Genomic DNA, 71481 nt, shown 5'->3' with positions numbered 1-71481 from the left:
GGATCTGCTGGTTGTCAGCAGCCTGTCGGAATTACTGCCATGGATCGAGGTGAACTGTTCAGTCGCTACACAAATTGGTCATCCTGCATCTGCCTTTGCCTGTAGCAATTCTGGAGTTAAGATCTATTACTCAAAGTCAATGCCCAATGGGAGAAACTTTTTTTCAGGGTTTAATCTTCTGAAAAACAATTTTTTTTTCTCCTGAGATGCCGGTGTATTCCACTCTTTCTAAAGTGGTATTACTCGTTGGTTTTCCTTCTCTGCCTTAGCTAACCAGAAGCTTGGAGCATGCTAACCTAACGTGTGGACTCTGGCCAGTTTATTTTCCCTTTTTTACTCATTTCTATTCTTTTTCTTTCCCCCATGCTGTCAATGTTATATTCATGTTTTGCCTGTATTTGAGAAGCTATCTGAAAGTCCTTTTGGGTAAGTAAATGGACACAAAGAAAATCACCAACAAAATCAATTTCGCAAGTGCAGCCTGTGCATTCACCAACAGCGTGTTTGCTCAGCAAGCTGCAAGGCTGGGGCAAGTTATCTCACCTCTCCAGCCTCTCTCCCATCTGTACAATGAGCGCCCATAATAGAATCTCCTCTAAAGGGCTATTGTAAGAAAGGAAGGAATTAACTCATAAAAAGCATTCAGGGCGGCACAGCATACAATAAGGACTCATGCTAGTTCTTGGTGCTGAAATCATTAGAATTATTCCAGGTATCAGACTGGCAACTTTTCCAGACAACCAGCTACTGGGAATACACACACACACACACACACACACACACACACACACACACACACACAAGCCCTAATTGCTCTTCTCCAAATGTTTTATACAAAATCTTGAAGCTAACCTTTAAATTCTTCCCAGTACATTAATGCAGTGTGTGTGTGGCGGGGGGGGAGCTGGGGAGGGGGGTGGTATAATCTTGGATAAAGAATTGTGTTGGGGTATTGCTGTTTTCCTACCTCTAAAAATGGAGCAATACAATGCCATTTTATGTCAAACTAGAGACCCAGCGTGCATGAAATAGTGCGCGGTTAGGGTCCCTAGGCCTAGCCTGGCCTCCATCGCATGGCCTCTGCCACCCTGCGACACTATGTGAAGCTCCCCACCCCTTGACTGCTCAGCCAGGCTCCCTTCGCCCCTCGACTGCTCTGCGAAGCTTGCTGCCGCCCCGTGAAGCTCACCACTGGACGCTCCGCAAAACTCCCCCCACCCTGCAACTGGTTTGCAAAACTCGCTGCCTCCTGGTTGACTGTTCCACTAAGCTCACCCCGCGAAGCAGCCAGGTACCGCCGCTCAACAGTCCGCAGTCCCGCCCCACCACCAGCCCCTCCTCATGGTGAGCAGCTCAGGGGCTGGGGGAGAGGTGCTCCATGCACTTCATGGTGACCAGTCGCCCATTCGGTCGTGACGCCACCTAGCTCTTTATATACCCTGAGTGGCCAGATTATTATGACCAGCCCATCAGTACTTCGTTGGGCCACCTTTTGCCTTCAATATTGAGGCGATTCTTGGCATTGACTCCACGAGATGTTGAAAGGTGATGTGAGGAATCTGACACCATGCCTGATGAATAGCACTGTCCAGTTCTGTGAGATTTGATGGTTGTGGAACCAGCTGCCTGATGGCTCTTTTAACTTCGTCCCACAAATGCTCAATTGGATTGAGATCTGGTGATTGTGGGGGCCACCTAAGCAAGGTAAAGTCTCCCTCATGTTCTTGAAACCACTCCTGCACAATACGAGCACCGTGGCATGGCGCACTGTCTTGTTGGAAGAAGCCATCTCCATTGGGATATGCTATCAACATAAGATGAACTTGATCAGTAACAATACTTAGGTATGTTGTGCTATTCAGACGTTGTTCCACATGAATTAGAGGGCCCAAATCATGCCAGGAAAACATGCCCCAAACCATAACACTGCCCCCACCAGCTTGAAGGTTTGTACTCATGCATGTGGGGTGCATGCTTTCATGCTGTTTCCGCGAAATTCTCACTCTGCCATCTGCATGATGCAACTGGAAATGTGATTCATCGGACCACATGACTTTTTTCCAATGCTCCACTGTCCAATCCTTGTGTTCCTGTGCGAATTGGAGACGTTTTATTTTGGTACCTGTGACAGCAAAGGTGTTCGAACAGGCCTTCGGCTTCCATATCCCATACGATGCAGTGTACGGCTAATGTGCCTACAAACGTCAGGTGGTCATAATAACCTGGCCACTTAGTGTATATTAGAATGATACACAAACATGTTAAAAGTGATGCAGCAAAATATCAGTAACACCTCACCACAGGCACTGTTTGTCGGGTTTGCATTTGTGCTGCCATGACAGAGCTGTATAAACACTTGTTACTGTGAATGACATCGCACTCCAAAAGGGCCCTTGTTGAACGTCACATATTGGATGTACATAGCGCACCTGCCTTTGCCTCCTCCATCGCATCTTCTTCCCTCCAGAGTTAATGACAGTTCTTTCTTCTGAAGCTTTGAGCCAGTCTAGTTCTTTAGCTGAACCAGAACCACCTGGAGGGCTTGTTAAAACCCGTCTCCACTATACAAAGGGAAATAAGCCAGTCAGAGAAAGACAAATACCATGTGATTTCTTATGTGTGGAATCTAATGAACAAAATAACAAAACATAAACAGGCTCATAGATACAGAAAAGAGACTGAGTTGTTATCTTATTGAGTTTGGGGGACTGGGTGAGAAGATTAAGCAAAACAAACAAAAAACAACAAAAAAACCATAGACACAAACAACAGTATGGTGATTGCCAGAGGGAAAGGAGGTGGGGAAGTAGAACAGAGTAAAGGGGGGATAAGTGGTTTGCATCATTTGACCTTGGGCAGTGAATGCACAATGCAATATACAGATAATGTAGCATAGATTTGTACACCTGAAACATATAATTTTATTAACCAATGTCACCCTAATAAATTCAATAAAAATTAAAAAGAAAACCCACCAGTTTCTATGAAATAGTTGTTGAAGGCAATGTCTGTCACATCATCAACATCACACCCAATTGGGGAAACTTTTTTCAGGGTTTAGTCCTGGGGAAACTGTGCATGTCTAGTATCTGCAGGGTTCTGCTCCCCCACAGGTCTCCCTGTCTCCTCTGCTGGTTGCCAAACTGAAATTTTATGTGAGATGGCCTGATTCTATTGTAACAAGAAATTAAAAATATATATTCTTTTAACTATGAGAACCAAAGAACACGTTTTGCAAGGTTGCGTACCGCCTCTGCTCCTCCCTTCACCTTGTCTCGCTTGTCAAGACCTAACATTCACCTTTAAGTCCCAGCCTCCTTTCCGTTCTCTGCCAGCAGACCAGGGAAAGCAGTGACATCTGTATCCCTACCTCCACCTCTTTGCAGTAAAAGCCACCTACCAACTGCCAAATTACCTTAAAATACTGCTCCAATCATGCGTGTCGCCTTTCCAGTCAAAGCCCTTCAGAGACTCCCCTGGCCTCCAGCTGTCAAAACTCTATCCCAAATGGCTGTCCTCCTCTTCCTCCCCTAATCAGCCCTGCTGTGGACTAGGGCAGTGGTCGGCAAACTCATTAGTCAACAGAGCCAAATATCAACAGTACAACGATTGAAATTTGAGAGCCGAAAACCGACTTCTGCGCATGGGCCACGAAGTTTCAATCGCACTGTACGTGCGCGCCCGCACGTGGTATTTTGTGGAAGAGCCACACTCAAGGGGCCAAAGAGCCGCATGTGGCTCGCGAGCCGCGGTTTGCCAACCACTGGACTAGGGCACTGGAGGCTTGCACAGGCGCGGGGTGGTGATGGGGGTGGAAAGGAAGTGAGCAGCAGGCACCGCTCACACCCAAGCGCAGAGCAAACTGTCTGCGACCTGCTCCCTACTAAAAGTCTGAGTATCATGCTGCAAACTGTGCACCCAAGTTTGCACACCGCAGCCTCATGGTCAACTCTGTTCTACAAATACCTTTTGTTTAGCTCGAATTGCTTTAAAAAAAGTTACACTCTCTAAAAATAGTGATTGTACATAAAAATCAGGATTCCTATAAAAAATAAACCTGAGTGCCAACGACTGGCTGGAGTTGGATATTAGTGACCTCTTCAGATCCTGTTTACCAATCCTCAGCCCCCAATAAACTTGCTAACAAAAACAAAAAGAGGCTTTGGGGCACTTCTGAAATAAATTTAAAACAGGAATCAAATATTTCTGACATCCTAGAACTTCACAGGTACACTAGGAAAAACAAGGTGTGAAGTTAGCAATGTGTAATATCTGTCCCCCCCCCCCCCAATATTTGTTTTCTTGGATCAGGCTTACTTGCTAATATGCTGATACAATTTTAAATCCCAGCCAGTTACATCATTGTTTCTGACACATTAAGTCATATGCGCCTTCATTGTAAAATCTCTAAAGGGTTCAGTCAGATCGCCCATCAGCCCCTCAGACCCATCTGTTCACCACCATCTGAGGCCCTAAAAACCTGACTCTTATGGACTACATCTGGATTCTGGCTGGATGTGGCCCAGGGCAGACACCAGCTGGGTTCTGGAGGGGGAAGGGGTCAGGAGGTCCAGTCTCAGGCTCTCTCGCTGCAGGGATGTCGCAGGCTGTCCGTGTCCATCCCTGGGCCTCTGAGGGCACAGAAGGTTCCACCTTTGTAATTTTGGCCAAAGTTTTCTGAGATTATTCTAACTTAAGTGATATACTTCCTGCTACAACCTGACTGATACATCTCCCCAGTCTCATGGCTCTAACTCAGTGGTCGGCAAACTCATTAGTCAACAGAGCCAAACATCAACAGTACAAAGATTGAAATTTCTTTTGAGAGCCAAATTTTTTAAATTTAAACTTCTTCTAACGCCACTTCTTCAAAATAGACTCTCCCAGGCCGTGGTATTTTGTGGAAGAACCACTCAAGGGCCCAAAGAGCCGCATGTGGCTCGTGAGCCGCAGTTTGCCGACCACTGCTCTAACTGAACACTAACCAAGTGCATGCAAGAAAAAAATATCCTTTCACCAATCATTTTCCAGAATTTGAATTTCACTATTTGGGAACATTTTGCAGCAATTTAAAAGTTGCCTTTATGTCATGAAGAATTTTAGAATTCTATCTTTAAGCCTGAACTGTTGCTAAACATTTAATCGAAAAATACAATATGTAATGCTTAACCTTGAAGGATAAAAAATGACATTTCCTCTTAAAATTATGTACCTTTAATCCTAGAAATATCCTCATTTTTGTATTATGATCCTTCCACTGGAATTTTGATATATCAGTGCCATCTGCTGGGAAGTTAATATACCATTAGGTTCAAATCCCAAAACATTTGTCTTTTGGGGGGCTGTAGGGGATAAATGTACTCTTTATTTAAGAAAAAAGCCTTATTTTTAAATATACAGCTGCTTAACTTCTACATCAGCATCAATATAAGCCCCATTTAATTACAAAGCACTAAAATAAAGTCTGAAACATAATTTTTAAAACACACTAAACATTTCTATTGATACATCTCTTGGTTTCTAGAATATTCTTATGTGGTTCTGCTCTACTTTTGTACAAAGTTCAACAAGTCTCAGCATGAACTGGCTCTTTTCCAAAGATCCATGATACTTGTATGTAAGAGGAAAGTGAAATATATATGTTTATATATAATATATATTGCACGTATTTAAATAAAATATATACATATTTTTCAGTACATGACAAAGTTTCAGGTGTGAAGTGAGTCGACAGGTGTAAGATTAGATCTTTCTGGAGTTCCTTCACCAACTCTAAAAAGCAACTGTAATAGACACATATAAACACAACACAATTGTTAAGTTTTCTGATAAAAATTGCAACAGATGTTCTAAATGATAATATAGAAACATAAAAGATTGCTTAACTGAGTTTAATAACATGACATAAAACCCCTACACTTGATAAAATCATTATGCAAAATACATAGATGAATACTGTCTTCTTTCAAAAATATAAAATAAATAAGCAAGACATGTGAAAATAGGCAAGTTTCCATTAAATAAATGAAATCTTTTTTAAAAAAGAAAGTTTTGCTTTCCATATCATTTGAAAAAGGAAAATTATCATTTAAACAATATTCAAGTTTATTAAACAAATTTTAAAGGTAATATAAAATGTTTAGCTTTCATCAGCTTCAAGGTTTATGTTACTCCCAAATTTTGCATATAACTGAACTTTCAAATCTGCTAACACCCGTTGAATGGATTCCACTCTGGATTCTAAGGCGTCAATTTCTTCTTGCAAATTTTTCTGGAAAAAAAAAAAATGCTTAAGTTAATTCTATTCAATTGGATGATTTCTAGCACCTGTGGCTGAAAAAAAATATTTGGGAACACTTTTAGGTCAGAACTTTCTAAACTTCAACAGGCAGCTACATACATAATACTGATCATTAGATCTCAACCAAAAGTCTGAAAATGGACATTTTTAATTCAGGACCTATATTTGCTTATAAATCAGCTTGTTTTTTCAGTTTTGGCTGATTTCAAAAACATAAGAGATAAAATAAATTAATTTCTAAATTACCATATCTGAATAAACAAAGAACCCTACAGAAACACGTCGGCCACTTCTGCTAAACAGTGCGTCACAGGCATGCCTTCTGCCAGAGCCTCTCCAACCGCCCATAAGGTAACTATGAAACTAGAGGAAATGACAAAAATTCATGCTACCACCAATAACTAAGAATAACAATTCATAGTCAAAACCTGGCAGAAATTTTTTGAGCCTTCCATCTAGATTATGTACTCCATGCAGGCAGGGACCAGGGTGTTCTGTTGTCCCTGTACCTAGTAAGTGATAGAAACCGATACAGAGTTTACACTCCCTAAATACTTCTAAAATGAATGAATGAATTGCAAAATAAAGGTTCAATATATGTGTGTGGCAGGGGCGGGGTGGGGCTGGGATGGAGGGAGGAATGTTCACAACAGTGACAAAAACTTCTCTTGAAATACTTGCAAGAGTACTTTAGGGTGGCTACACAGAAAACCAGAATTACAGTTTCCCTATGAAAGAGAAGGTTTCAGCATAACAGGAGACGCCATGTTTCAACATGGAGTGTTAGTTCTACCTGAGGTGTATTAAATGTGCGTTTAAGTCATGAAAAGCTGTGCTTCTATGACATTTAAAGCAGGAAGACAAACATTTTAAATAATATTCAAGCTAATTAGGCAACTTTCAAGAGAATTAGAAAATATTTAACTGCCATCCGCTTCTCATACACAATGTGACTACCCTCTCTCGGGCATAGCTGGAGGACCCACGAACTGGAAACTAATTTTCTAAGTCTCAAATGCCTCAAACACGTCAATGAACTTACACTCTGACCCAGTAATTACACTTCACTGATTATGTCCTTAAAGGATTTCCTAAATGTGAGCAAAGAGTAAAGTATAAAAATGCTCACTAGAGAATAACTTCAGGAAAATACTGGAAACATCAGGAGGATAGTGAGCTGAGCCAATGTCCACCAACATGGCATTAAAGTCATCAAACATGGTGTGTTTATAACGTACGTGTTCCTGGCCCAGAGCAGGCTCCCAGGGAGTATCTGCTGGATAAAGAGACATTAACGGAGGATAAACACTCCTGGGATGTTAACTGACCAAAATGTGAAGCAAAAGAAAGAGAACATAAGGGAAAGGCATGGAGATGCTCATCATGGATGACCACCTCTGGGTAGTGAGTGGGATTACGGGTGGTTTTTCTGTTGCTTTGTAATATCCTGTACTTTCTAAACACTTTTAATTCAGAGTGCAGGCTTGAGAATTGCGAGATCATTCCCTGTGTCACTTTGAATAAGAATAAGCGCCAAAAGCTCTCTAAGCCTCTATTCAACTCTAACTGGAACTAATGGTACCTGTCTCAGAGAGTCCTTGTTAGGATGAAATAAACTCACACTTGCAAAGCATTCGGAGCACATGTGGAGCACTGTGAGACCCAGGAAATATTAGCCAGCACCCATTATTTTCCCTACTCCTACATACTATCTAATACAGGGGGGATATGCTAATTGACCCTCACACCATCACAAAGATGGCAGCACCCACAGCCAATAAGGAGGGAATATGCTAATTGACTGCCCACAGCCACAAGATGGTGGCGCCCAGTCTCCTCAGCCCCGCTGGGGCAGCAGGTGCATGGCCTGCCTCCAGAATCTCCCAGTCCCCTCCACCCTCCAGCCCCCCAGGGCCGGCTCGAGGCGCAGGCAAGCCTCAGGGCCGCCCGAGGCTCAGGTAACCAGGGCCAGCCGAGGCTTGCGCTGCCAGCAATGGCAGCAGCAGGGGTGTGATGGGGGCATTGCCTTCCCCTGATGGCCGGATTGCATCCCACCCCTGAGGGCTCCCAGACTGTGAGAGGGGGCAGGCTAGGCTGAGGGACCCCCCACTCCAGTGCATGAATTTTCATGCACCGGGCCTCTAGTGTTCTTTATAAGGATACAAATCCCAATTTAAGAGTCAGACTTCATCACCCAGGGCAAGACTTAAATATACCTTTGCTTCTTCTAACATTTCTTGTGTTTCTTCTTGAGAATGGCTAATGAAAACATCACCAATTTGATAAGGTATCATTAAGCAGTCTTCATCTGCAAGCATGATGTCCTCGCAAGCATCTTCTAAATTTTGGAGTTGTTTCTGCAAATGCAAAAGGGAACAGCAATGAAAAATGTATTCAAAATTCCCCGATAGAGGCTAGCAGCCCATTTTAATTTGGGGACACCAACTCTCAGAGGGACCTTCACAAAGATATTCCCACACTAAAACAAGACTTCCTTATATTCTAGAAGGCTTCACAAGGAAGCACTTAAGAGCTCACTAACAAGCTGATCTCTAGATACTTCCAGATTGCTACAAGTGTGCTATGGTGGACAGCGGGGATCTGTGGCCACTCAAATATCTACCTTAACAGTTTCTCACTGTGTGAGCTCTGCCTTCCTGTGGGAGAAGTAAAGCAAAGGCAAAAACGAATCTACACTTCTCAGCCGTGCCTGCCCTTAGGATGGAAGCAAAGAACTTGAATTCCACCAATCTACTGCACTTGAACTGGACTTCAATGCAGAAGTTGCATGAGCAGCAGCTGGTCACAAGGCCTCCAATTTACAGGGGCAGCTGGGCGGCAGCGCAATGTCTTAGGTCTGAGGAGCAGGCAGCTGGCCGTGGACAGCAGCAGTTCCATCCCAGCCAAGTGCTCTGAGACATGGTTCTGGGACCTGCTTCTGGAATCTCAGCCTCGAGTCCCACCTCTCAACAATCTGTAAGTTTTCTCACATCCCTTAAACAAGGTTTTTCTTCTTAAACTAGAGTAGATTATGTCATCTGCGACAGAGTCCAGAGAGATAATAAGCACAAGTTATTGAATTCAGTTTTTAAGAGCTAGTGCATAAAGAACTTCTATTTTTCTTAAATAAGATACATATCTCCAGTACCTTTTTTACATCTATTTCTTCCTTCAGCTCTGTGATTCTACTCGTATTCCGTGCAAATTTGTTTATCTTTTGTTGATCTTCAAAAGTAACATTGACGTCTTCTGCAGCCTGAAAAAAGTTAAATGCCAGACTCTCCTTAGTTTGCCCTCACTTGGACAAAAGCGTACCTGGTTTCAATAAGGACCCCAATAACCTGGCTCAGTGGCCACACCCTACCCCTCACCTGGCCTCTCATGACCAAAGGCATAAGGTCTATACACTCTGATTTCTCCAGAGGGCGAAGCACCCTGTTGTCTCAACCAATATGGAGCTCAGTGGTCAGAACAGGAAGGCAGATCCTGAAAGTTGGCCCTCCCATCCCAGGCTCTCATCATCCCTCAAACAGCTTCGCACACACCAGGCCCATCATCAGACCCAGAGGACATCTTGAAAATGTCCTTTACATCCCCATACATATAGCTTTAAATAGTCAACTTCGCACATATTTTCAGGAACATGGATGCTGGTAAACATTGGTCTGCAGCACAGAAACCAAAGGCAAGTCCTTATGCAGATAATCCCAGCGTTCAAGTCATTTTGCTTCACAATAACTCCAATTCCCTAAGCGAATAGGGCACAGAGAATTCAGAACTCCTGCTCTCCTGCAGAGTTCAAGTACTGAGCCCTGAATCTGACTATGTCCTTACAGGTGCAGTCATCGTGAAAGCACCAGGACCGGGCTTCCCACACACACAGCTGGGGCTCAAGGCAGGGCTTCTGAATGTGAACCTGAATCATGCTCATCAGTCACATACACACAGTTTCTGCTTCCCATCTGTCCAGAACAGGCACTTCCTTTTGGAGCCCCCCTCCCCCACGCTCCAACCCCCCCCCCCCCCACACACACACACACACAGCAACCCTGCACACACGTGGCCCTGGAGTGCACTTATTCACAGTGGTTTTCTCACTGGGGTTAGGGCTAAAGTTGGTGTGGGAAGCACATGGGCCTGGGTAAGCCGCATGCCACCCAGCGAGTGTTGTGTCCAGAAAGGGAGAAGCGCCCCTTCCCTAACAGCCATGGCTTCCGTTTTCATCTCACTGATCTAGAACATTCCTACATTGCCTGCCGATTCATTTTGGCAGGGAGGGCTTAATTCTTAATTGGGGGCTTGTGGGCATTGAGGGATCCATTCACCCCCTGAAACTGCAAAATGGCATGTGTGGGATGTGTACTGATCTGGAGGGGTCTTCATAGCTCTCATCAAGATTCTTAAAGGAATCCCACCCACCCCCTACCCACAAGGTAGGAACTCCTGCTTTAACAAAGGCCAGATGTAGTTAATACCACTCACAAAGCCATAAGAATTCATGGAGGAAGGAGTTGTTTTGTAGTTTTTGAGGCAGTACAGTGGTGGGAACAAGAGTGGATTCACACCCGCGAGCAGGAACCATGGCAAATGCCCCAATTCCCTGGAGCCAGCTGAGGTTTGCCATCCTTTAGTAAAACAGGGGAACTACGCCGACCTCAGAGGTGACAGCATGGGCACCTAGCAGAGGGCCTGCGAGTGGAGTCACCTTCCACTAAGTGCCAGCTGTGCTTTACTTCCTGAAAGTTCACCAAAAATCATCACAAAGGAAGAACACGCCCAGAAGATGCAAGGTGAAAACCAAAATCCCCTGCACCCGGAATGTCCCTTTTCTTGAGAATCAGTATCCCGTGGGGTTCTGGGAAGAAACAGAACCCGTCAGTCAGCCTCACGCTGGGTTTGGGTGTTACCAGCAGGTCTCTCACTGCTCTAAACACCTGGGAGAAGGAAATGCTGGCCCATGTCAGTCTGCTTCTATTTTCGTCTTTTAAAGGTATCTACCAAGTCTCTGATATACAACTATGCTCTGTGTTTTTATTCACCTTCCGTGCATACATTCACTTAACCATTACTTAGTGTCTCCTCCGTGCCAGGCACAGTGAAAGGGGAGCCACAGCCGTGCCCTGGTGCACACTGAGCTTCCGTCTGGTGGAGGAGACAGGCAAAGGCAAAACCCAAGGTTTTCTGCTGGAAGGTGACACAGTGATGGCGACAGGGGTAAAAGTGTTGGGGGATGTAGGGAGTGAAGGGGCTTCTTTGAACAGGAAGGTCAAGACGGCTTCCTGCGGAGGGGGGTGCACAGGTGTCCGACTGGAGCCCTGGCATGGCCACGAGCGGTCTTGGGACGCAGAGCTGGAGAGGAGGGGATGGCATCTTCTCACGGAACATTCTCCCTGGGGTGGGCCAAGGCCCTGGGAGCAGCACGCTACAACCCGGAGGGGCTGCCGGCTGAAACCAACTCAAGGGGCTCCCCCGTGGCACCCACCCTCGTCAGTGCAGGGGTGAGCAAACTTTTTGACTTGAGGGCCACAATGGGTTCTTAAACTGGACCGGAGGGCCGGAACAAAAGCATGGATGGAGTGTTTGTGTGAACTAATATAAATTCAAAGTAAAGGAGCGGAGGGGAGAGCAAGAGAACCGGATAGAACAGCCGGATCCGGCCCGCGGGCCGTAGTTTGCCCAAGGCTGGCTAGGGGTTCCTCCAGGGGCAGAGGGGAAGTCTGTGTAGCCGGCCTCCCAGGACTGTTCCCAGCAACGGGGACACTAGGAGAGGCTGTCGCACCCACCAGCGGGCTAAGATGAAGAAGAAAAGCCTCCATGTTTTGGCCACACCTACCTTTTCCTACCCTGGTGGTTCAAGCTCTCCACCCGATCCCCGGCCATTGGGACTCTCCTTCTATTCCAGGCACCGGGTCTGGAGGAGAAACTCCCTCCCTGGGATGCCTGCCCCCTTCCTCCTTCCTAATCCAGCGGCCCACACCTCTGATCACACACAGCCTCGCTCCCCATGCACCGCTCCAGTTCTCATCAGGGCTGGACACTCCTGTGTGACCCCTCGATGCATGGCCGTCCCTCCCGGAGCTTGAGGTCTGCAAGGCCAAGAGGCTGAGGGAATTACAACCACTGTCATCTCCATCCCATACAACCAAGACTGTGCCATACGACACGCTCAAAAAGCTTATTGAAAGAAAGAAAGGAAAAAATATTGGTGACCAAAAATTTGGCAAAATCCGGGATTCCGATCCTTCTCCTCCCAGTTCCGCCACATTGACTCCTCTCTTCACTTCAGCTTCCACACCTGCCAAGTGGGATGAACCCCAACTAGCCTCTCCCATGGTGTCAAGGCCACACCTAACACCGGGCCCATTAAATACAAACCAGAGGTGAAGAGGACCGCGCCTGAGCCCACTCGGTGCTAAATAAGAAGGTAATGGTGGGGAACTCATCCCGGGTGGCCCGGGGTCCCCACGCTGGCACCACACCCCTCCATCTCGGCTGGCCACCACCCTCCTCACAGGGCGGGAGAGCAGGGCAGCCAGGTCTCACCGGGCCTCGCCGGGGAAGGAGAGCCAGTCCCCCGGGCACCACGGGTCTCAACACCTGGTATGCGGCCACGAGGCCTGTGTTTACTTTCACCCCAGCTTTGCCTCTGCGCTCGGTGCCTCCCCCGTAAAATCGGGATAAAGACAGGATCTGCCCGAAGGATGAGAGGGGACGCCACGTGTGCGGTGTGCGGGGTCCTGGACCGCGCCTGGCGCGCAGGGAAGCCTCCACCACCTGCAGCTGCTATTACCTCCTCGCCGCCCCCCCATTTTATTTTTCTTCTATCTTTAGGCATCTGGGGAGACTACCTGGATTGTAGACCCTAAAGAAGAGTTCAGTTTGATTTGGGAAAATAAAAAATAAGTAAACAAGTAAAAGCTGAGCTGAAACCCAGCTCTGAGCTCCCGAGCTGAGTCACCGGCAGGCCCCTAAGGGCTCGGGCTCTGCTCCCCACCTGTAAGTGGGGGACCTGCCCTTGCTTAAGGTGCGGGGAGGGTCGGGAGGGTGACCACCAGGGCATCGGGGCGGGGGCGGCGGGACCCGGACCACCCAGGACGCGGGGTCCGCTCTGCTCCCCGCAGCGGCGCAACCTGGGCAGGTGACTCCCCGACCTGGGCCGCAGCCTCCTCACCTGCAAAGGGTGTACAGGCACTGCCCACCAGCATGAACCGTGCGGGGTAAACGTGATAACCCGGCAAAGCGCTCGGCGTTATGGCCAGTAGACCTTCGGCTTCCCACGCCCCGTGACACGCCAGGGCCGCCGGACCCCCGTGCTCGGGGCGCCGGATGCGGGCAGGCCTCGCCGCAGGGCCGCCCTCAGGTTCTGGCGCCCGGCCCCGGGCCCCACGCCGGCCTCAGGGATGAGCACCCCAGAGATGCCCGCCCGGCCCCTCGGTGGCCCAGCGCCCGCCGCCCAAGCATCCGCCCGCGAGCGCCCCACTCACCGCCTTCTTCATGGTGGCCGCCATCTTGGGACTGGACCACGGCGCGCGGAGGGGAGGGCTGAGCCCGCGCGTTCCTTCCCGGCCCCCGCTCACTCCCTGTTGGCCCACAACTCCCGCAAAATACACCACCGTCTCCACATTCCCTCCTATTGGATCTTCGGCCGAGGATGTCGAACACCTAGAACCCAGGGAGGAAATGGAATCTGGAAGGACTTGGTACGTGCCAATTAAAGGGACGGGCACCGCCCTGTGAGCCGACAGAAACTGGGGGGTGTGGCGAACGGCCGCAGCTCCAGCGGCGGCCAGCAGGGGGCGCACAGCGCAGAGGGGCGGGGCCGGGCCGGGCCGGGGCGGGGTCTGGAGGGGATGGCAGGGAAATTCTTATTCATCAATCCCACAAATGTATAGAGAAACTGACCTACCTTTCCAAAGGCTAATAACGAATGGCCTTGGCAATAGTACGTGATATCGATGTGCCCTGACAATTCAGACGGTATAAAGGAGGAAGCACTCCTATTAACTAACCTATTCAACAACATTATTGAGCGATTACAGTACACGCTGACACAGTGCCTTCCAATTCCTTTTTGGGCTCAGAATCCCCGTTTGGACCAGCAAAAGAAAGAAGCCTGGGGTACAAATGAAAACAACTGAAGAAAGGAAACTCACCAACAAGCAATGGAAAATACTATCCCCGCGAGGGGTGGGCGTTGGAATTGCCGCATGGAAGGTGGTTTAACACACATTCTCTTACACCAGGCTGAACACTGGCCTCCCACTACCTGGATCCTAGATGTGAAAATTATATTTCACTTGACAATATCAAAACAATACTTTGTTTAGCTTGAGCTTGTAAAATCAGAGTCCTGATGACCTTGAGCCTACGTCCCCCGGGGTGAGGGGGCGGGGGGCGGGGCAGAGACGGGAGCAGAGGGCAGTAGAACTACAGAAAAGGGAAAAAATAGACAAAATTCCTTGTCCTCATGCAGCTTTCATTCTAGTGATGGGAGACATACCATGGTCAAAACATCGGAGTGAATTATACAGTATGTTAGGTGGTGAGTGTTACCAATATGTTATTAGTAGTTATAACAAGAGCACATACAGTAGCAATAAAAGATGGTAATTACCAGCATGAAAACTCTGAGGAAGATACAAGGAATCAAATAGTATGTTGACTGAAAATTGAGCGGAACAAAAACTCTATCGGAATTGACATGTAGGCTACAAAATTATCCAGACATGTCGCAGCTTAATTTAGGAAGACTCTGTCACAAAGCGAGAATGAACCGCGTGGTTTCATAGCCCTACCTGCATGAGTTCCCCCCCAAACCCGCAACATCTGCGCCAGACGCCAGGTCCCAAGACTGCAGGGGCGCCTGCAGGGGGCGCCCAAGGACCGTGGTAGTATCCCCAGACAGACCCCAGCCTGAGGCAAATATTCCACCAAGATATCAACACAATGATTATTTTCTGAATTATTTTTAAAAATCTGTTTTAAAAACGTACACCAAATATATTTTAAATGGACATTTAAAATCTCTGACAAAGGGAAAACCAGTTTCACTTGCTACAGGAACAGATCTCAAGGGGGTTAAATAAATCTCCAATCCCTGCCAGATGAATTTGTGTTTCAGCTGAGGTTTGATCAGAGTGGAAAGTAAGAGGTAATGGCAGGTAATGGGGTTGGGGTGGGCAGGGCCAGGTGCTGCCCCTCCCTCCCCCCCCCCCCCCCCCCAGAATGAGTGCGTCCCAGGCTTTCCTGGCACCTCCCATTTGCTCCACCCCAGTCCCAGCCCCAGCCCCAGAGGGAGGGAAGGAAGTGTGGAGGGACCCTTTAATATCAAATAAAGATAGATGACCATGGTGTGTTTAAAGAAACTGGAGGAAAGGGCGGAAAAGAAAAGAGAAGGGAGAGAAGGGCAAGAGATGAAGCTGGAGAGAACATGGCCCTCTTCCCGCCTCCCTCTGTGGCTGTGGAGAGAGGGAAGGGGGTGGGTGGAGAGCAGACTCCCAGGCCTGCAGGCCAGGCCAGAGTGTGAATGTGAGATGGACGACAGGCGGGACCGAGCTCCATCTAACTCCACATCCAGCTCCTCACCTCCAGCCAGTTGTTGTCACGAGGACACGGGGACCCAGGACCAACAGAAATTCCCTTTTCTCTTAGAGCCATGCCTCTGGATTTCTTTAAGTCTTGTGATTTTGAAATGATTCAAATTCATTTTCAAATAAACCCTAAACCTATGCATGACAACTAGATGGAGAGTTCAGGCCACCCATCCATCTGTGACCTCCACAGGTGCACATCTTCTGGAATGTTCTTATAACCAACTGTCTCGTTCCTAAATAAAACGGGGATCCCCTAGGTTTTCTTAAGCAAACCTATGCAAGTCAGGGACTTTCTAACTGCTGCGAATCAGGCACTGCGTGACTGACAGATGTCCCTCCTAGGCTACTTATTCTGGCCTGCACTTGCCTCCTTCCTGTTTTGTTCCATGATCACCAGAATTTCCTCTGCGTCCCTTCAATATTTAATCCGCCCTTGAAAGCCTTGCCTGGCTATCGTTAACCTTCCACCTTTAAACTCTGCCCTTGTTTCGCAGTTGGCACTTTTCTAAGCCACTGCTCTATATGCCTGACCATCTCTGTCCGGTAGTTGTTTTGAGTCTTATTGTGCCGGGCAAGAGAAACTGTGTCCGTGTGTATTTGATTCAACAGTTTTGTAAACTGTTTTATAGTGGCCCTGTTTGAAATTCTTCACCGTCTTCCCAGGGCACATGGGTATAATTTGAATCCCTTACCAAAGTCTAGGCCCCCCCCTCCCCCCCCCACCCTGCTCTGACCTGACTTTGTATCATCTTTCCCCTCACTCTGTGCTCCCGTTCCGGCCTGATTCCTTCTGCCCCAGGGCCTTCGCACTTCTCACTCTGCAGCGCTTGATGTCCTTTCTCCTGTTATTCATGTGGGTAAATCCTACTCATCCTCAACGCTCATCCTCTATATCTCTCCATCAAGAAAGCTTCCCTTAAATATATGCACCACCCACAGACAGCAGCACCCCCCCTTAACACCCTTGAAGCCCTCCCTAACACATTTATTTTTTAACTCTGTCTGCCCTGTTATACTGGAGCCCCAAGGGAAACGTTCCTGTTTCATCATCTCTATAATTGCAGCACCAATAGGAAGGTAAATAGATGCTTGACAAATATTAGCTAAGGAATGAATAAACACGTGAATGAATGAGACTGTGTTTTTAGGGATTAACACGACTATTTATGTATATAATACAATATTGCTGCTGGTGAATTCATTCAGTAACAATGTGCAAGAGTCCACAGGGTAGACCCCGTCCCCCCTCCCCGCCTCGCCCCTAGATCTGGCACTACACGCCTCACACAAATTGTGATAAACGGTGGACTCCTTGCAGGAATAGCTCTTCCTTCTTTCACCAGGTGGCGCTGTGACTCCAGACTAACTTTTTCTTTATTTCTTTGCAACCCCTCAGGACCTGTCCATGTTCTTGTCTACACTCTGCGAAGAAAGATGGCACAAAATCAGGGAAACCTCTCTCTCTTTGGACCAAAAGATCACCATCTTTTGCGAGTTTGAATTCTTACCATAATGTTTAAAGGCATAGCATTTTCCAGAGCCCTCGATGTATGCATTGATTCTAGGCCTTTATAAAATAGGTCATTAACTCAACTGTTTATTTCAAGGTACATGCTTATAGCAATTTTGATATTGAAAATGAGTCAGAACGGTTGTAAGGAGCACTCAAATCATATCTTTGAATCAAAATACACATCTCGTAGAGTGAATAACTCAACAAGGATTTACTCAGAACCTCGGATGCACCTGCATCAAGCCAGGCAGCCTCTCACACAGATGCCGCTCGGAAAAGGACCAAAGAAGTGGGTGTCTTCCATCCAGGGTGTTCCCAAACAATGTAGACACACGTGAACAGCAGATAGCTCAATTTTGAAAATGAAGTATATTTTAATACGCACTGCCTTATTACTCAAAGTGTGTGTACACATTTTGGGGAGACACCCTACGTTTGTGCTCACCTGATAGCCCTCCCAGTTTTCCTCTACTTTGAAATTTCCAGGTCGCGAGTGTTACCCTTCCGTTCTAGAAGTCAGAACTCAATTTCCTGGCATCCTTTAAGCCATGATGCAGACCTGCGGCTCTAGTCCAGCCAATCAGATTCACCAGGGGAGACTTTGAACTAAGGGCACAAAGAGGGAGGTGGCAGGTGCCCTGGGGGGGGGGGGCGGGAGGGGAACCCAGGCCTGTGCTGAGGGCAGCCTGGCAGAGGGAGCTTGAGTTGCTGAAGCAGCAGGAAGAGAGGTCCTCACCGGAGGCCCTGGCCTCGGTGACTCAGGTCCAGAGGTGCTGGGATCCTAGCAGTGAGCAGGCCTACAAGGTCATTTCAATGTCACCCCTAGAGGTTTGCCTCTAGTGCAGATAACCCTACCCTCACTAAGGGTCTGTGCACATTCTAAGCCCCCTCACCAAATCCTGCTGCTGCTGCCCCTAGCTACAGGGAGTTACGTTGTTTGTCACAAAGAGCCCTAAAAATATGTTATTTTTAGAAAAAAAAGTAAGTTATTTCTTTTAGAATAACTTTTTTTTTTTTTAGAAAAAGTAATTCAGCCAAGACAACTAGGAAATTCTATCTGAACAACAACAACAATATCATCCTTACTACGCTGCCACCTCACACACCATTACCACTATGGACTGAGCGTATTTTCAATTCTTTCTATTTTATAAATCACATGCCCAAGTAACCTGGAGGCTGCATCGCGGTCAAATTGACACTGAGCTTTATGAAGAGATACAGGCTGATGATGTATCAAAATCACAGGAAGCCAACAACACCCCCAGAAACAGCCCAGTCACCACCAGAAGGGAATCAGCCAGCAGGGAGGACACGAGTGGATGGAAAGGACAGTCATTGGAAGAGGGAAGTGACGGGTACCTCAGCCGCTGCCGGCTCCTTGCAAAGCCTCAGGAGGCACCACGGCTCATCTCTTTGGAGACACCTGGTTTGTTTTCGGTGCTGAGCAGAGGATGGATCAAAGACACATGGGAACCCTTGTCAGCCACCACTGCTGGTCCATAGGCTTTCTCTGAGCAGAACACCGTGCAGGCGCCGAGGCCGAAGCGGGGGGAAGGAGCAGCCCCTGCCTCACTCTGTTGCCAGGAAGACGCATGAGTGCTCAAAAGGTTTAGGAAGCAGCTTCATAAAATGAATAAACAGTCTTCTTGTTTCACGACTAATTCTCTTTCTGGCCACCTATTCTGAGGAAATGGGCCTAAATCCAGAAATGAGCTATTTATACAAGAGTCATTAAAGCAGAGTTTATAGAGATGGAGCATTTGAACTACTCTATGGGCTCAGAGAGGCCAGGTTCATGGCCCACAGACACTCACGGTTACTGCATGCCAGTCTGGAGAAGTAGTGACGTGAGGAAAGATGCTGAAAAACAGGTAGGATGCAAAATTCCTATGTCAATTTTGTTCTTAAAAAGCATCTCTGTACAGGGAGGGCAAAAGTAGGGTTACAGTTGTTCATAAGGAAAATAATACAATAATTATCCTATATAATAAAAGGGTAATATGCAAATTGACCAAACTGACCAAACTGGGCAGATGCTCAACACAGGAGCTGCCCCCGGGTGGTCAGTGTGCTCCCATAGGAGGAGCGCTGCTCAGCCAGAAGCTGGGCTTACAGCTGGTGAGCATAGGGGTCCCAGACTGTGAGAGCCCCGAATTGTGAGAGGGATCCCAGACTGTGAGAGGTTGCAGGACAGGCTGAGGAAAACCCCTCCCCCCCGGTGCACGAATCTCATGCACTGAGCCTCTAGTCAATCCTATTTAATAAAAGAGTAATATGCAAATTAACCGTCACTCCGTGACAAAATGGCGGCCCCCATAGCCACAAGATGGCGGCGCCCAGTCCCCTCAGCCCCGCTGCTGGAGTGTCCGGGCCTGTCCGCTGGAGCAGCGAGGCTGGATCCGCCACCAGAGGGGGCAGATCCAGCCTCCCCGCTCCACTGCTGCTGCAGCATCTGGGCCTGTCAGCCCCGCGGGGATTCGCGGGGACCAAGCGGCGAGGCTGGATCCGCCCCCAGACATGGCAGACAGAGCCCGACAGCAGGGCTTGGGGGCTTCCTTAGCAAGGTGGTGGTGGGAACACCCCCAGGCTCCGCAGACAGAGCCCGGACAACAGGGCATGGGGGCTTCCTTAGTGTGTCGGTGTCAGCGAAGCCCCCAGGCCTGGCAGACAGAGCACACTGCAGGGCACTGGGGCTTCCTTTTCATGGCACATGGCGGCAGCAGGCAGAGAGCGGACAGCAGGGCATGGGGGCTTCATCTCCATGGCTGCAGCGAAAGCCCCAGGCCCCGCAGAGAACCACGGGAGTGGGCCTAAGCCATCAGTAGGACATCCCCTGAGAGCTCCTGGATTATAGAGGGTGCAGGTTGGGCTGAGGGACCCCCGTGCACGAATTTCATGCACCAGGCCTCTAGTCTTAATAATAAAAGCCCAGGATTGTAACGACCACTCACGACCAAACGCTGACCATCCGGAAGTCAGCACTGGGTTGCGCAGCTGCAGTCTGGTGACCCAGCACTGACTGCCCAGGTGGCTGAGACCCAGAAAGTGAGTCAGGGTCTGATCTGCAGCTTCAGTGGAAGCTGTTGATCAGTGTACTTACCTCTCTTTCTCTCCCTCTTTCTTTCTGATCTTCGCCAGCAGCCAGGCTTTTCTTTCTCTCCCAGCCTCAGCAGGGGCTGCTGTGAAGCCCCGCCTCTTTGACCAGGCCCAGAGATAAGCTTGGAGATGCTGACTGGCATAGGAACTGACCAATCAGAACCAAAGGTGGGTTCTGTGGGGAACCAATGGCTGCCTAGAAGGTGGAGCTTTTGACGCTGACTGGCATAGGAACCAACCAATCAGAACCAAAGGTGGGTGCTGTGGGGAACCAATGGCTGTCTAGCAGGCGGAGCTTTTGACGCTGACTGGCATAGGAACCAACCAATCAGAACCAAAGGTGGGTGCTGTAGGGAACCAATGGCTGCCTAGGAGGCAGAGCTTCTGACGCTGACTGGCGTAGAAACCGACCAATCAGAACCAAAGGTGGGTGCTGTGGGGAACCAATGGCTACCTAGGAGGTGGAGTTTTTGTCCCTGGCATAGGAACCAACCAATCAGAACCAAATTGGCCAGCAGAGGAGGGCAGTTGGCGTTGATATCAGGCCTGCAGGGGAGAGCTGTTGGGGGCGAGATCATGCCGGCAGGGGAGGGCAGTTGGGGGCAACCAGGCCAGCGGGGGAGGGCAGTTAGGGGTGATCAGGCTGGCAGGGGAGGGCAATTAGGGGTGATCAGGCTGGCAGGCAGAGGCAGTTAGGGGCAATCAGGCAGGCAGGCAGGTGAGCAGTTAGGAGCCAGTGGTCCCAGATTGTGAGAGGGATGTCTGACTGCTGGTTTAGGCCCGATTCCAGGGATCGGGCCTAAAATGGCAGTCGGACATCCCACAAGGGGTCCCCAATTGGAGAGGGTGCAGGCTGAGTTGAGGGACCGCCCCCCCCCCCCCCCCGGTGCATGAATTCCGTGCACCAGGCCTCTAGTAATAATATAATACACTCTTATTTCGTGTACTCACAACTATAAACCTACTTTTGCCCACCCTGTAGATATAGATGGATATACTTAGAAAAGGACATGAAGAAAATGTAGAAAAATGTTAATATATAACAGTGATTTTATATCTAGGTGTCAGGAATTAAAGGTGACTTTTTACTTCCATCTTTATAGTTTTCTACATTTTTTGAAGTGAGCATGGATGAATGTTTTATCCATGTAGAATGAATATTAATGTTAACTTATATGCAGACATGCAAGATGTAATGGTAAGTGATAAAACAAGCTATGAAGTAGACACATTGTGATTCTAAGTAGAATTTTAATATCAACCCATAAGCTATGTAGGCAGGACTATACAAAACTATTCTAGTGGCTGTCACTGAGCAACAGGAAATGCAATTATTTCTTTCTTATCTGTACTTTCTCACATTCCCTTTCATGATTAGGTATTACTTTACTAGTATCTGGAAAACTTCAAGACATGACTATGCTACTACCCTTCTCGGTAAGGAGAAAGTTAGATAATTCTCACATTCCACCAATCGAAGGAGCTCACCCATCTGAAGCAAAGGGCTTAAATCTAAATAGTTTCCCAGAATTATGGTCCTAAGACTCAGAGAAGAAACAAAAAGCTCCCTGCTTTATAAACAGTTAACTGCCATTTTTAAAAATTTCTGTAAATTTGATGACACACATCTCATAAAACATGATTTCTCTAAGAAATCATGTTGATTTACTTAATCTACAAATATGGGTGTCATAGAAATTACAATACCCACTTAACCTGTAACTAAATGTATGAACTTGTAGAGATACGTATATAGGGATAGATAGATAGGTATTCTCTTGTTTGTAAAATGTTTCAGACTCACTGAGTCCTGTTTGTTCCAATACCTGCTCAGAATGAAGGGTGCTTCTGGCAGATTCAAATCCCAACACAGAATAAAGCCTTGCTCTCCCGCATACCGAAGTTAAGAGGGAGCTGCTTTTGTAGGTGTGCATGCAAAAGAAAGCACATCATTCAAGTGTTTTGCTCAAATATTTTTTAAGTTACCAAGGAAGACCAGAGAAGTGCAGTCCCAAGTCTGGAACAGAGTATGGCTAGGGTAAATTCTGAGTTGGTGAAGACTGAAGAAAGAAGAAAGGTTGAGACTATACTAGTAATATAAGGTGTCCCCCCAAAATGTATACACACACTTGGAATCATTATAAAAGCAGTGTTTATTAAAATACATTTCCTTTTCAAAATGGGGCTGTCAGCTTAAAGTGCATATACATTTTGGGGGGACACCCTGTATGAGCACCAGGTAAGGACCTCAGACTGAGGAAGGGGTGAGTCGTGCCCAGGTTGTGGTGCCCAAAGAGACACCAAAGGGTTTATGTTCACCCAGCTGTTGGAGAAGTTGTAAGCCACAGGAACCAATTTGTACTTTATTATTCAGACAAGAGGGATAAGTTGAGGGTTTGGAGGAAGAAAGTGACCTTGGCAAAGTAAAGCCTGGGACCCTGGGGAAGATCAAGCACCAGCTCCGACTAACCATTCATGACTCAGGTGTCTCAGCAGGGGACTTCCTGGACCTGCCCTGCCGTGGATAACCCTGTGGACAGCACAGGAGTTTGTGTTTCCTGTCTCTGGGTTATATGAATAACTCTTATCACGTGCTTATCTGTTAGTACTTTCACTATAGCTTACGTTGTGATGGGTTCAAGTTAATGATTAAAGTCATGGGACTCCATCTCTAAATATCTTAATTCTAAAGGAGCCACCTTCTGCTGGAAACGCTACAAAGCAGTTCTATTTAAAATGTAAGACAAGAAAACAATTGAACCCTGAGGCACCTTTTTTAAAAAATCTCTAATTCATACCTAAAAGGACAGCGCTGCATGTCCAAGTTTACCATACTGAAGACAATCCATGACTACATAAGAGATGTATTTTTAAATTTCAGAAGTGATTTCCTTTTTTGGTATGTACATAATACTTCAATAGCATTTTTCTTTTTAAGACAATTCTATTGCTTGTCTCTGGGTGGTATGATTGCAGGTGGTTTTGTTGGCTTATTTTAAATTTTGTCGCATTTCCTAACTGCCAGGGATGAGCTGTGACAGCTTCAATTCTTTCTCTGATTCCCAGGTAAACCTTTCTCCAAAATCGGTGACTACTTGATGGATGTCCGATAATCCAAATGTCACCCACCTGGTGTCTGCAGGGTTATCCCTGGCAGGGCAGGTCCAGGAAGTCCCCGGCTGAGACACCAAGTCATGAATGGTTAGTCAGGGCTGGTGCTTGATCTTCCCCAGGGTACCAGGGTTTACTTTGCCAAGGTCACTTTCTTCCTCCAAACCATCAACTTATCCCTTTTGTCTCAAGAGAGCTCTTTAGACCAGAAGGGAGATGCCTACCTGCCCCCACACTGAGATAACATTGTTCTCCTGAGCAAAATAAACCAAACAGTTTCAAACACTTCCATGCTGCCTAAAGCTAAGCAAGGACATTTAGTTGAGATCATTTGAAAGAAAAACACTTACTCATTGCAAACCCACTTCCATTTAGTTACTTCCTCTGATGTGGTCCCTAATATTTGGAGTAGACTCCTGGGAGGAGAAGTCAGTGAGGTCAACTTTTGTAAACAAACTTGCGTCTTAAATTCAAATGGCCAAAGAGACACCAAAGGGTTTATGTTCACCCAGCTGTTTGAGAAGTAAAAATACCTAAGCAATTTGAGTCTTAAGAATTCGGAAGCAAGAAGGCGATTCAGATATCCTGCTGGAGTGTGGTGGTTGCCAGAGGAAAGGGGGTGGGGGAGAAGGGGGTCCTAATATATGGTGACAGGAGGAGATTTGACTTTGGGTGGTGGGCATCTGGTGCGATATACAGATCTTGTAACACAGAAGATTTTGTCCCATAGAAATCCATACCTGAAACCTGTATGTTCATGTTGACCAGTGTCACCCCAATAAATGTAATGTAAATAAGTAAATAGAGAAAATAAAAATCTATAATAATAAAAGCATAATATGCTAATTAGACCGGACATCCTTCTGGATGACCTTCCAGATGAAGCCGGGTTGCAAGGGAAGCCCAGGTCCCAGGTGCCAGAGGGAAGCCAGTACCGGCATCCGGGGGAAGGAAGGCCTACTCTTGCATGAAATTCATGGATCAGGCCTCTAGTAACTAAATAGAAACAAACGTCAGCTGGTATTTGAAGGACACCAGCCTACTGTTGCTCTGGGTGGCAGTGCCCTGCAGCTCTGCTGCTGACGATGCTCCGGCAGTGGGCTTCTGTTTTGGAACCCCTCCACATCCCAGTTGGCCATCAGCCCCACTTTTGCAAGCCTCTGTCAAGTGCCAGGTAAATTCCCTTATTGTTGAGGGTAGCCAGGGCCAGTTTCTGTTGCTTACAACCAAAGATTCTAAATTGCCACCAAATCCAAAAGTTCAGTCTCCACCAGGCCTGAGCAGGGGGGTGCACATGGGAGCCCTGAGGCCATCGGGACCTGCTTCATTCCTCCCTCTGCTCTGCTCAGCTGCAACCTTCTTCATCTCTGAACACCTCCTTCCTCCACGGTGTCAGATGTGGGGGAGGGGGGGGGAATGGTCTCCTCTAACTTCTGACCAGGAGGCCAGTTTATACTGAGTGATTTTTTCCCCAAATCCCAAATCCATGCTTCAAAGGAAGACTCACTGGTCGATGTCGACCCTCCTGACTACTCTACGGCCAGCATCCATTGGCATGTTGCGCCATTGTGCCTGCCAAGGGTCAGGGAGCAAAGCCATTTCCAGACCCAGGGCACAGATGTGCCCTCCACAGGATGGGCAAACACCGCCACAGGAGTCTGCCTCATCCAAGATGCCACTGTTACCGTTATCATAATTTTTTTTTTCTGTGACCTTCCTGCTCTCCAAAACGTAACCCAGATAATGTCTCTGCCTTTTCACCTCTACTTCCAGTTTTTCCCCATTTTCTTCCTAATCTTTTATGTCATAATCAGTGCATATTGGGTCTGTTTCAGCTTCCCTAGAGCTTCCACACGTGGCACAGTCCCCTGGAAGCATGTCTGCTGCCTCCAACATCTGGCTTTTAACCCCCACTCACCTTTTTGCCTTTCATGGGCTTCCCTGAGCCATGACTCTGGCAAGCTCTGCATTGGCCCCTGTGACCACTGCCTGCTGCCTGCCGCACCTCGCTGTGTGCTTAGCAAGCTGGCCAGCCAGCAGAGACCATAACGTTCATTGGTCAATAAAACAGTAGGGGGTAGTCGCTTTAGAGACTGGGCGTGGTCCTTTGTGCCTTCATTGCATTGTCCTAATTAAAATGTCTGGTTGTCAGTCTGTGACGAATTTCAGCAGAAGCGGGGTTGGGTGGGAAGAGATTAACCAAAGAACTTATATGCATATATGTCTAACCTATGGACACAGACACTAGGCAGTGAAGGGCTGGGGCGGGGCAGGAACCAGGTAGAGGGGGGCAATGGGGGAGGAAGGGACGGGGACATGTGTAATACTTTCAACCATAAAGATAAGTTTAACAAAATAAAAATTTAAAAATGGCTTGGTTCATTTTACCTGATCCAGGGGGGAAAAGAGTTGGTCTATTTATATCTCTGGGGCCATATTCATTAAAGAATATTATAGTTGGGGATAAAAGGGAGAATTGCTTGATACTAACAGAAGTAGTTCTCAAACATTTGAATTTCACATCCCAGTAAGTGTTTAATAACATAGTATCATCAGAGAGTTGCCAACATTTTTTGCCAAGGAAATATATGAAACTGAAGACTAACTCTAAAATCAACCGCATAAAAGCAAAGACTCTGCCATAAAAAAAAAAAAAAAAAAAAAAAAAAAAAAAAAAAGGCAGCAACAGGTTGAACAAGCAATTCTCTCCAACAGAGTAGTGCTCATAGCCTGGAGCCACCATCCTGGAACCCAGGCCACTGAGACAGACAGATGTCCCGTCAACCCTTCCCCGCAAACCTGCGTTTGGAAGCCACTCCTGGCTCTCAGGTTCCCTTCAAAGAATGAAAACTTAACCGGGTGCCAAAGATAACGCCTGTTCATTAGAACTCTCCTTTCCTGCCACCAAGGCTTTCTACAGAGGTGGGGGCATCCTCTCTCATCCCAGTGTGGGGTCCTCCAGCGCCATGAAGTTCTAGCCAGAGGCAAACGAAGCTGCCAGGGGCCAGCACTCCACTCAGCTCTTACACGGCCACGCATGAGCTTGGTAATGTTCTCCTTCTCATCCGTGTGGAAGCCAAGACGGAGAGAGGTAACAGCACTCACCCACAGTCACAGAGGCTGGCAGATTCCAGAGCTGGGATTCGAACCCAAGGGCATCTGATGCCCAAGTCCAATTTCCAAACCTTTACTTTCCTCCGTTCAGATTCAAACAAGGATTCTGACCACCCACAGACACACACCGTGGCATGTTAGAGAAAAGTGACTTTATGAAATCACTTGTTTTCCTTCAGACTCCAGACCTGGGACTCCAGCGAATGTGAGCAGCCCTGTGGTGTGCGCCATGGCTGCCATCCTGCTGCAGAGCGAAGAGTCTGACTCACGCGCCCTTCACGTACAAATCGCATGGGCAACTCTATTTGTGACTAAATGGTTTTGAAATCAGGCCACCAGCTTAGGCCTGCAGAGGAGGAATTTATTTGTGTTGGCCGGATGAACCGATTGTTACATAAGTGAGAGTGAATGGGTTGACAGACAAGGACACTATCCATGATGAAAACAGTATGGACTCATTGATCACAAATTTCAGGACAGGGGAGCCTGCTTGTTGCACTCCATAAAATGGCTATTTATCTCAAGAATGAAAAATAGTTTCCCTCCATCCCCATCTCTGCAGATACCTCTCAACATCTGAATTTAATTCCCCTGCGTCTATTTGCAGCCTTGGTCTTGTGCAATAGAATTATAGTTAAGTTCAACAGTAGAGATGTTTCTGCCCTTGAAAATACTCTTGACCATCTCTGAATGCCTCAAAGCCCCTTAGCAAAGACAAAGGACTCTTCTAGGGTTTTCCTCTTTCAGCGTGGTTTGCCTGGCCCATTCCATGAATAGTGGCAAACTACTTTCCATTCTTCCAGGGATGTGCTCGCTGGGACTAAGGAAGTACTTCCCAGCAGCTGCCTAGAGGTGTCAACCCCTATTGAAGTGTGTGCTCGGAGGCTCGTATTTAAGCTTTGGCAAAACCCAGTCAGAGCTCAACAATGCTTCCTCCAAGTCAACAGTCATAATCAGATATGCCAAGGCAGGCTCCTGACTTACAGGAGCAAAATAGAATATATTTTGGGTCCAATATAATTAGCAATAATAATCCCATCATGGAATTTCCCTGATTTTGCCCCAATGACTTAGCCAAGTCATATCATGCAGGAAAGCATAGAATAGGTATGCATGTGATGATGTATTTTAAAAGTTAATTATGCAACATATCTGGTACCAAAGGAATTTTTCCAAATCAAAGGATTTTTTTTATTAGAGCTTAACTTAACTTTATATCTTACAAACTTATTGTTATCAACTAGAGGCCCGGTGCACAACATTCATGCACTGAGTGCAGGGAGGGGTGGGGGGAGAGAGGTGTCCCTCAGCCCAGCCTCACCCTCTTGCAGCCTGGGAACCAGGGACTTAAATGCTTGGTCATCTCAGAAAAACCCTACTGGGTGGGCCCCGCCTTCACCTGCACTTTGAGATGCAGGACCTGAGGCTTGCCGGGAGTTTCCCCTGCTTTGTCTGGCTCCTAGGTGGTGGCTGAGCTGGAGTGGAACCCCCCAGCATTTCTGTGCTAACCTGCCTTTGGCTTTATCCAATAACACAGTTTCCTGAGTCAAAATTGCAATATTAAGTTGAACACAAGAAATAGTAATTGAGCCCTAACGGTTTGGCTTAGTGGATAGAACATCAGCCTGCAGACTGAAAGGTCCCAGGTTTGATTCCAGTACCTTGATTGAGGGCACATCCCCAGTAGGAGGTGTGCAGAAGGCAGCTGATCAATGTTTCTCTCTCATCGATGTTTCTAACTCTCTATCCCTCTCCCTTCCTCTGTAAAAAAATCAATAAAATATATTTTTTTTAAAAAAGAAATAGTAATTGACACATCTCAGTTGTTTCTCTTGTATGGAGTTTGCAAAACCCGGGCATGCGATACAGTGAAGCTATGAAGTAACATTGACAGAGCATGTTGCTATATGTGTATTATTCCCACGGCAAGCCTAGGGAATAGGCTACTATTGTGACTCCTGTTTCCATGAAGCTGGAGCTTTACTGAGGTCGGTTCTAGCACTGTCCATTCCACAGATGTGGAGAGTAAATCTCCAAGTTTCCACAACCAGAAAACAGGTCTAGGACTCACACCCAAGATTCGCCAAAGCTTCAAAGCACAACACTGTATCACTGTTGGAGCGATTTGAAAGAGCTTTGTGTTTCCAGCACAGAGAAACCTGGCGTTGCCCTTCTATGGAGTCCTCCAGCTGCCCTGCCCTCATCACACATGCAAATGCACATTTTGTCACCGGTGGTCACTTGGGGTGAGGGCTGGAGTATAATTATCCATTCAGGTCTTGGTAAGATTTCCCAGAACCAAGCAGGGCCTTGGCTGGTCTCAGTAATTCGGCGGGCACTTCTGAGACACTTGGGATCTCTCATCAGTGATTACCGGCAGAATCCCTGGCGATGACTCACAGAGACTAAGTCGTGAGCCAGGGAAGCCGCCCAGTGAGGGAGAGTGAAGGCTGGGTCTGGGCCCCAAGTCGTCGTTTTGAATTTAGCTGCACCTCCTCAAGGATGGGTGTGTGTCGATGTCAACAAAGCTTCAAAGAGCCAGTCTTGCTGCCCTCCGCGATGCAGTGTAAAATCAGTGGGGACTTCCTCCACTGGACATGAGAAACCAATTTCCCTGAGATGGGGATTTTCGTGCTATTGAGACTAATGATTGCCCGCCCTTTCCAAGCATCTGCTTGGTGTTTTTAAAGCAGCATAGTCTCAGCTCAGATGAAAAACCAGCAAGTATGAAAATATTTTTCTTTCTTCCTGAGCATACCTGCTGAGAGAAGAAGAAAGAAAAGAACACAGAGGGGTGATGACTCAGCAGCTGGCATGCAAGAGGAGGGATGCTTTACTGAGCATGTATTATGTGCCAAGCCCCCCCCCCCCACACACACACACGCCAGAAGCAAGGCACGCGGAGGTGAGCTAAGTAGATCTTCTGTTACGGCTCTTCTCTTTTACTACCATTAGCACATACAACAACATTTCCATCTCAGCCCCACACATCCTGACCCGCCCACCTCTGGGAGATAGTCCCATTTAAGGAATATTTCCAATATTCTAAGATATTCCTGGTTTAAGAAAAGGTGATAAAGCACGGTGTATATGGAGATGTATATTAAGGACCTAGGTTAGAATTTAAAATCTGGGTCTGAATCCCACACGAGCCAAAAGTAAGGTCTGTGACATCAGGCAAATTACTTAACTCTCTAAGCTTTATTTTATTCATTTATTTTTTTGTTGTTGGGCTGAACTAAATGGGAAAATTTAGGTAAAATGTTTAGCTTAGTGGCTGGTTTATCATACCCCCTAGAAAGCTTTCATTGGTATACTATGTAACATATGTTATACAAGATAGAGTGTATATTGCATATACAGGGGGTGGGCAAAAGTAAGTTTACAGTTGTTTATATGGAAAATCCTACATAATAAAGAGATAATATGCTAATTTGTCCATTATAGTGTCTGAGTCACTACCAGTCAATGGGTTGCGCATGCACAGGAGCTAGGGGGCAGGGACGGGGGCAGGGACTTCCACTCCCAGTGGAGGCACGCCTAGGCCTGCCCAGCACTAATGTCCTGCCCAGCGCTGAGGTGAAGCTGCCTGCTTGTGTCCCTGACCTAGGACATGAACCTGCCTGCCTGTGTCCCTGACCCGGGATGTGGCGCTGCCTGCCTGTGTCCCTGACCCGGGACGTGGCACTGCCTGCATGCATCCCCCCTGTGCAGAGCTGCTTCAGTGTCTTGGTGAACTTTGCAACAGACCCAAGGAGGAAACCGAGAGGGGAGAGGCTGGGAGCTGTGCATTCTCAGTGCTTTAGTCACTTGAAAACAGCCCCACTTGGAATGTGAGGCAGCTGTACATTCAGCTGAGAAGTGAGGGGGCTGAACCCCATTGTTGCTGGGCTCTGGTCAGTCCGAGGCCCGAGTGTCCACCACAAGAAGGAAAAAACGGAGGGAGGGGCCTGTTGGAAGGGAGGACAATCGAAGGAAATGTGTCTAGACTTTCCCCAGCCCTCTCCCTCTTTCCGCTGCCTACAAAAGCCCCAGGCCCAGCCACAGTTCTGTCTCCACCTTTTAGTCCCCTGTTCTCCAACCACAGAGGAAATAAGGAAGGAGTCCGTGCTGCCTCCAGAAAGTATCTATATACCTGATCGGCCAGTTGCCTCCCACAGAGGGAGGCCAGACTGCGCAGGGAGCGGGCCTAAGCCATCAGTAGGACATCCCGTGAGGGCTCCTGGACTGTGAGGGGGGCAGGCCGGGCTGAGGGGCCCCCTCTCCCCCGTGCACAAATTTTCGTGCACCGGGCCTCTAGTAATATAATAATTAATAAATAATAATACAAGACTAAACTTTGTTTCACATACTCAGAACCATAAACCTACTTTTGCCAACCCCTGTAGTATATCTTTAGCACATGCTATATAATATGTATTACATAGTTTGTGTGTGTGTGTGTGTGTATATATATATATATATATATATATCCTATCTAATAAAAGAGTAATATGCAAATTGACCATCATCCAACACAAGATGGCTGCCCCCATGTGGTCAAAGATGGCTGCCCCCATGTGAACACAAGATGGCCACCACAAGATGGCCAGCAGGGGAGGGCAGTTGGGAGGGACCCATGCCTGCAGGGAAAGCAGTTGGGGGGGACCAGGCCTGCAGGGGAAGGCAGTTAGGGGTGACCAGGCCTGCAGGGGAGGGCAGTTAGGGGTGACCAGGTCTGCAGGGGAGGGCAGTTAGGTTGGCAACTGAGGCTGGCCTACCTCTTTCAAGATTAGGCTGGCAGGGGAGCAGTTAAGCATCAATCAGGCTGGCAGGCAGAAACGGTTAGGGGCAATCAGGAAGGCAGGCAGGTGAGCAGTTGGGAGCCAGCAGTCCTGGATTGTGAGAGGGATGTCCAACTGCCCGTTTAGGAGGGATCCCAGATTGAAGAGGGTGCAGGCTGGGCTGAGGTTCACACCCCCCGTGCATATATATATATACTAGAGGCCCAGTGCACGAAATTCGTGCATGGGGGGAGGTTGTCCCTCAACCCGGCCTGCACCCTCTCCAATCTGGGACATCCCTCTCACAATCCAGGATTGCTGGCTCCTAACCGCTCACTTGCCTTCCTGCCTGATTGCCCCTAACCATTCTGCCTGCTGGCCTGCTCGCCCCCAACTGCCTCCCCACTGGCCTGCTTGCCCCCAACTGCCCCCCCACCAGCCTGATCACCCCCAACTGCCTCCCCTGCCAGCTTGCTTGCCCCCAACTGGCCCCCCCCCCCCTTGCTGGCCTGCTCACCCCCAATGCCCCCCGCCACTGGCCTGATCACCCACAACTGCCATCCCATCCTGGCCTGATCACCCACAACTGCCCTCCCCTCTTGGCCCCTAACTGCTTCTACCTCAGCCCCGTCACCATGGCTTTGTCCAGAAGAATGTCCGGAAGGTCTCCTGGAAGGTATCCCAGTCTAATTAGCATATTACCCTTTTATTAGTATAGATAGCTACATAAGTAGATATAGCACATATCTGAAGTGTATTGTACATAATATAAGCTATTATTTTTATTCACATTAACAGTCATTAACCTCTCAGGACAAATCTGAAATGACAGTGTTCAAGCTCAAGTTGGACTGCGAAGGTTTTCAAGTAACAAACTGAAAGCTGACCATAAACTTGCTGGGGAAGGACTGGCCAGCACCCGGTCAGGACCCAGGCAAGAGGCTGAAAAACCAGAGAGGAAACAGCAACTCCCTGGGGCGGCAGTTCTTGGGGAGCTACTTTCAAACAATCAACAAAAATCTCCACTTCTCTTCCCGAATTTGTAAGGGAAGTTCTATGCCTACCAGCCAGGATGACTAGGAAGTGCGTGGGAGGAGGGGGGCGCTTTGCAGGGATGGGCAGGGATGGCCTGGCGGGGGCTGTGGTGTGAGGCTGCAGGTGTCTATCCTTTGCCCAGGGCGTCCCAAAAAAGGGTGGGAGGGACTTGAAAGAGGTAGGCCAGCCTCAGTTGCCATGCATTTCCCACGCGCCTAAAGAGGTAGCAGCTATGGGGGGGGCTGGCCACGGACAGTGTCCAGGCGTCCTCAAACTATGCGGGCCACATGCGGCCGGCCAAGGACATTTATCCGCCCGCCGGCTGCCGCTGCCTGTCCTGCTTAGCAGCCAACTCGTCCTGGGCCCGCAGTGCGCATAGGAATTTGTTCATAGTTTTTTTTAAAACTATAGTCGGGCCCTCCAACGGTCTGAGGGACAGTGAACTGGCCCCCTGTTTAAAAAGTTTGAGGACCCCTGGCCCTTGATTTGCATTGATCCGTGAAATCTTCATGGCAGCCAAAGTGAAACAGCAGGGGGAGCTTCTGCAAACTCCACTGGTCTTCCGTGGCCAAGACCCAGAGGTGAAATCCCCTCTTTAGATGCTGAGCCTCCAGATCTCCCTGCGGAGAGATGCCGTCCAGGGTGGCATGAACCAGCGCCCTGAAGGTGCACGGGCTCCCTGGCCCCGACAGGCGCCGGCAGCCTTCCCGGGCCCGCACTCGGAGACCTCGCCGCCAGCCCGCCCGCCCAGCAGCGGGATTGTGCAAGCGCGGGGCTGCCAGGGCTGCCACTGCCAGTCCGCCCGCTGGGGGAGGGCGGGAGGCGCCCGGCGCACACCCTGTGAACTCGCGGCTCAGCGTGCCTTCGGGAGTTATCCCCGGGGTGGAGTCCGCGCGCTCCGCCCGGAGAGCAGTGCACCGGTCACCCGAGGCGCGGGCGCCCTCGCTCACCTCGCTGACTCCATCCTATTTCCAGCCGCCCCGGGCGCGCCCTCCCCCGGGTCCCACGTCCCTCCGGGCCAGGCAAGCCAGGGCCCACTCCGCCCCACTCAGCGTGCTCATTGGCCACCCAGGGCCTGCCCTGTCTCCATAAATACTTGGTCCCCGGGCATGGATCGTGGAGAGGGCCAGGAAAAACCGCAGAGCCCGAGGTATCTCTGCTACCCTCCCTGACATCTCCACTTCGCGGCTCCAGAACCGGAAGTCAGACTCGCAGAACCACAGGCAGACCAACATCCCTTCCCTTCGTCTTCCAAGAGGCACCAACCCCGGCTGCCCTCCTCCAGCCTCTGCGGCCGCGCTCGGCAGTCACCAGCGCCCTGAGGCTGCAGTACAACGCAGCTAGAGCATCCTCGCCCAGGTCCTTTCTGTCCCTCTTCCGCCCCCTCCATCACATCTGCTGCTCCTCCTTGCCTCTTTCCCAGAATCGGCACGCGCCCAAACCCAGCGGGCGCCACTTTACCAGCCTCGCCCTCCTCGGTCCCCGCGTGGTCCCCCGCGCCCGGTCTCCCTGCGGCTATGAGCTCCCCCATCAGCAAGAGTCGCTCCCTGGTCGCCATCCTACAGCAGCTGAGCAGCCTCGGGCAGCCCCCCAGACCCGTGACATCCTCGGCGTGCGCGCACCCTCGGCCAAGGGAGGTGCCCCTCTGCCCGCTGATGGGACGTGGCGAGGCGCAGAACGCGGCCGCCCTTCCAGGCCCCACCAACTGGCCGCTGCTGGGAAGCCTGCTGGAGATTCTCTGGAAAGGGGGGCTCAAGAAACAGCACGACACTCTGGTAAATGCCTCGTCGCGCCCCAATTCCCTCTCCCTTCCCTGGCCGGCGCTCCAAACCCTCCCCGAGGAGCGCGGCCCGAGCGCACCGTGCGCTCGGGTGTCTCACCTTCCCCGGGAGGAATAAGGCGGGAGAAGGGAGTAGCGCGCTCGGGACTGTCCGGGATGCGCGCTGACTTCGCGCTGTGCCCGGCCCACTGCAGGCGGAGTTCCACAAGAAGTACGGCAAGATTTTCCGCATGAAACTGGGTTCCTTTGACTCGGTGCACCTGGGCTCGCCTTGCCTGCTGGAAGCACTGTACCGCACGGAGAGCGCATACCCCCAGCGGCTAGAGATCAAACCCTGGAAGGCCTATCGCGACTATCGCCAGGAGGGCTACGGGCTGCTCATCCTGTGAGTCTGCGGGCGAGGAGGGGCTGGATGGGGCCAAGGGGCTGGCGACTGCGCCTAATACGCTTGGAAACTGGGAAGAGGTTCCCTGGAGTTGGACCCGTCTTATGCAGAGGACAGGAAAGCCGCTACCGGAAGTAGTCGCGTCCTCCTGGTAGACCTGAGTGGGTTGAGGGACAGCTGTACTGCGCACAGGCTTAACAGCTGTGTCCTCTCTGGCAACAGGGCAGGGCCAAAGCTTTCTGTCAGACAAATGCCAAAAAGCCTTATACAGATTGTGGCGGGATGGGGTTCTGAAGTCAGCGAGCCAAGCAACGTGTTATACAAACTAAACTATCCCTTGAAGTTCTCTGAGACCCCCTCTTGGAAGCTCAAATGCCAGAAATTAACTTCCTTCGCTTTTGACAGTGACCTCTTTTCCGGAGGGGAGTGGAGGTGATGGCCTAGGTGTACGTGAAATGTGGGGTGAGGAGGGTGTCAAGGCTGCATTTTCGATAGATAAATGCTATAATGTGATGTGATTCCTTTGCTTTTTCATTGTTACCATTTAACAAGTTAGCACTTTTTTTTGCCCCCAAATTTAATGTCTAATAGTTATATTTTGGGGATATAATTACTGGAGTTAAAAAGCATAGTGACGATCGGTGCACCACAGGCCCTGTCACCCGCTGTGGGGAAGTGTGAAAGGGCGCCTGATGGAACAGGCTTTTTCCAAAGCCTGTGGCTCTCTGGCTGTATGGCATTAGGTGCAGGCAATGGCAAAATTCTAAATCTGAGGTGTTATGTAAGTGTGACTTGCAGCCCAAGTCAATGGGTTGAAAGAAGACAAAATCTTTCCTCAAATAGTCCTGGGTTTCAGGGTGGGGGAGGTCTTCAGGTGCCCACTCTCAGTGCTGGGAATTGAGGTGTCTGGCCTCCCAGCTCAAACCCAGTAAGGACACCTCCACAGCCCTGACCCCAAATTATCTGGATGTCACCTTTCTGGCGCTTTCGTTGGCCAGGAGGAAAGGTGCTTTCTCATCCTATCATCAAACCAGCCCCAATACTCCATCCAGTGCTAAGAGTCTCCAGGCACGTCCTGGCCTAATGCTCAGTGTTGATCTGATGACACAGTTCATTCAGTAGCAGAGTTGGGCTGGGAGGGAGGGGATCTCTGCCTCTTCCTTCTGGTCTTTGCAACTTGCTCTAAACAGATTTCTCTCCCAGGGAAGGAGAAGACTGGCAGAGGGTCCGGAGTGCCTTTCAGAAGAAACTAATGAAACCAGTGGAGATTATGAAGCTGGACAGCAAAATCAATGAGGTTTGCAGGCTGGGGCCAGCTTTTCAGGGTCTCTGGGGGAGGGAGGGGTGTTTGTGGAGCCTTAAGTCACAGCTACAAAGTGCAGAGGGCAAAGCAGGCACTTTGGATGATTTGAAGGCTTCACGTTTTGCTCATTCCTCTCCCTGTCTTCCTCCGTCAAAGCCTTTATTCCCCCTTTCTCTCCCCTTTCTTTAAAATGTTGCATTAAGGGAGTAGTTACAAGCACAGACTTTTGTATCCCACAGTCTTGGATTTAAGCATCAGCCGTCCATCCCATGTAACCTGACTATACCATTTAACTTCCCTGAGCCTCAGCTTCCCAATCTATAAAATGGGAGTGGCAATTCTCACTCCATAGGTTTGCTGTGATGCCTAAAGGAGAGAATGCTTATGAAGTTCCTTGGTAGTGACATTTGAGCTGGGTTTTGCAGGATGAGTAGGAGTCTACAAGCCAGAGAAGGTGGAGAAAGGCATCCTGGCAGAAAGAATAGCCTGCTGCCAATGTGGAGGCCTGGTATGGCATGGCATGGAGTGTTGAGAGAACAGTGCATTCAGCATGGGCCTTTTCTGAAGTGATGCTGCACAGAAGGCAGGTCTGTGCCATGCTAAGGTATTTAGACATATCATTTAGCCAACAGGGGGCTGAAGGGGAAGGGATTTAAGCATAATAATCTCTTTTTCTTCCTGTTCACTCTGGGTGTTCATTTTGAACTGAGCTTGCACCCACATCGATTGTATAGGTGAAAGATGGCAGGTTCAGAGCTTCCAGGGGCCAGGTAATTAATATACACACATAGGGCAGGCCCTGTAGGGGTTTCAGCCAACAGAACAGCGTGTGCTCTTCCTGGAGGTGACAGCTGTCCCAGTTCCAGCAAATGACTGCCCCGTGGGAATGCTGACACAGTGTCGCCAGATACTGGAATTACTTATTATGACAAGTAGTGGAAAATCAATATGTTCGTGTGAAATCTCTAAATATTTTGTGGTAACTAATTCAGAATACATTTGAATGCACTATGTGGGCAAACTAAACATCCTTGTCTCCACGGTGGGCTGGGTAGGCACACGGGCTTTGTTCCAGGCCCAGCACAGGCGCTTCTCAGCTCTGTGTCCAAGGGCCTGTGCCTTTGCCTCTCTCTACGCCTCAGTTTTCTCACCTGGGAAATGGGAGAAATGACAGGACTTTCTCCCTCACAAGAATGTAAGGATCAGCTAAGAGAACACCCTGGTACAGCGTGTGGTTCTATGGAAGCCTCGGGAAATGAGAGGCTTCAGTCATACAAAGCCCTGATTTTGGAAACTGGCATCTAATGGCCTTACATAACTCGTCCAAGGTCACAGAGTTATTTAGCGAGGGAGCTGCGTCCAGAATTTGCAGATCTCCTGGCTCCAAGTTCAACACGCCTGACACAATACCAATCAGTAAAGAGATGTTTGCTTGCCCAGATATGGAAACGGCAAACCTCAGGGTAGTTATAGCATCATAGCCTTTGAGATGTTGTGCCAGCAGCGACACTTGACTGATTTCCCCTTTGTGGTTTATTCCCCGTTCTGATTAGAAGAAATGTTTTCCTTTCTTTAAATTTAGATCAAAGGCTGAAACCTTAACTTCAGGGTGGCAGCAGGAAAAGCTGAGGAAATAACCCAGGACTAGGTTGCTAGGGTGTCAGGTGAGCTCCCCAGGAAAATACAGAGTTAGTGCTGCTGCAGAGGGGGTAACCGTCTGGCCAGGGAATACACAAGGTCAGCGCGCTGCTCTAACTGTTTTGTTTTCCCTCAAAGACTAAAATGTGTTTTTGTGGTTCCTTTCTTCTAAGGTCTTGGCTGATTTTATGGGTAGACTAGACGAGCTCTGTGACGAGAGAGGCCACATTGGAGACTTGTACAGCGAGCTGAACAAATGGTCATTTGAAAGTAAGTGGTCTCTACCGTCGCGATCATCTGACTTTGCAAGTTATTTTGCGGATAAAACGTAGCTCTGTGAACAAGTTGACGCTCTTTGGAATCCTGCACTATTCTGAGTAGGAAAGGCCACAGCGGCCTTCTGAATGCTTTCAGCACTGCAGCTCTGCTTTGCACACTGGGCTGTTTGTGTGGGCACTCAACAAACACTTACTGAACACCTGCTATGTGCCAGGCACCGTGCTAGAGACACAACATTGAATAAAACAGGCAACATCCTTGCTCACATGGAGCTTGGGTTCTAGGAGGGATGACAATTGACAAGTAAACACATTTCAACATATACTTTGCCTAGGGGAAAGGGGCCCAAGAAAGAACATAGGTGCCTAGATGGGGCAACTCCGCTTTGGTAAGAAGACACCTGAGCTGAGACCTAAAGAAGGGGAGGTGTACCCACAGAGTCTATCTGTGGGAAGACTGTCCCAGAGAGCGGAGACAGGCAGTGCAAATGCCCCGGGGCAGAAGCATGAACATGCCTTTGAGGAACTCCGAGATGCTGGTGGATTGCAGGGGGAAGAGGAGCTGAGAAAGACCAAGCCAGGGCCTATAGGTCCCGGCAAGGACTTTTAGTTTGAGTCCCTTGGGGCCCCATGGAGACTTTTAAACAGAAGGGGATGTGATCACACTCTTCAAGGATGGCTCTGAGAATGAGAAGCAGCACCCTGCCTGGATGAGCTCACTGTCCAGTAGGGTGCAGGCAAGGCAATTTCAATAGACTAAGCAGGCTCAGGCTGTGGGCGAATCCCAGAGGGATGCAGCTGAGCTCGGTCTGGGGGTGCTCTGTGGAGTAGGTGCCATCTCAGCTAGTGGAGGAGTAGGAGTTCACCAGGTGAGAGTGAGGGAAGGAGGAATGTTCCAGGTGGAGAAACAGAGATTATGTTGAAGGAACAGGAAGGCATTTAGAACAACTGGGGCATATCCTGCAAGGGAGGGAAGGAGGGGCAGGGCAAGGCAGAGGATGGCTGGGAGGAAGGCAGCAGCCAGCCATGCAAACCCATGTAAACCAGGGACAGAGTTTGACTTTGAACCTGGGAGTACCTGGGAGTGACAGTAAGTGCTTTTAGCAGGAGGGTGGCATGGTTTGATTTGCTGCAAGGGTCACTCTGGCTACTGATGGGAGGGAGTGGACGTGGCACCCCGAGGTGGTAACTTTTGTCCTGACCTGTCACCTCACTTTAAAGTTACGGACCAGTCATCTGAGCCCACGAAAAAGCTCCATGCAAACAAGAAATCCACAGAAGGTGTTAAGGGAAAGAGGGGTGAAGAGAGGGGATGATTATAGAGGAGAAAATAAGCGTATGTTTTGGAACTTGCCCACTGTAAATACTCAAATTAAGGAGTATCAAATGCATTTGTTTGCAAGTCAAAGAGAATCTGACTGTGGCGGTTTAAAAATTATTGTGTAGCCTTGCGGGAAGGCCAGAGAAAGGCAGTCTGGGCCACACTCGGCGACGCCGTGGGGGAGCCAAGCTCGGGCATCTTCTCGCTCATCCAGCCTTACTTGTTGGCTTGATGCAAGATGGGTCCTGCCCCTCCAGCCTCACCTCTGCCTTTCAGGCAAAGAGAGAAGGAAAGAGGGTACAGCTCCCACTTTATCTAGAAAGCCAAGGAATATTTCCTTTTGGTCTCACTGGCCAGACCTGGGTCATTTGGCTGCTTCGGTGGCTCCAGGAAGCAGGGGAATCAGTGAACAGGCTTATCAGAGTCTTAGATCCATGCTGACTCACTGCCTGAGGACTGACACTCTGACACCCTAAATAAGATTGGGTGTCTTAGGGAAGAAATGAGGGCGAATGAGTACCAGGTAGTCCATTCATGATGTCTGCTGCATGTGATGTCAATGATAAACTCTGACAAAAGCAAGACGTACAGGAGAGATTCATTCATGTATGGAAATGGCTACATTTGCACAGTGGTATTTCTGACCAGGAGGTTCTGCGGGGCATGGGTCATTGGACCTGCAGGTAATTTCTAGAAGGGTGATCAGATGCTCAGACCCTTCGCTTTTCCTGTGTTCTTAGAAATGACCTCATGTCTCTGAGTGATGGAATTGAGCCCTTAGTAGCCAGGTAGTCAGAGAGTTCAGGTTGGGTAACAGTGGTCATTATCTTATTAACAGGCATCTGCCTTGTGCTCTACGAGAAGAGATTTGGGCTCCTCCAGAAGAACGCCGGGGATGAAGCCTTGAACTTCATCATGGCCATCAAAACAGTGAGCATCTGCAGGGGAGAGCGCTGTGTTCCCAACAGATCATCCAGGCATCACAGTTTCCCCAAGAGGGGCATGCACACAGATCTTATTACAATAGTTCATTTCAGTGTGTGCGGTGTATTTTCGTGCATGGATGTGCACCTATGCACATATAATAAAGAAATACATTAAACCATTGTTTGGGCAAAGTTAAAGTAGGTGGGTAAATTAAAGGTCAGTTGATTAAATTACTGTTTTCAAAAGCCTGAAAATGTTCAGATTTTAAATTTTTGAATTATTTGGGTTGTGTGTGGATATAATAGATACTGTGAAACTGGCATGGGAATGGCTGAAGTTCACAAATTCAAGTGAATATAAGTTATAGTTTCTTTTTTCCTTATTTTAAAAATATATTTGTATTTATTTCAGAGAGGGAGAGAGAAACATCAATGATGAGAGATAATCATGGATCGGCTTGCCTCCTGAGCTCCCCACACTGGGGATGGACCCCACAACCCGGGCATGTACCCTGACTGGGAATTGAACCGTGACCTCCTGGTTCATAGGTCAATGCTCAATTACTGAGCCACACCAGCAGGACTCCTTCTTTCTAAACATGTAGGTTATAAGAGCAAGTTGTTATTAAACTCCATTGAAAAATCAATCGTCCCAAAGATGATTTTGAATATGTTACTGGGGGAGCACAGCACAGAGGCCTGGGGGTGTCCTTTGAACTCTGGCCTTTGGGGAGCACAAGGTGCCATGTGCAGATGCTCCTAGACGAGAGTGAACGTTGTCTTGGAGGGAAACAGGGATGAAAAGCACTTGTGTTCCTCGTAGATGATGAGCACATTTGGGAGGATGATGGTCACCCCGGTCGAGCTGCACAAGAGCCTCAACACCAAGGTCTGGCAGGCCCACACGCTGGCCTGGGACACGATTTTCAAGTCAGGTAACAGCCACACCCAGCCACTGTCTCCCGAGCTGCCTTCCAGAAGTCTGCAATGACCTTCTGGCCTGCCCACCTAGATCCTCCGATGGAGTTGCTCCTCCTGATTCTTTCGGGCTTTGCAAACACAAGTGTGGGGATCACTCTGGTGTAGACAAATTCTAAGGAAAAGGCAGGAGGCAGCGTTGTGTTGTCTTGGGGGACTAGAAGTGGTTAAAAGCGAGAGCTTTGGAGTCGGAGATACCTAGGTTCAAGCTCCGGGTCTGTCACTGGGGTGGCGGGGTGGCCCAGCGTGCTGTCTCCTTTTCATCAGCAGCTGTCTTACCTCTAAAATGGGCTAACAACAGCAACAGCAACAACAACAATAATAAGAGTGGTCCCCTCAGTGTAATTGCTTCTAGGTCTAATATAGATCATGTGAAAGCCTGGCAGAATCTCAATGGATCAGAGCCATTTCTGCTACATTATGGAGGGAATATTTGATGCTAGGGGTTATCCTAAGATAATATATTATATTATATATATTTACTAAACATACTTATTTAATTCCCACCAATAAACTTATGTTAGATCCTTCCATTAGCCCCAAGTAACAGAACTGAGGCTCCAAGAAGTTAAGCAATGTTCTCAACATTACACACCCAGTGATAGCAAAGCATAGTTGGAAGCCAATCAGAAAGGCTCCCGCAGCTCAGCCTCCAGCCCCTGTACCACTAGTGTCGTCATTGTCATTACCACCATCACCACTATTATTTCTCTGGCAGTGGCTCATGTCAGGGACTGAAGTGAGGGAGGGCAGCCTAGAATGTAATTTAAAAACATTAGAAAATGTTAGTATTATTGTCAATATTCATGGGCACTGCACGTGTGTGTGTGTGAGTGTGTGAGTGATAACATTAGGGGAGGGTGTTCTTCCCTCCTCTACAGCCAAGATTTGGGAGCCACACCCTATATTAGCATGTCTACCTGTATCAGTGACCATATCAGCTAGACACCTGGACCTGATTCTGAGAGTGGACCCAGCTCCCACCTGTGTCATAATGGTCTCCTCCCTGCTCTAAGCTCTTGCTGGTCAAGATGTGACCACAGATCAGCAGCAGCAGCATGACCTGGGAGCTTGTTAGAAATGCAGACGTCCAGGCCCACCTGGACCCTCGGTTCTGAATCTGCATTGAAGGAAGATGCCCAGGTGACTCTCGTGCACTTTGAGAAGCCCTAGTCATGTGAGCATCCATCCATCCTTGATGACTCAATGAGGCAGTAGGGCTCATTTAACAATCAATGTCCCCCAAAAGCCCTTTCGGGTGTTGTAAGGATTTCATCTTAGGTTCCATCCCATTCTTTTCCTCACCCTGATGTTCAGCTGACTTCCTCTCCCTTTTCTCTTCTCCAACAGTCAAATCTTGCATTGACCGCCGGTTGGAGAAGCACGCGGAGCAGCCCGGCGAGGACTTCCTCTGTGACATTTACCACCGCAATCAGCTCTCAAAGAAAGAGCTGTACGCCGCCGTCACGGAGCTCCAGCTGGCTGCCGTGGAGACGGTGAGGGCGGCCGCTTTCTTTGCTAAATAGTCTGGGACACCTTTTATCATGATGAGTTTTAAATAGTCATTCAATTCACTCATTTCACGAGGATTAACTGAGCTCTGGCTGAGCAAAATTAAGAAGTCCCGCAGCAGGTGCCATGGGACACCCAATGCATAGGCTTTCTGCTCACACCTTAGGAGGAAAACTCTGCTAATGACTCTGTCCTAGTGACGGAACTCCAGAGCAGGGCATAGCGCTGTGATAAGCATGCCAACTGTCTCGGGAATGCAGAAGCATTAAATTCCACGCCACAGCAATTGAAATTTTAGATTTTCAAAAATTGGACATACCTTAAGTGGTTGTGCATGCTATCTAACTGTGGCTGTAACTTATTATAAAAATTTTGAAATACTCTCTGCCAGTCCAATAATTTCTTTATGTTTAACATTGGAAACATGGTGAGTTTGGGAAACATTGATTTTAGTTTAACTGAAACAGCTCCTCTTAAATACCAAGATTCCGTCCCTGCTGTAGGCGGTGGACACTCCCGGTAGGTACTCAGTACAGTCAGGCTCCAAACACAGATGCTGACAAGTCTTCAGGTGGGTTTAACTGGCTTTGATTCATTGTTGATCTCTCTTTGGAGTCATGCATATTAATATCCCTCAAAGGCCTAACATTTCCTGCACAAAGAGTCCCTAAGAAGAATCTATACAAGTTCACTTCTTTTTCTTGCTTTTCCCCTTTCCACAGTCTCTCTTATCTGAAGAAAAAAAAATAGCATTTTCTACATCAGGAGATAAAAAGGTTCTGATTTCACCTCGTGACCCAGAAGGCTATCAAAAGTGGGAATCCGTTTCAATTCACTTTCCTGTGAGATCATGACTCCTTAGAGCGATTAAAACTAAAGCTGCACCCATTTCTTTGTTCAATTGGAACGTGAACTCCATGAGGGTGATGACATGGTTTGGTCCCCTGCTTTATTCATAGGATGTAGAATACTTGGCATACAGTAGGTGCTCAATAAATGTTCAATAAATGAAAGAGTTCAGGAACTATTGAGTTCCTACTATGTGCCAGGCACTATCCCAAATTCTTGACATGCCACCATGAACGAGTTTTATTCATGGAACTTAAACAGCAGTGGGGAACAGACAATAGACATGTAAACAAACAAATACATGTGATTATTTCAGGTAGGGGTATGGGTGTGGAGGGAGCCATCAGGGTGATGTAAGAGAGATGGGGGAGGGCTCCCTCTCTGGAGCTGACACTGGCATGTTGAGGAGCCAATCATGGGAAGATCTGGGTGAAGAGCACTCCAAGTAGAGGAAACAGCATATGCAAAGGCCCTGGGACAGAAAGAGAGATAGAGCTGGAGAACTAGCAAATGTGCTCAGAGTTGAGATTGGAGAAGTCGATGGGCCATGTTAACCAGGAGCCTTCATATGACATTTGGGTTTTATTACACCTGTGAGAGAAAGCTCTTCGAGTACTTTAAGCAAGGAGTGTCTTGATCAAATTTATGTTTTGTAAAGTGGGCTCTGGCTGGTGGGTGGAGAGTGGACCTAGCGGAGAGAGAGTGCAAGCAGGAAGCCAGCTATGAGATGGACGCCGTGACAAAGGTCAGGCCAGGATAGTAGGTGCCCGGGAGGTTCCGCAGGCCACTTCCCCTCCACTTAGCCCCCAGCTGCCCCGACAGGCAGGGCTGTCTCCGGGCTTTGGTGAAAGCTACAGTTATCTGCCTTTTGGAAACTCTGTTGGGTACTTGTGGTGAGGTACCCGTTGATAGGGCTCAATCTGTTTCTTTTTTAGCCCTGGCTATTCTGAAAGTCTCCTTTTGCAAATCGGGGAAATCTGAAATCTATCTAATTTGGCGGCCCCGCCCTCTTCCTGTCTGTAAATTACTCTCTGGTACTAATGCCATCCATCCACATTCGGAGGGAGCCGAGGCTGCCAGCCCTCTGACATGAAGAAGCCTGCCTGGGAGACATCTTCTTCCAAAAATAATAAATGCCATGGCTCCGAACCGTCTTGCGCTTTGCTCGTTCACGTGACTGGCGCATGTGCCGAGGGAAAGCGTCTTCGTGTCTACAGAGCAAGGACACGATTACCGCTTGTAAGGGACTGTTTGGCTTAAATTGGCTAAAAAAAAAAAGAAAGAAAAGAAAAAAAAAGGCCTCCGGAACAAATACTTGTGACTAGCAGTGGTGAATATTACGACGCTAAAAGCTGCACTTGGCTGTTTCCGCCAAAAGGAAATCAAGGGTGCCACTTAGAAGGCAGGAGCCCTTGTCAGACTGCGGTCGGCACCTTGAACTACTCGGCTCGGTGCTACAGTTTCTTATTTGGGTGTTGGCACCGTCCCACCAGGGCCCTTTGCATGTTGGCTGGAACCCCGAGAGTAGATAATACCTTTATATTTTTGTGGTAAATTTTTAGGGTGTGCCAAAAACACATACACACACACCTTTCTTTTAAATTTCAGAAATACGGTTTGTGTGTTTGCGCTGTAAAAAAAAATTAATTCTCTTATAGCAACACTCTGGGATCTCTGTTGCTCTCTCCCCACTCAATTTTATATTAATAATTCTCTAAGCTCTTTTTCTTTTGAGATAATTATAGATTTACATGCAGTACTAATCCCATTGGTAGCACCTTGCATGACAGTAATCGTTACCACACCCTGACCTTGGCATTGAGCCAGTCCACCCGCCTGGCTTCCCCTCCACCGGGTTTTCATGCGCTCCTTTGTGCTCCAGCTATTTGTGTACCACATGATATCCTAAGTGTCCTGATGTGGCACATTATTGACGGGATTCTATTTTCATTCCCTCAATGCATAAACTAGCCTTCATTGATACATTGTATAAGATCGATTTGACTTTCCATTCATGGTGTTCATTTAAGGCACAGCAAACGAGGGCATGCAAGAAAGTATCACTGACCTGTTTATTGTTTATTTTTGCATCGCCTTACATTCAGCTCAGACTGGCTGTATGGCAGTTTCTTTGCAGAAACTCAAGTTTGTGTCCATTGTTTTTTTCAGACAGCAAACAGCTTGCTGTGGATTCTCTACAATTTATCCCGTAATCCCCACGTGCAAGAAAAGCTGCTGGAGGAAATTCAGAGCGTCCTGCCTGAGAATCAGGTGCCGCGGGCAGAGGATGTGAGGAATATGCCATATCTAAAGGCCTGTCTGAAAGAATCCATGAGGTAAGCGCACACGCCTGAGCCAGTGTGCATATGGGAGAGCGCTGTTCTCTTAAATACACAATAAGGGGTCCCCCCCCCCAGTACAGCTCCCACAGTTGATTCTGAAACTTTTCTCAAACTGGAAAAAAAGAACCTCAGGAGCATATTCTATTTCTATCACTCATTCCCTGAGTCATTTGGGTGAATTCTGTGACATCTTGCAAAGTCAGTGACGGGCCCTTTAAGTCGGCAAGAATCATCCTCTCATGGGTGCTGTGAGCACTAATTAGGGTTCTGGGCAGGCCTGGAGGGTCTTACATGAAAGCCAGCAAGGGAACCATGTTATTATATGATAAGACATAGAGACATCTTTATTATTGAGCCTCTGGTATAAAATGTCCTCAAAGCCCTGGTCAGTGTTCTCAGTGGTGAGAGCATCGGCCCACACACCAAGGAGTTGAGGGTTCAATTCCTGATCAAGAGCATGTACCTGGGTTGCAGGTTCGATCCCTGGCCCTGTTCAGAGCTAGTGTGGGAGGCAACCAATTAATGGGTCTCTCTCACATCCATGTTTCTCTCTCTCTCTTTCTCTCACTCCCTCCTTTCCACTCTCTAAAAATCAATGGGAAAATATCCTCAGGTGATAAGTAACAAAAATAAATAAATCTATATTATAAAAACCCAGTGGCCCTAACGCCATAACGACCAAAGACCGACACGGGTGGGCGGGGCTGAGCGATTTTGCTCGCTGGGCTTCTAGTAAGTAAATAAATAATAAAAAATGTCCTTTGAAAATTCTTTTTACACCCTTTCTGGGAAACAAAACTCATTCCATTTTAGGATTAAAAGGAAATATCTTTAACTTTATGAAGAGTGAATAGGAGAAACCTAGAACAAACATCAAGATTCAGTGGGGAGACATTTGAAGTTTAGGCTAAAGCAGGGGAAACCATTCTGAACAACTACTAAGCTGGCTTGTTCGGGGGTTGGGGGTGGGTCCCAACCCAATAAAACAAGACATAGAACCTCTTTATGAAGAACTGTGACCAGGTTCCCCTTTTGGCTTAGGAACTTAATGCAACAATCGTTTACTTAAGCAGAATGCGTTCCCATCAACACTGGAGCTAGCACTTGGTCTGTGCCTACCGTACATCTTTGATTTTGCCTTCCCAGGCTCACTCCCAGTGTGCCATTTACAACCAGGACTCTTGACAAGGCGACAGTTCTGGGTGAATATGCTTTGCCCAAAGGAGTGAGTAGAATTTGTTTATTTTGTACCTTACAGAGCTTTGAAATATGCATCCAGTTCCTCTAAAAATATTAACAGAGAAAACATTCATCTTGCAAATAAATAGATTGTAGTGCATGGTTGACATGTGTTGCATCGTATAGGATTAGGAATAATGGCTATGGGGACAGACCTGGATTCAAGTATAGACCCGAGTGAATCATATAACCTCTGGGAGCATCACCTTTCTCATCTGTAAAATGGGGATAATAATAAATCTGTTACATAGGGTTGTTGTGAGAATGTGATACAGAATATTAAAGTTATTTACCTATTTAGTACCTGCCACATTTCAAGTCTTCCATACATGTTGGCAATCATCGTTATTATAAACTTATGGGTGACTTTTATATCTATAAGGTGACCGTTTTTGTTAAGTTTCGCTTTTCAACCACCTTCTTCTGCTTATTTTAAATGCATGTGTTTCTGTGTGTTTGTAGACAGTGTTGATGCTAAATACCCAGGTGTTGGGGTCTGACGAAGAAAATTTTGAAGACTCCAGTCAGTTTAGACCCGAACGATGGCTTCAAGAGAAAAAGAAGATCAACCCTTTTGCACACCTCCCGTTTGGCGTTGGGAAGAGAATGTGTGTCGGGCGCCGGCTGGCAGAGCTCCAGCTCCATCTGGCTGTCTGCTGGGTAAGTCCTCACGGCTTCCCGCATGTGTTCTGTGCTGCTGCACAAGGCGGGGCCGAGGGCTCATTCTCCTTTCTGTGCACCTGTGTTCCAGATCGTTCGCAAATATGACATTGTGGCCACGGACCACGAGCCCGTGGAAATGCTGCACTTAGGCATCCTGGTGCCCAGCCGGGAGCTCCCCATCGCCTTCTGCCAGCGATAAGAGGCCTCAGGTGAGCGTCTGGGATGCTGTGTGTGACAGGGTGAGCTGAGCCCAGAAGTCAGCCAGACCCGGGCTTGAATCCCTGCTCCCCATCAAATCCCTGAATGACCTTGAGTAGTTACTTAACCGTTCCACCTCCTTTTTTTAATTTTTCATTTGTAACATGGGGACCAAAGTAGTATTTATCCAGATGGTTGATATGGATAATAAATACTTAGCTCAGGTTCTGGAATCAACTAAGTGTTCAGTACATGCATGCTGCTGTCCCAGTTTTTGCATGTAAATATCATGGGCGGACACGCTTTTTCTATAAAGGGCCACTGTGCAAATGTATCAGGTTTTTTAGGCCATCAGGTCTCACTCACATCCATTTAACTCTGCCTTGTAGCTTGAAAGCAGCCTCAGGCAATTTGTCAAACAACAGAAATGTATTATGTTACAGTTCTTTGGGTCAGAGGTCCGACACAGTTCTAACCAGGCTAAAAATCAGGGTGTTGGCAGGGCTGCGGTTCTTTCTGGAGGCTCTCAGGGAATAACTATCCACATGCTAATTTGGGTTGTTGGCAGAATTTGGTTTCTTGTGGTTGTAGGACTGAGGTTCCCCATTTCCTTGCTGTCAGCTGAGAGCTGTCCCAAGCTTCTAGAGTCGCCTGCATTTCTGGGTTTGTGACCTCTTCCTCCCTCTCCACAGCTATCCAGAGTGAGCTGAGTCCCTCTGCAGACTCGAAACTCTCCCCCTCCTTCTGTCCTATCTCTCTGACAGGCTGTCATTCAGTATAATCTCCTCATCTCAGCATCCATAACCTTAATCACATCTGCAAAGGCATGCAAAGTAATGTATTCATGTGAAGTAATATATTGCCATGTAAAGAGATATACTCACAGGTTCGGGAACTAGGGCACAGGCTTTTTTGAGGGCCATTATTCTGCCTCACAAGACTACATTCCAATAAAACTTTATAAAAACAGATGGTGGCCACTATTTGGCCACAGAGCCTTGCTTTACAGACCACGGGCATATTTGTGTTATGTATGGACCAGCCTGTATTAAACACAATGTAATACTTTTCCTGTACTCACTGTTAATTATTCAAATGGGAAAAAAAGCCTGAAAAATCTCTAATATCATCTTCTGTGAAAATATAACATTTCCAACATACAAGCTGATAGAATTCCATGTTAATGTTCAAACTTAATTTCAACCATTCTACGTTTTCAACAGAATCTCCTAAAATTTTGCCTAGAACTAGTTGTTATTTGCTAACTGAGTTGAGGGGCATTCTCTGACAGGTGGTTATTTAAGGAAACATGCAGTTACAGGTGGAATTTCTGAATGAGGCCTAACTGAATCCCTCTCCAGGTGTCTGGTCCCATGATGCAATGTATTCAATGCTGAGCATCTCAACAGCACTGAATCAAGTAAAATAATGAAGGAATTCTAGCTGAATTTTGAAACTCAGAGGTTTCAGCAAGGACAGTATGCATGTTTATGGTGACAAACCACACCTTTGGCAAGAGACCAAGACAACTTCTGGTTTAAGCATTTATTTTCCACAGATAATTCCTCATTTAATTACACTTCTTTGATATACCATTGGGATATACATTATTTAAATCTGTAAAAAATACAGATTTTTTTTTTTTTTACCAAGACCTGGAGCAACAATTGTTATTCTCCCACAGGGATGGTGCTGTGGCTCCCACAAGACTCAGCAGCGGACTTCACAGGCCAGAGCATGAGACGGCACACGGAACCCTTAGACGCTGTGTTTATTTCTTTCTTCTGTGTGGCTGCTCCCGAAGCTGCACTGTCCATGATAGCAGTGAAGATAGCTGACTCAGGGGAGCGGAGTGAGTGTTACAATACCGGCACTCCACAGGGTACAGTTGACCAATGTCAGCACCATCCTGACTTAAATTGCCCAGGATCTTGCTTCCTCCTGCATTTTCCATGTCAGTTAGTCGGGTACAAGTCAAACGTTTCTGTCCCTGCGCCACCCAACTCTCCACTTGAATCTTTACTGCTCCCAAATAAGTTTACAGAATCACAATAAAACACCTACCATAGCTCCACTGTCTGGAGCTCGGGGTAATATTGACGGTCCATTTATTGTAACTCTGCTTAATGTATTATTTGGAAAAGAACATTTGCTTACTAACATCAGCAAAGCCAAATGTTGGCTAAAGTTATTAGGTTCCTGGGCCACTGCACTTAAAGTAGGAACATCACCAGGAAATAGAGGACACCTCTATTTTAAGAAGTGCTTTAATGAAGTCAGAATGTCCTCTCTAAGAAGATCTTAATGGCTTACTATGGCATCATTAAGTTCTTTATTTAGTGCATGTATCTTCTCTATGGCATTAAGGAGCTGGAGCAACAGTTTTAAATTGTATGTGGATGGGTGTATTTTAATAGAAATATGCTTATGTCATTTTTAAAAATGTATGGTATTTCACTTATGATCTGTGGTTTGGGGCAATATTATTGTTCAGCCACAGTTCAAAAACATTTAGTGACTTCCCATGCCTTAATTTCCCCATCTATAGAATGGGACAGTAGCAAAGTGTACATACATTATAGATTAACTATGTGAAGCAGTGCAAAAGTAGGTTTACAGTTGCTCAAATAATCTATACTAATAAAAGGGTCATATGCTAATTAGACCAGACATCTTTCGGATGTCCTTCCGGACAAAGCCACTGTGGCGGAGGCCAAGGCAGAGGCGGTTAGGGGTGATCAGGCTGGCAGGGGAGAGTAGTTAGGGGAGATCAGGCCAGCAGTGGAGCAGTTAGGGGGTGATCAGGTCGGCAGGCAGAGGCAGTTAGGGGCGATCAGGCAGGCAGGCAGGTGAGCAGTTAGGAGCCAGCAGTCCCAGGTTGCAAGAGGAATGTCCAACTGCTGGTTTAGGCCCAGCAATCAGACATCCCCGAGGGGTCCCGGATTGGAGAGGATACAGGCCGGGCTGAGGGACCCCCTCCCTTCCCATGCATGAATTTTGTGCACCGGGCCTCTAGTTAATAAATAATAATACAAGAATAAACTCTTTTGCATACTCACAATTGTAAACCTACTTTTGTCCACCCTGTGTAACCCATCTTCTGTGACTTGAACTCCTTGGGACAGTATGATTTCATAAATGGAAAATGCATAGAGATTTCTGCAATACCTGTAAAAATTTTCTTAAAACTTGTTTACATATGGTTTATTTACACACATTTTTACTACCACTTTTCCCAAAGGTGTGCTATATATTTCTGTATATTTGATAACAATTTTCCTTTTTAGATCATATTTTTAGAATATTTCAGAAGTATACATTTATATCTTTATATTTGAATAAATATATACATATTGCTAAAGTAAGTAGAAGCTTTCTTCCTGCTGTGAAATTATTTTTAGAATTTTAAATCCATGTGTTGTCAGATTTCATCTGTGTATCTTTTTAGAATTCTCTGAAAGTAAGAATAAAGGTTTTAAAATTTGACAGATGTTTCCTCTTCATTGCACTTGTCACAAAGAAATTTTAATATTCAAATGTTGTCTTACTAGAAAAATTCTCATGTGGCCATTTCATGAGCTGTGTATCACAAAATCTACCTTTACGAAAATCTAGACTTCAATAACAAAATGATCATTTGAATGGCAAAATAATTTTCCTTTTTTTGCTGCTTAAACATTTTTCCAGTCTGTTGCTTCTTTCCCCACCACCTGGACCACAGCAGAAACTCCCAGCTGATCTCCATCTTGCCTCCCTCCAGTCTGTTCCTTGTCCACCTGCCATGTTGGTCTTTTCAAAACCCAAACCTCATCGTGTCTCATTCCTGCTTCTGTGGCTTCCCAGTGCCTTACGAAAGCCAGTTCCTTCAGCTGGACTTGGGTGTCCTGTGAAGGATGGCCCCCTGACCCACCAGCCCCATACCACTCACCCTGGATGCCCTGGACTCCGGCCACACCGGCTCCTGCCAGCTTCTTCTATTCTTAAGGGCTATCTGCCCCTGAATGTTGGCACCTGCTGTCCTTCGTCCTGGCATCTTCCTATGTCTCTTTTCCTTCTCCCTCTCTGCACCCTCAGAGCCCCCCTCAAGCTTCCCACAGGAAGCCTTCCTTGATGACCAAGATCTGCACAAGCTGATCTGGGACCAGGGTTCATTAGAGAAGTGATTCCCGGGGACACCTGTGAGGGACAGGAAAGGAGCCAAAGGAGGGTGCCATTTGGCGTGGGGTGGGGGTGGGGGGAAGCAGCCTCAGCCTGATCCTGGGAGCTCAGAGTGTCACTTAGAGCAACAGCCCTGTTTGCTCTCCTGGTGGCAAGGCACCTGGGCTGCACCGCGGGGATGTGAACTCCCAGGTGCTAACTCTCAGCCTGTCCATGCAAAATAGCCACAGCAGGTCTGTGAGGAAGGCTCAACAGGTGCCAGCCAATAGGAGAGAAGCATTGGAAGCTGGGGCGGGGGGGGGGGGGATATAACAGCAGTGTCAGCTACCCCTTGCTTCCCTGAGCACGTGGCCTAGAGTGGATGCTGACCAACAGAGTTGTATTCATGATCATAATAACTAATATTTACTAGTATTGACTGCTCTGCACCCAACATCCTTGTGAGCACCTCATACACATGAATGCACAAGTCCTCACACCCCACCAGAACAGTTGGGATTATAATTCCCCCATTTCACACCTGAGGAAGTGGAGATGGTGGTGGCTCCAGGGCCCATGCCTTGCCTCCTACAGTACATCCCTCTCCTTCCTAACTCCCCACGATGGCGTGTTGACATGATGTGTGTGATTATGTGACTGATACCACCTACACATACATCACACACACACACGAATGTAGGTGTGATGAGGACAGGGGCTTGTTTGCCACTGTATCCATGATACCTGGCTTGGAGCTCATAATAGGCTCTCAACAAACGTTTTTCTCCACCTAGTTGCCCTTCTTGGTAACATTTGCAACAGCCCTTTGCACAGCTGTTCCCTCCCACTGCCTACCATCCCTCAAGGGCTTCCCAATGCCTGACCCAGCACCAGCGAGAGCAGGACACACTTCCTCAGAAGGCTGAGGAGAACATGCAGATGCCTCCCGGGGACTGAAGGCTGTAAATGAAATACGGCGCATACAGAACATTAATATACAGTATTATAAAATTATGACATTTAATATAGGTATTATCTATATGATTTAATATAGATATTAAATGTAAGTAAATGTAAAATATAATGCACAATAAAACGTATCGGATATTTGTAACTTTTTTCCCTGACTTCTTCCATGAGTCAGACCTACCTTCAAATACCTTAGCTCACTTGCCCCACACAATTGTGATATGGTTCATTTTAGGCATAGACTTGGTTAAACTCTGGTGCCAGTTTTGACCCTTCCCTGCACCTAGGCCCAACATTCCTCACACGGCCTTGCCAGAGGCCTGGGAACTGTCCCATTCTTCACAGGCTCAGCGTAGTCAATATCTCGCTCAGGGAAACACAGTAAGCAGAAACCCTAGACGCAAACCCCGATCCCTGACTCTGCGGCCCCTGCTCATTCCCCTACACCTTGTGGCCAGTCTATTAGCCTATCAGCAATTATTTAGCTTAAGCCTGTTGTTCAAGCCAAGGCTGGTTGAAAGCCAAGGCTCCATTTATGATTCAACCTAATTTGTTGAGCTTTCTCTAATCTCCTGGGTTGGACATTGATCCAAATGACTTAGTCACTTTTGCTGCCCATGACTGTTCTGTCCTGCAAACATCCCTTTATCGGCAAAAAAAATAAAAATAAAAAAAAAATTTGCAGAACTCTTCATCATCAGGATGCTTTGCACCTGGGCCTCCCAAGCAGCAGCAACTCCCAGGACCGAACAAAGCTTTAGAATTAATGAAAGGATTTGCACAGTGGATGCTTTTCCCTCCCAGATTCATTTTGCTTTAGTGAAAGTGAGTATGAGGTACTTTCTACACATGCTGAGCAGCAAGATGAGAAAGAAAGAGGTCTCGAAGTCAACATTAATATTGAATCCAGAGTTGATGGCATGTGGCTGAATGATAAATGCTTTGTAATTGTTTTTCATGTCATTGGTTTCCTTTTTGATAAGTTGTTTTCCTCTTTCAGTTCATTTATTGTTAACTAGAGGGCCAGCAGGTGTCCTCTGTTACTTGCCAACACCTGTTGATTGGTGACGGCTGCCTGAAACTCAGTATTGAGAAAGATTCTGGAGTCCAGACACACAGGAAGAGAATTCTAACTTTCCACAGTGCCTGCCAATAGCCTGTATTATGTATTTGCCCATCTATACACAGTATCTTCTGAGTGCCAAACTTGGAGGTATGTAATGAGAATAGTTTACACTTATTAAGCACTAACTGTGCGCTTGGCATTGTATTAAGTATATTATATTGATTTTTTTCAGTATTTTTATTAAGGGTGCATAAGTCCCTCCCCCACAAATACGTACAAGATAAATTTTGCAATCAAATAATTTTTATTACTGATAATGTGTGTGTTTATAATTAACTTCTGGTAATACTAGTTCTTTTTTAATTTCTAGTGGTATTATTAAACTTGCTTCTTAAATAAGGTGATTTATATTTTAAAGGGGAAATTATGGTAAGTGAATGATATTTTAGGAGGCATACAAAGTAGGCAATAATCATGAACATGGCACAAGAATGGCTGGAAATTTGGAACTGCTGGAATTTGATAACCCTGTGATGATGTTGTGAGTAGACTGCATTTTACAGTTGAGGAAACTGAGGCTTGGAGATTAATAAGATGCTCAGAATTCATGGAACTAGTATATAATATGGCCAGTATTTGAACCCAGGAAGTCTGACTGTGGAGATCATATACTCAGTTGCCCCCATGTTCCCTACTGCCTGGTAGTCACATCTGGGTATAACTCCTACCCCTTGAGTATGGGCAAGACCAGTCACTTGCTTCTACTCAATAGAATATGTAAAGGTAATGGGATGTCACTCACCTGATTGTGTTATGGAAGATGCAACATCTGCCCTCCTAAGAGACTCTCTCCTTTGCTGGTTTTAATGAGTAGGCAGCTATGTTGGGGAGACCCACAGAGCAAAGAACGGAGGGCAGTCTCCTATTAAAAAAGAAAGTAAGAAAGAAACCCACTAAGTCTTGGATTAACCATCAGAACCGGCAACATGCACCAATTATCCAATATTTATTAAATCCTTCTCTATTAAAGTCCATACTAAGGATAAAGGAATTCTGTTCTCATATTACAAGAGTTGATTCTTTTTTAAAATTTATCTTTATTGTTGAAAATATTACAGATGTCCTCTTTGTTTGTTTTTTCCCATTGACCCCCTCCACCCTGTACCCTCCCCTCCCAGGCCTTCACCACACTATTTTCTGTGTGCATTGGTTATGCATATATGCATGTAAGTTCCCTGGTTAATCACTCCCCACCCACCCACCCCCGCCTTCCCTCTGAAATTCATCAGTCTGTTCCATGCTTCTATGTCTCTGGATCTATTTTATTCATCAGTTACAAGAGTTGATTTTTATTCCCACCTTGAAATTCTCTGTTCCTCAAAGTATATTTTACTAGGGGGACAAGCTTGGATTTATTAGTTATTTTTTAACATCTAAATTGTAGAAATTTATCTGAAGTCACTGTTCTCAAATACTTTCATAATTTTTAATTCCAGGTACATTTTAACTGTAGAAAAATCCCACAAATGAGTTATCTTACTTCACATTGAAAATGAGTAAATGAAAGCAAGGAAGAAAACGTGAAAGTGAATAAGCAGAGAGGCACCAATGTTTTGAGACCTCAATGAAGTGGATTCTATTTTTCACTGAGTAACAGAAGCAGATTATTAATTAAAATGAGCGATGAGCCGAAACCGGTTTGGCTCAGTGGATAGAGCGTCGACCTGCGGACTGAAGGGTCCCGGGTTCGATTCCGGTCAAGGGAATGTACCTTGGTTGCGGGCACATCCCCAGTGGGAGGTGTGCAGGAGGTAGCTGATCGATGTTTCTCTCTCATCGATGTTTCTAGCTCTCTCTCTCTCTCTCCCTTCCTCTCTGTAAAATATCAATAAAAATATATTAAAAAATAAATAAAAAAAATAAAATAAAATGAGCGATGAGAACCATAAGGCCATAAAGATGAACTCACGATTGCCTTCTAGAAATACAGTTGGCTAGACCATAACTACAGAGACAGCAGAAAAGAACAAATATGTGGCCATCGTGTTCTCAATGAGATTCTCAAGACTAATTCCATCTTTTTTATTTTTCCTCCAGTTTCCGGAGAAAGGTGCTGAGTCCGACTTTGGACAAGCATTAAGCCAACCTGCCAAATCTTCTCAAGGTTCACTAGCAAGTGACCTGAAAAAAATTCATATTAAGGCTTTAAAAGTCTACAAGTGCCGGAAGAGCTTAAAATAGTTAACTCATCAACCATCCCAGAATGAACCTAGGCTAAGCTTGTGTAGCATGTTCCTTGCTGGGACCAGAAAAAGAAAAGAACAAAAGAGTAGGAAACAACTTCATTTGAGGAAAAGACAACTCAACTGTATGGGTCAATAATATCGAACTTCTTAGTTCCTGAATGGCCATGGTAGCTATATGTTCTGCCAGATCTGGGGAAATCACATTTTATCCCTAAATTTCTAAATAACTTTGATCAAAAAATCTGGGAAGTTCGCAAAGTTACACTAGTCTTCTCAAATGAACTGGGTAACTTGCCTTCTTTTCCTATTTTCAGAAAAACTTTGGGTTATCAGTACCTTAAAAGGGAGTTGTAAAACACACGCACACAATTATACACGTGTAGATAGTAATTTGCAGGGTCCAGTATAAAATGAAAATGAGGAGCTCCTTGTTAATTTTTTTTTAATATCAAGGGAGTGGCACAAAGAATTTCAAGATAGTAGCACAGTGCAAGGCCCTTCTAAGCGTGGGTCCCCATGCCTCTGCCCCAGCCATATCCCACACCCCTGGAGCCAGCCCTGACATGGGCATGAAGATGTTTCACCACCATGTCAATTCCTTTAATGGGTATTGGTTTATTCGGATTTTCTTTTTCTTCTTGGGTCAGTTTAAGTAATTTATACTTTTCTAGAAAACTGTCAATCTCATTTAAATTTATAAACTTTTGACCCATAGTTGTTCAGTGTATTCTCTTTTGATTTTTAAAATATCTACTATAATTGAGGATTTAAAAATTCTTATCATTATTTATTCATTTATTCTCTGTATCTCAACCAAAACCTATCAAAAAACAAATCTTTGGTTTTTCTTTTTCCATTTCATTAATTGATGCTTTCATTTATATTATTTCTTTACTTCTTCTTTCTCTTCTCTGTTTTTCCCCCTGACTTCTATAGCCTTAGAAATCAAAAATAGGGCTTGGAATCTCTCCCTTCAAAAATCACTAGTTAAAGAAATATATTTTTAGTTCCAAAATTTAGGGTACAAGTCATATGAATTAGGGTGGCACAGGATCCTGGTGAAAGAGAGAAGATATGTTAGAAAGCAAGATGTTGATTTTAGCTTCAACTGCTCACATCTACCCGTGTCCTCACGAAGGTGGTGTAGGTTCTAAACTGTTGCTGACCCCTTTCAGGGGATAAATGTCACTCATTTCACAACTGCTCCCACCTATGAATACCACTTTGGAGCAACATTTTCCCTATAAGTAAAAACAAAATAAATAAAATTTAAAAATTAACCCTTTAATATGTTTGATGAGAATTATTTAGTTCACAGCCATGGGTGATGACTTCAAAAAATGTTATTTACAAAAACAAATGTCCAGTCTGTGGATGGTAGGTGGCCAGTTTTTATTTTTAAATATTACATTTAAACAGAATAAAGCCTCACTCTCCTTACCCTCGTCCCAGCTCCAGTGAGTGACAAAGGCTGGATAGAAGGCACTTAGGGAAGTAACCTGGGAAATCACCAAGTGACACCTGCCCAACCTGCCTTGCAAATTATTCCTTTCTAATTTGAACTTCAACAAAATATCACAAGTTCATGTATCATGGGCTTTGGAATTCATTCCCAAATATTTGAAAGGCCAAGATGTAGATAGAAAAATAAAGTTATTTGATTTGAAAAAATACCTTTCCTATGGAATATACCATTTATTTATTTATTTATTTATTTATTTATTTATTTATTTATTTATTTATTTAAGAGCACTTACCCCCAGCTAGTCATTGTACTAAGCATTTTACAAGTTTGTCTCTTATAATTCCCATAGCAACTTTACCATCGATTTTAAAAACTTAGAAATGTTATTTGGCTAGAAAGTGGCAGCTCTAGGCTTCAAACCCAAGTCTACCTTGGGCTGAAGTTTCCAACTACTACCCAATCAAATGGTTTGTAAGATGCCTCATTGGCCAAGTCTTCGTTTCTTCACAAAATAAAACAGAAATATCCTTCACCATCTTCTTTTCCTCCTTGTAATACAGTAGGATGACATGAAACCAGTGGGTATAGAAATACTGTAAGGTACTTAGATTAGTTACGTATTGCTACATAAGAAATTGCCAAAAACGTGGCTTTTAAAAGAATTTATGTCATACAATTTTCATAGGGCAGGAATGGTCCCATGAGGCTGAGATCCAGGTGTGTCGGCCAGAGTTCCAATCATCCGAAAGCCCGACGGAGGCTGGGGAACCCCATCCCAATATGGCTCCCTCGTGGGGCAGGCAAGTTAGGGCTATTGGTAGGGAACCTTTGACCCTCATTACATGGACATCTCTCCATGTGCTGCTTTTGAGTGTACTCACAACACAGCTGACCTCCCCCGGTGAGAGCAACCCATGGAAGAGCAAGGCAGAAGCCACATTTCCTTTCAGGATGTAAGCTTGCAAGTAACACATGTCATTTCTGCAATGTCTTATTGGTTATACAGGTGTGCTCTGCTCAGTTTAGGAGGAGTCTATCCAAGGGCTTGAGTACCAGAAGATGAGAATCACTGGGAGACATCCTGGAGACTGCTACTGCTCTACTCTACAATGTAGAGTCTACATAGAGAAGCTAATAATAATAATAACTATTATTTACTAAAGTGCTTATTATGTGCCCAAGGCACATATTTCATTTTAAATGCATAGCAACAGCAACCACTCACTATTGCTGTCAAACCCAGGATACAAATGAGTAAACAGATTGCATAAATTCAGAATCTGGTGTGAAGTCATCTGCCTAATAAGGGAGAGTCTAGATGTGGATCTAGGATTTGATAGTAAAGCCCAAGGTCTTAAAAACTATATTTTATCACTTCATTTTATATTAATTTTTTGTTAATCCTCACCCAAGGATAATTTTCCACTGATTATTTAGAGAGAGTGGAAGGTAGGGGATATACAGAGAAAGAGAGAAACATCAATGTGAGAGAGACACATCAATTGGTTGCGTCTCACAAGCACCCCAACCAAAGCTGGGGATCAAGCCTGAAACCTAGGTACACACAATTTTAAAAATGCTTTCACTGTCATTTGTAACCTTTCCAAGCTGTGTAGGAATGAGTTATTAATTGTTGGAGATTAACATCTGCACTATGGATCAGCAAAGGAACGAAGGATTGGCTTGTCAGGCCAGATTAGGCCAAGCAAATTATGAATGCCAGGAACAACTGAGTTCATTGTAATGAAAGGTACAGTTTCCAGAATGCATTCCATTTACCCAGCACAGAAGGAATTTTATCTGTCATTGAAGCAAAGTTTAGGGAATGTATAAATTTCCATGCCAGTGTTGAAACTGCTTTGGGAATTTATGCATTACTAATGTATTTACCTTGCAATGCAAACAGTTCCCATGGGTCTTGTACCAGCACTGAGAAAGTTGAGAAAAATGACTTGTGATCTTGATGTTATTGCTCAAACCATGTTGTTGGTAATTCAGTTCTAGACAGTGGCTTTGGGAAACACATTTGCCTCAACAAGTTAATACATTTTAATCTATTATTAATAATTAGGCAGCTGATTAACTGGGTACAAATGTTATGGAGGGAAAATCAGGATTTTACCCCCTGCCTACCATTAATACTAATCATTTGAATATTTTGGTGGAAATCCCTCAGATTTCTAGCAATTTCTGGCAACTTGTAGGAAGTTAAGTCATCAAGCAGAATAGTAAGGGCTACGTACTCAGTCTAGCTGTTGATTTAAATCTTGAACACCATGAGAATTGGGGTTCAGGCAATCTTGTTCTCAGCTACTTTGCCAGAACCTAGCCTAGTACCTGGTACACAGAAAATGTTCAAAAACATTAATTTTTATATAAGATAAATAAAAGAATGATCTTGAAAACTTTGTTGCCTTCATTTCCTAGAAGACTCACAAGAAATGCAATTCTGGTATGGATTGGAAATCCTGATTCTTATCCTCCACCCTGTTCCAAATAATCTTTTAACACCTTTTGATATAAATGTCTGAATCATCAGCTCATTCTTCGAACTTGAGAGTTGATTAGATTTTGTATTGGGGTTGAACTTAGATACTCCTGTCGACCTGGCCCAAGGCTTGACTCACAGCTCATCTGAAAATGAATGGTGAGCCAAATTTTATCATGCAGAGGGGAATTTTTTATGATAGGTCTGAGCTTCCGGCATTACCAGGGTTTGTCAAGATCACCAGGTTCACAGTCCCTACAATCTAACCTGATTGCACACTTGACTTCCCCCAAACATTATCTATCACCAAATTTTATGAAGCACTTCAAGGAGTAGCTACAGTCCATAGTCATAAAAGATGGAGTAAAAGCAAGAGCAGTAGTTGATAACATATACTAAGGATGTGTATGCCAATCATTATGGCTAAGTTTGTTACCAACATTATCTCACTTTGATCTTCGTATCAATTGTGAACTGTGATGTAGCATTACCTGCATTTTCCAGATGGGAAGACAGAAGCTAAAAGAGGTTAAGAAATATGCCACAGGTCACAGAGCCAGTACATGGTGAACCTGGTCTTTGAACCCAACATTCCTTTTGGCTGCAGAGCAAAGGGCTCCCCACGACTATGACTGATGTCTTCGGATGAGTATTTGAAAGGAAAAAACACATCACGTAAGTTTGAGTTCATATGGCGATTCCTTCCTCTTCCTCTGTGAGCAGTGATGACCTGTGTGATCAGTAGATATGATAAAACAATGGTGTGTGATTTCTAAGCTAGATCATAAAAGACTGCACTCTATGGGATCACTCTCTTGGGGAAAGCAAGCCATCGTGTAATGAGAATGTTCAAGAAGTTCTATGGAGAGGTCCATGTGATGAGGTACTAGTCCTCCAGCCAACAACCAGGGCTGCTATCCATGTGTGTGAGTGATTCAGCCTGGAAGCAAGTCCCCCAACCCCGGTTAAGCCTTCAGGTAACTGTAGTGCTGGCTAACATCTTCATTGCAATCTCACCAGAAACCCTCAGCCAGACCTGCCCAACTACACCATCTTTAGGTCTCTGCTCTGCAAATATTGTGTGAGATAAAATGCTTCCTGTTTTAAGCCACTACATTTTTGTGTCATTTGTTACACAGGAGTAGGTAACTAACACAAGAGAAAAGGGTGTTTTTATATAATGATGAAGCAGGGAACCTAAGATGGATGAGGAGGGAAGTGAAGAAATGTAAGGTGTGCAAAAATAGTTGGATGGATATAATTAAATAAAATGACAAGTCCTCACTATGGTCTACATGACCTGGCCCTGAATACTATCATGTCCCCTTGCTCACTAAGCATAGCCACACACTTATTTCTTAGGGGCTATTGTTTTTGTTGCTTCAATAAACCAAGCTCAGTCCTGCCTGAGGACTTTCAATTTCAACCCCCTTACCAGGGTCATTACACTGCTGACTTTTTTTCATTCTTTAGGTCTCAGCATAAAAATCACTTCTTCAGAGAGAAATCTCATCCAATGGTACCACCTCCTAAGCTACTCTATTCGCTGTTCTTCATATTTCTTAGCACTATCTAAAATTATTTTGTTTATTTATTTATCTCCTCAACAAAACTATGGGAGAACAGGTATCTTATCTTTCTTGCTCACTGCTATGTTTCCTCAGCATCTTAAACCAGTGTTTTCAGCCTTTTCACCTCATAGCACATACCAACTAATTACTAAAATTCTGTGGCACACCAAACAATATATTTTTTGCTAATCTGGCAAAAAAAAAGTATAATTTTGATTCATTCACACCAGATGGTTATTGTCATGTTGACTGTTGTGATTTTTTAGTTGACAATCTAAGGGAAAAGACGTCAGTGCCCCTGACTAAAGAGTCAGGTATGGCACGTTTTAAACATTCTTGTGTCCCACCAGTTGAAAATCGCTGTCTTAAACAGTAACTTGGCCATAGTGGGATCATCATAAAAACTACGAATGAATGGATGAATACAGAGAAATAAAGACACGGAATAGCTCGAATCCTGCCTGAGACAAACAGTACAAAGTACCGAGGACAAGGAAACGCCAGTTGGACAGTAACTGAGACCACTCTGCAAGCAAAGACACCTTTAGCTTCAGAGATTCCAAACAGCCAGCCATTCATGACTCAAGTTCAGGAAGGAAGCCAAGCACAAGGAAACCAGATCCTGGCTTCTGAATGGAAATGGCACATTAGCCATGTTAACGCGGGTTCGGATGTGTCAGGAAGAGGTGGGGAGGTCTCTCATACTTGACTGACCTTCCATCCCTACACCGTATCTAATCCCACCAGTAATTCCTCATGACTTCTTCGAATATGGCCACGTGGTGAAGTCAGTGTTGTCTAGGGAGCCAGTACTCCAATTTCCTAGAACACATTGCAGCTTCAAAGAAAATTCGGCCCAAACATGAGCGATCTTGCACTCATTCCCGACCACACATTGTTGCACATTCCCCCCTAATTGGACACTCTGAACCTGATGGCAACACATTATTGGCAACCAAAGCCACAGCAGCCTCGCCCCAATTATGAATTTACAGGCTGTTGGCACATCACATGTGGGCATTTTTAATAATTAAATACAAACCCAGGAATAGTTTGGATTTTATGCCCAACTACATGTTGTTCAACGTCTACAGTTGGGCAACTTTCTACTTCAAAGGCTGTGAACCCCAATTCCATGTCTGTTTGGATCACTATCCCCTCAAAGGGGATCTTGGTGAATTGTAGGACCATTACATACTCATTTGATGTCTCAACCTGGATAATAAATTTCTGTGTTTGAAAAGGAAACAGCTTTCCCTCTTTCTGATGAAAACATATATTTATGCTTTGAAACAATTACTATAGCAATAATAAATTCCTCTTCATATTTGGGAAGTGGGGTGATTAATGACCAATAACTCTTTTTGTTGTTGTTGTTGTATTTTCTTTTTTTCTTTATTGATTAAGGTATTACATATGTGTCCTTATCACCCCATTGTCCCCACACCCCCCACTCATGCCCTTCACCCCCCTGGTGTCTGTGTCCATTGGTTGGGCTTATATGCATGCATACAAGTCCTTAATGAGAGGTGGATTCGTATGGCACCTTTATTAGCCCACAGGCATTTTGTAGAGCAATTGGAAGTTTCATCTCATCCAGGCTGATCACAGCTTTGGGATGGGTCTCAAGAGTCATTTTAGTGATGTGGAAACTGTAAACAAGAAACACACACACAAAAGATGGTTAAAGGATACCCCGGCCAGGTGCCTCAGTTGGTTGGAGCATCATCCTGTACATCCCGTTCTCTCTCTCTCTCTCTCTCTCTCTCTCTCTCTCTTCCTTTCTCTCTAAAATCAATGAACATATCCTCGAGTGAGGATTTTTAAAAATCATGGTTAAAAGGAAATACATCAATAATCATATTCTGAGAGATTTTCAATGTTTATGGTATTTTTCTTCTCTCCTTTTTTTTCTTGCATTTTGGTTATTTTTTTTCCTCTTACCACCACATGTAAGTAGCACTCACCTATCTAAAAGAACTCCACCAGCCCTGACCGGTTTGCTCAGTGGATAGAGCGTCGGCCTGCTGACTGAAGGGTCCCAGGTTCGATTCCAGTCAAGGGCATGTACCTTGGTTGCGGGCACATCCCCAGTAGGGGGTGTGCAGGAGGCAGCTTATCAATGTTTCTCTCTCATCGATGTTTCTAACTCTCTATCCCTCTCCCTTTCTCTCTGTAAAAAAGCAATAAAATATATTTAAATAAAAAAATTAAAAAAAAAAATAAAAGAACTCCACCAAAAACCTTGGCTCCTTTTGATAAGGAAGACCAGCTCTCCTCGTTAGGTGACAGTCCTGAGCGATCTTCCCAGCCTCCAATTGCAGCCGTCCTGCGCCTCCTGCCTTTCACGGGGAAAAGGTACTTAAAAGAGCGTCGTGGTTTCGGTGGGGGTTTAGGACCTTCGTTTGGCTGAGAAAGGTCCAAGGATAGGAAAACTGCTGCGCAGAAGAGGAAGAATAGGAGAGAAGATAAAGAGTAGAAAAATAGAAGAAAGGGAAATGAAGAGCAGGAGAAACTGGTCTTTGAGCAAGAGTTATCAGTCACTGAGCGGGAGAGGCCAGGGAGAAACAAAACGAACCAAAGACATCCATGTGCTAAATGGCAGGGCTCCATGGCCTGTGAAGCCGCGTGGCTAGGGCTGGGGTAAAGACTTGAGAAAGGATGCGCCAGTGGATGACTTCTCGGACTCGCATCACCCTAGTCCGTCTGGTCTTCTCCCTAACAGACCCACCTCTGCCTCCTCTATTCCCAAGAGGCTGGGCTCCATGGACCTCCCTGTTCTTTTGTTTTAGGGCGCAGGAGGCAGGTGTCTGCAGGATCTCAGAGACGAGACTGGGAAGTGAGAGAGTATTGCTTCTATCCCCACCATGGCCACGTGTCTGCCTCTGGCTTTTTCTCCTTCCTTCACCGCCTCAGCTCTCACTGGGCACCTGCAAGAAATATGTCCTCTTTTGCCCCTCATGCTTCAACCCTAGTCCTCAGCACAGGTAGTGTTTCAAAAAGATATCTCAAGTGAATGAAAGAAACAAATGCTTATTTCCAGTAACCAAGGAGAGTACATCCTACCACGTACTCCCAAAATGAACTCATTTCCTCTTGGAAAAAAAAGAACGAATGCCCTTTTCCTCAGAGGCAGAAAAATGACATCATGATTACACACTAGCACCACACTAGCCAGCTCTTTCCTTTTATTTTTTTTAAGTAAAAGCAAAGCACTAAATCAGACAAAAGAACTTTAAGTCCTAATACTATTTCTAGAAATGATCTCTAAGAAGAAAGAAATGATGAGAAAAAGAAACACACTTGGAAATAAAGCAAAGGAATGGACTAGGACCCCAAACCTAAAGGTACCCACTAGAGCAGCCTTGGGCAAACTACGGCCCACGGGCCGGATCCGACTGTTCTATCCGGTTCTCTTGCTCTCCCCTCCGCTCCTTTACTTTGAATTTATATTAGTTCACACAAACACTCCATCCATGCTTTGGTTCCGGCCCTCCGGTCCAGTTTAAGAACCCATTGTGGCCCTCGAGTCAAAAAGTTTGCCCACCTCTGCACTAGAGGCACCTCTCCGCCAAGCTTCCATGGAACCCTAGTCCCTTCTCCAAACCACATGCACAGGCCAACGTATGAGCTCACTGCCCAAGCCAAGAGAGAAGCAACCTAGACAAAGAAACCAAAGGACTGTGGATTCCTCTGCTGAGCCTTTTATTGCCAAAAGACATACACCAAGGGTCTTCAGGCACACTGGCAAGATATTTCTTCCCACACACTTTGGGAGGTTACAAAGCCTTGAGTGAAATTATGGCCCAGAAATCACCATCCCCCACAGGGCTATGGTAATTACTAGATGAACTCATCCGAAGCTCTGTGTACAGCAAATAATAAAAAATCCCCAATGAGAAAAACATGTCCTACTGTGGATGGGCCAGATTCCTCCTGATGAGCGCTTTATCACAGGATACATTACCTACTTTCCTATCAGCTTCAGCCTCCACTAATGCTGGATTTAAACATCACAGATTCAGGAAGAGTTTATTAACCCCTGCTGGTAATTTTGAGGAAAACTAATAATAATAGCCAATTAAAAATGGCCAATCAACTGACAATAAGTGGTAGAAAAAATACAGGAGAAATTTGAAGGGAAGTAAGGTAACTACTTTGGGAACCAACTTTGTAACGATGACATACCCATCTCAGGGTTGAAGACTTTTATGTGTCAAATGGAATAAGCATCTGAAGGCTTGAAAGGATTCTGATTTGACAGCAATACTATTTCTCTTGAAGGAGATGCATTTTTGTGGCCCGCTTCCCAGAGCCAGTTATCACGTGTGTGGGATTGTGGGTAATGTCACGATGTCTCGGGCTGTTTCTTAAACACAGGTTGGGATAATGACAGAGTATTCTGTGAGTGTCTCGAAACACCTCCACGAAGGGTTGCACTGCATGTAAACCCAGCTCCTCGGAGGAAATCCATATAAGTACATTATGTCTGGGCTCCGAGCATCCAGATTCCTCCTTCCGTCCACCCGGGCCAACTCTGAAATATTTGTGTGGGGAGAGGAATTTGTTCTTGACCTAAAGATGATCGGTTCACAAGATGAACTATGCGAGGTGAACATCCCTGAGTTGTCTCATTCTCCTTAGCTACTGGCCTTGTAAACAACCACAGATGACGTCACCCTTCTCAAAACGCGCCCAGAGCACTTACATCCATGACCTTCTGCCAACTGTTGGCAGCCAGGTGCCATTTTGAAGACATTTCCCTCCCTTTCTTCTCTGCGAGTTCCTCTTTGGCTTTCAGACAGATCCATGCAGTCATTACAATGCAGAAGTGTTTTCTGTGGCACAGAAATTAAAAGGCACTGGTTGGAGCTGGTATTTCTCGTTCCCCTCCCTTCTTCAATGCTCATGGTCTTTCCAAAACCCATGCAGCTGACAACATGACCAAGGTAACATTTTCACATTGTTGAAATAAAATGTGACCTGTTTCCTCAAACTAAAGGGGTGCGGGCCACAAATTGTTGAAGTTTGGCTTTGAATTTTTTTTTAAATCACCCATACATACACTCCTTTTCTTTGATCCAAATTTCTGGACTACTTATTTATTGAGAAGAAAATAACCAAAATCACCAATAATACACTTTAATGCTAAAAACACAAAGAGCATAGTGCATTCAAAATAATTAAAAGCATCAAGTCAACATGACTCTAGACCAGCCGTGGGCAAACTACGGCCCACGGGCCAGATCGGGCCCGTTCGGCTGTTCTATCAGGCCCGCGGAGCCGAAAGAGCAGAGGGTTCTCTTGCTCTCCCCTCCGCTCCTTTACTTTGAATTTATATTAGTTCACACAAACACTCCATCCATGCTTTTGTTCCGGCCCTCCGGTCCAGTTTAAGAACCCATTGTGGCCCTCGAGTCAAAAAGTTTGCCCACCTCTGCTCTAGACAGTATTATGTATCAGAAAACCGACTTGTGGAAAGGAAGCATGTCCTCTCTGTGAAGCAAGCACTGTCATGATTCCCATTTTACAGATGAGGAAATCAAGGCAGAAGTAGCCTACCTGAAGATCTGTGACAGAGCTGGGGCTCAAACCCTAGCAGGTGGTGACCGCTTACCTTGACACTCAGTAGCCACATTTTAATGTCTTCCTCCCCAAAAGCGGTAAATTAGAGGATTTATTGAGAACTTACTAAGTGCTTGGTGCAGAGGGGTGTAATACAGGAAGCCTGAGCAGACATAGTTCCTGCCCCATGAGGCTCCCAGTCTGGTGGGAGAGGGGGGCACTAATCTGAAATGACTTCATCAGGACAGTGTGACGCCCCAGAGCCTTGGGTGGTGCCTTCGTTCCAATGGCAGGTGGCAGTCCTAAGTCATTGAGAGCTGCCTCTACAGAGACCCTCCGATAGGTTGTCCTCCTTTGAGGATGGCATCTCTAAGCGCATCTGATTTGCCCGAATTCACTTTATTATTTAAAGCACACATTCCTCTCGGTTCAGAGTTCTCTTTCAGGATCTCAGTGCACACATTTGACCTCCTTGGAATTTCTCCTGCGGTGCTTGGAGCAGGGGACCTTCCTGCCACTCCTCCCAAGTCAAAGGCAGCACAGTGTTCTGCCAGCCAGTTCCAGGGTGGAACCACCTCATCGTGTAAGCATGCAAAAGCAAGTTTCTAACCTCAACTTTATCAACTCTGGAAACCTTGGGACTCGTTGAGTCTCTGAGCAACCTCAGGGATGTGTTCAGTTATTGATGAGGCCATCACACAAATACTCCCCTAAAGGTGACCCACCTCAGGGGCGTGAATAAGGTTTCCCTGAGGTCTATAGAAAGACTGAGACTTGGAAAAAATTGTTTCTAACGTATGAAAAAGAAACATCAAACCCACAAGTAATAGATGTTTCATTAAATATCCGCAAAACATAAAAGATGTCAATAATCAGCTGTTACTCAAATTAATGCATACATATGTACATATGTGTATACGAGTATGCATATATGAGAGTGTATGCATATACATAAAATTACAACTTAGTGTGGGATGTGGTTGAAGTCAGATCTGTATGGAGTGGGGTAGAAAATTCCAGATATAAGAGGAACCTGACTTTGAGGAAAAGGAATTTGTGAAAAATAGCTTGAGGGGGTGTCGAAGATTTAAAGGTGTTTTGAATTATATGCTTCTGAAGAGCAACCCAAAGCAATTATTCTTTTTGCTATTGGTCAGATTTTTTAAAGTAGTTCTGCTACTGGGGAAGGACATGTAATGAGAACAGAGCCACAGTTGTCTAATAATTCACCTTACTAACTATAGATAAGAAGTTTTCTTACAGATCCTCAGAAACTGGAGGAGGAAACAAGGCTGTAAAAAGGCCAGATGCCTCGATGGGTCCACTAATCAGAAAAGAAATACATTTTGAGAACAGATGAGGACAGGACACGCTTTGATTTGGTTGCTGTGCCCAGACCCTGACCCCCTCCGGGAGTTTTTCTCAGGAACGCTGACCATTCTCCAGTCCCAGGAACCGGCTGAACTGCTTATAACATCACAGGAGATTAGCCACCTTGTTATCAGACTTTGAGCTCCTGCAGGCCGGACTGCAGACCTCCTCTCTCTGTTCCCTGTTATACTGCAGCTCGCAGCTGCACGTAGCTGTCTTCTCCCTCATGTGTGTATAACCAGCCAACTAGCAAGGGGTCAGAGAGCAGACCTTTGTGGGTGACCCACTGCTCTCCCATCCTACCAGTATTATTTGAATAAATGCTCAGATATGATTCAACCCTGTCTTCTGCTTAATTGGCTCAAGTGGTGACAGCAGCCCAGACCCCTTGGTTGTCCGGCTACAGTTCTTTTAATTAATTATCAGAAACAAATGGCCCATTTTTCACAGCAGCAGGTCCCTTGACTTCATGCCCTTGGTATTGCTTGAGCGCCAAACTGTGAATGACCCTCCCATTCCTTGTCAAGACTTAAGCCTCATCCATGTCCTCAAAGCCCTCTGGGCTCTGCTCCCGCACTGGGAGACTGAGATGAAATCAACAGTGTCTTCTGAACAGGCCCTTGGGCAAGAGACACCTGACTTCCCTTCCTGGTGAGGCTGAGGAATGCTGCCCCTGAACCTGCTAACCTCCACTCCCTCCCTCCATCTGGGCAAAGTGACTCAGAGGAGACCTGCCCGTTCCTTCTCCTAACTGGGTTTGGTGAGCCCAGTAAACAGGCCGTTAGCCTTTGGTGTGTCTAGACACAAAAATGATTCAGATGGCCCCTCCTGAGCTTCCATAGCAGCTCTGAAAAGCGCAGGAGAGAGACAGCTGCCTCTGGAGCGCCCTGCTGCTGGGAGCTGGCCCTTGGGACAAGCGCCCCTCAGTTCCTGCTTCCCCGGAAGGACTCCCACAGTGACTCACCAGCTGAGAGATCCCGTGCTTTCCTTCCTAATAAACAAAAATGAAACTTTGAGCCCAGCTACAAAGTTCCCTCTCACAGTACCTGTTTGTTTACCTATACCTGTTGCCATGGTTCAGAAAAGCCAGGTCGCCTGACAATGACTGAAGAAGTTTGCACACCCAAACATACCTGTCCATTGTTTCAGGTGTTTGTAGACAGAGGTTCTTAGCCTCAGGGTTAGAAGGTGGGTACAGGCGAGATCTGTGAAGCCTTGAAAGACCCTCAAACTTTGGGTGTATGTGACAATGAGCATTTCTGGGATAGGGCCCTTAGCTCAGGGCTGGAACGGTAAGATTCTCTTAGGTCTTCAAACTGACCGAGCTGGGATAGCTCACATTTCTTGAGTTGGCACTTGGGGCCAGGCATTGTTCTAAGTCTTATTTAGTTCTCCCAACCAACTTATGAGTTTCCACCACTAATTTCACCATCCCCGTCTTACAACCCCAAATTAACCAACCAGTAGAAGTGGTCCAACCAGAAATCAGACCCAGACACCCTTGTTCTAGCACCCCTTTTCTACCATACAGTTTCATGGAAGTGAAACAGGTAAGGAGACGGATGAGTTCCCATTTTAGCTGTACCTAGTCTGAGGGAAAAGGTGGATCCATCTAAAAGGAAATGCTGACTTATTATCTGGTCTGTAAGCTGATTAAAATATAGGGCATTTAGCCAACTTTCTGTGCATTGTAGGCATGGCTTGTGTTAAATCTCAGAAGCAGCAACTGCCTACAAAATTCACCTACCACCCCCAGGGACTGTGTTTCTTCCCTTACATCTTCCATATTCCCCAAAAGATACTCTGGATACCAAGTCATTTCAGAAACTCTATGCTTTACAGGGACACGGACAACTCGTGATCTGGGTCTGCATGGCACACACATGTTCACATTTAGTGTTAAACATGGCCCAGTGTTCACCGTCTCTCTTTTCCAACATGATGTGATCCGTAGACTCCAGTTATGAACTTGGGTTGTATTTATCCTGGTCCTGGGCTTCAATGGAAGGAACATGAGCTCTGTAGTTGGACAGTTCTGTCTGTGTCATTTAATAGTTGGAAGCAAGACGCCTGTGCGAACACGCGTAGTGGAAGTGCTAGCGTTAGTAACGCTTCCCAGGGATGGATGTTTTTATGTACCAGATGCTGTGCTATGAGTTGCATTTTTATATCATTTTATCTTTACAACAACTTTCTGAGGGAGGCACTGTCATTACCTGTGTTTTGCAGAAAAAGGAACAGAGGCAAGTAGAAGTTTAGTAAGATGGTAAGACAGCCGAGAGCCATGAAGTGAACTGGTGAGATCGCTCACCCTAAGTAATCCCTCACTATCTTGTGTCTTGAAAGTGTGTGGGGGGTGCAAGAGAGGAGGAGGGCATCACTTGTAACCCAAATTTTAATAGATGAAAATTTGTATTTCTACCCCATCATTTTGTTATTGAGGCACAGTGGCTCTTTTAGCAGTTCTCTGAAAGATGATGTCTATTTAAAGACTTTCAAGAGCAATATCTTAAAGTGAACACATTTGCTCACTGAAGAGTAGAAATTATAATCGGGGGAAATGGCCTCATCTTAAATGAAGGTTTTAACTCAAAACTGAAATTTATGGAGTTTATGACTCGCTTCTGACTCATTTTCCCAGTTTGCATACAAATCCGGGAGA

At 46.2% G+C, this 71481-nt stretch overlaps 2 protein-coding genes across 9 annotated transcripts; one reads left to right on the top strand and one right to left on the bottom strand.

Annotated features, from left to right (window-relative positions):
- Positions 1-5345: 5345 nt before the first annotated feature.
- PFDN4 (prefoldin subunit 4) lies at positions 5346-20609 on the bottom strand. Of its 7 annotated transcripts, none has more exons than XM_080685422.1 (7): positions 20511-20593; positions 19225-19270; positions 14455-14574; positions 13786-13963; positions 9450-9557; positions 8518-8658; positions 5346-6271 (listed from the first exon to the last, which is right to left on the bottom strand). In XM_080685422.1, the coding sequence occupies exons 3-7, from the start codon at positions 14529-14531 to the stop codon at positions 6140-6142; spliced, it is 636 nt and encodes a 211-aa protein (XP_080541548.1). In that variant the 5' UTR covers positions 14532-14574; positions 19225-19270; positions 20511-20593; the 3' UTR covers positions 5346-6139. The 7 variants fall into 7 exon arrangements, with proteins under 7 accessions (XP_080541548.1, XP_080541551.1, XP_080541552.1 ...); XM_080685423.1 differs by lacking the exon at positions 14455-14574 and adding an exon at positions 7431-7577 and having other exon boundaries at positions 5877-6271; XM_080685425.1 differs by lacking the exon at positions 14455-14574 and having other exon boundaries at positions 20511-20609.
- A 13437-nt stretch (positions 20610-34046) lies between these two features.
- CYP24A1 (cytochrome P450 family 24 subfamily A member 1) lies at positions 34047-47952 on the top strand (the record flags this gene model as incomplete). Of its 2 annotated transcripts, XM_080683923.1 has the most annotated exons (11): positions 34047-34304; positions 34504-34694; positions 35898-35991; positions 37809-37905; positions 40073-40164; positions 40984-41095; positions 42489-42634; positions 45669-45835; positions 46988-47066; positions 47543-47740; positions 47832-47952. In XM_080683923.1, 11 exons carry the CDS (start codon positions 34047-34049, stop codon positions 47940-47942), a joined length of 1545 nt encoding a protein of 514 aa, XP_080540049.1. The 2 variants fall into 2 exon arrangements, with proteins under 2 accessions (XP_080540049.1, XP_080540050.1); XM_080683924.1 differs by lacking the exon at positions 47543-47740 and having other exon boundaries at positions 47832-47942.
- Between the last annotated feature and the right edge of the window lie 23529 nt (positions 47953-71481).

Source organism: Plecotus auritus (genome assembly GCF_963455305.1).
Source record: "Plecotus auritus genome assembly, chromosome: 8".
NCBI lineage: Eukaryota > Metazoa > Chordata > Mammalia > Chiroptera > Vespertilionidae > Plecotus > Plecotus auritus.
The sequence above is the reverse complement of the archived record's forward strand: the minus strand, read 5'-3'. Positions and strand labels throughout refer to the sequence as shown.

Bases quoted from the DNA above. Each gene is read 5' to 3' on its own strand.
- PFDN4 (XM_080685422.1), bottom strand. From the start codon at position 14,531: ATGTGTGTTAAACCACCTTCCATGCGGCAATTCCAACGCCCACCCCTC. The intron at 13,964-14,454 runs GTGAGTTTCCTT...CCTGGGTTCTAG, and splicing joins GTATTTTCCATTGCTTGTTG to GTGTTCGACATCCTCGGCCG. The intron at 8,659-9,449 runs GTACTGGAGATA...TTGCATTTGCAG, and splicing joins AAGAAATAGATGTAAAAAAG to AAACAACTCCAAAATTTAGA.